The following is a 72,089-nucleotide window of genomic DNA, read 5'->3' on the forward strand; positions in this document are numbered from 1 at the left end:
CCTTCCATTATGTACTTGCAGACTATGGGGTGAGCCACATAGACAGTTGTCTTATTACTGGCAATAAAATGTCTGAACTTTTTTAGGCCTTTTACTATGGCAAATGCTTGTTTTTCAACAAAGTTGCACTTGATCTCATACTCCTTTAGTGTTTTTGAATAAAAAGAAATTCAGTGTTCACCTTTATGTTCTACATCCTTCTAATTTAGCATGATAGCAATACTAGAATTACTGGCATAAATATACATTAGGAAATCTCTGGACATATCTGGGTTAGCTAAGACAAGGGCGGATGAGATGGCCTCTTTTATCTTTTCAAAAGATTCTTTGTCTTTCGGGGTCCATTTGAAATGGAGATCCTTTTTTACCATAAGAGTGACAGGTCTTGCCATTCCAACAAAATCATAAATGAATCGCCTAAAGAAATTGATCTTTCCCAAGAAGGATTGGACGCCTTTCTTGTTTACCAACAAGGGAAGCTCTTTGATAGCTTTTACATGGTCCAGATCAATTGACAGTCCCTCTTTAGACACTACATGTCCTAGTAACTTTCCTTGAAGCACTCCAAAGATATATTTCTTAGGGTTCAAAGAGACACTGCACTCCAGGAATTTCTAGAAAACTAGCTCTAAATGATAAAAAAAAAATCTTTATGTTTTGAAAACATTGTCAAGTCATCCAGGTAAATAAGAATAAACTTGTTAATCAACTCCTAGAATGCTATATTCATGGATCTTTGGAAGGTAGCGCTAACATTAGACAACCCAAATGACACATTTTGATAGGCAAACATTTCGCATTTGGTAGTGAATGTGGTATTATGTTGGTCCTCCAGTTTGACAAGGACTTGGTTATATCTGGAGAAGTCATCAAGCATAGAGAACATCTCAGACCCAACTACCATATGCAGGATATGCTCCATTGGAGGTAGAGGATAATGGTCCTTCAAGGATGCTTTATTCAGGTCCCAAAAATCTACACAGAGGTGGAGGTCTCCATTCTTTTTTTGAACCTATACCAGGTTAGAAACCCAAGTGCTATGCTTAATCGGGTAGATGATTCGAGAGTCAATTAATCTTTGCAATTCTTGTGATATTAGGGACTCAATCTTTGGATTGATGGGTCACTGATTTTTCCAAACCGAATCTGCTTCTTCGATAAAATCGATGGTATGTTGGATTATGGTGGTATTTTAGCCTTTCAGCACATCATATGACCATGCAATCACCCCCATGCATTAATTGTAGAAATGCACCAACCTATCCTAATCATGTTGAGGGACATTTTTTCCAAGTTTGAGCTTTTGCCCATCTCCAACTTGAAGTTCGGAGTAATCTCCTTTATCTGCTGAAAACTTTCTTTTGTCATTCCTCACGTCATCACAATCAAAAAGGTTTTCTAAAGTAATCAATCCTTTCAAAAGCTTATTTGATTTCAATTTGATCACTTGGTCACTGTATGCCTCAGCAACTTTGGGTTGCAGATGATCAGCAAATTCACCAGACTACTGTATGAACATGGCTATATATTCTGATGATATGATGAAAGAATAAGGATCCGGTAGAATCTTGAGAGGGGGGGTGAATCAGTATACTCAAAAACTGATATAAACTCCCAAATGCAAAATAAAATTATCAACAAATAATTTTGTCAAGATAATATCTTCAAAGATTACCAACATCAACCAATCATCAACCGGTTTGACTTTTATACCAACTTAACAGTAAACAACTTCAATCTTGTAAACATCAACAATGCTTAATCAAATATCAGCATTTTCATCTCTCAATGCTTCCAGTTATCATGCCTTGTTAGAATAGTTAAGTAGTTAATCAAATCAACAAATAAGATCATAATCACAAAAACATTCACCACTTGACACAAATATTTATACGTGGAAAACCCAAATAGGTAAAAACCACGGTGAGATGAGACTCATAAGGATAGCTATTTGAACTCTTATGAAGTTCGCCTTATTAGGAGCCAAGCCCATTAAAGCTTTACAATAAGTCTTGTTAAGAATTAATTCCAGTTAGGAATCACCTGGTTAAGGGATTTACAAATATGCCTTGATGAAAAGCACAATACCCTATTAGGAGTAACCTCGCTAGAGGATTTGAGAATCCAAACTAATGGACCACCTTGTTAGAGGATTTAGAAAGTAACCAGGCTTGTTAGAGCTTACCCAGGAAGGGAAATTTGATTTCCGATGTAATTGTTAGAAAACAACAAGTTTTCTTGATCTGTCTGAATAACACTACATCTGCTTGATCAAATCCTTCTTAAGCTTCGATCTGCCTTCACACAAACTGCAAATTCATCCACCAATTTGGCAACCACACACTCAACTAATTTCTGCCAACTTTGCCAACTCATTTATAAATAGCTTCATCGACCTTAAATACAAATCAACTAGGTCGGTAACACAACAAAAACTTAATTCTCATCATCGAGATTACAAACAAGGTACAATCTTGACCATTAGAAATCATAACAATCTCTTCACATTAATCAAGAAAATTCCAACCGCTCCATGATCACCGCTTCATCAAACTTGTAACTGATCACACGCTATGCATTTGATGCAATCCACTTTGTTCCTTTCCAAAATAACAAACGCGCCAAATAAATCTGAACTTATCCTCATACAATGATCACACGTGTCTCCATCATTACCGCTCAACATAAACCAACAAACTTGATCGATTAGGGTTTATCAAAGACAACTAGTAGGGTTTACCAGTTTACATAACATAGAAATGTTTAACCTTATACACCGGTTCAACTTACAAACTACCATATACTGATTTACAACATCTTCCACAAATTTTATCATACTGGTTACAATAAAATAGCAATAACAACAATAACATCAACAATATCATGAATACCATTCACCGGTTCAATTGACATCAATGACAACATGTCATTAATCCAATCTATATGAAAAATGCCAACAATCTAAAAATACCAACATATTCATCACTGTCAAAGACTTGCCAATGTACATCATTGTCTAGTATAGCAGTTTTGATGATCATTTGAACTGAATGCTCATTTTCTAGCAATTTTGAGGTAGGATCAAACTGAGATCCTACTATGGTCATTCAATTAGCAACTTCTTTTTCCTTCTGAGGAATTCTCTTAATGTTGAAAGCTTTAAAACTCTCAATCAGATCCCAAACTCGATGGTGGTATGAATGCATGCGGAAATGCTTTGCAACCGATATTCCATGAACCTGATGAGCCACTAGCTCCAAATATCCCAAGACCCTCAGTTGTTCAACTCCTAGATGCTCTACAAGACTCAGACCATGAGTTAAGCTTTCATAATCTGCCTCATTGTTAGAATAGACAAACTAGAAGTGAAAAGATCTGAGTTTGCTCACTGGAAGGGGAAGTTAGGCAAATGCCCGCCCCAAATCCAGTTTTGCATCTTACCCCATCAAAGTGTAAGGTCCAAACCTTAGAGATCGGGAATTCCTTTTGCTTCTCTCTATCTTGTAGATCTTTTGACACTTTAGGAATTGTTTGGTCTTCATCAAAGATCACATACATCCCAATTCTAGTGGTGTGATAATTCCCATAGGGATCTCCATCTATGAATTCATTTAGAAGAACCTCTTGGTCTGGGAATAGGTCTCCAGTTATTTCTTCATCTTCTAATAATTATACACATCTCATTTCATCTCTTGAAATAGATGTATGGGTAGCTTCAAAATTAACCATAGCTTCATCAACTATGTGCTCTAAATGAAGAGGTTCAGACAATATTTTCAACTTATCCCTGTGCTTGGTTCTAAGGATAAGGTGAGACTAATCTAAAGAGAGATATCCCCCAACTTTTACAATAAAATCTCTAGACAAACAAAGGTAGAAAACAGAGGCAATATCAATGAATACTACCTCTTGGGTTATTGTGATACTAGGACAAGCAAATAAGGTGAGCAAAAGGCCTTTTATTATACCCACAATCTAGACTCTATTACCATCTAATTGCATGACTGCCCTATTCACGGGCTCATATTTTAAATCAAAACCTCTTCTATTTGCTTGGGCATAACAGTGATGGTAGCACTAGAATAAATCATGGACTTGTGAAGTAACTTATCTCCAATGATAAGAGTCAAAAAGAAAGGGTTGGGTTTTGGCTTACCTTCCTTCATGTTAGTAGCAACTTTGCGATTTTCATTGGTAAGTACCATCGACGCTCATGACTAATCTCCTGACTTAGGTCCATTGCTCTTTGTGCTCAATACATTTTCTGTTATATTGGATGAAAGCTTTTATGCCTCACCAAGTGCCTCTCATAAATAGTCTTTCTATTCTAGAATGTTGAGGATATCCCATAAGGATACATTCGTGGGATCTTTCTTCAATTTTTCTACTATGTCAAGAATCATAGGAACGATAGCTTTTGAGTCTCTATCCTTGTAAGGTATAGAATCTTTAGATTTTTGAGAACTGGAAACCACAATGGGTTATTTTGTCAGCTTCTCTGCACTTGCTTTCAGTTATTGTATCACAGGCTCTCCCATAAACTGGTGCTTGGAACGGAGGTTATAATCGGACTACACTTGAGGCATATTGGTAGATGATGTATAAGCATCATTTGTAAGAATGGTTTCTTCTCCCTCCATCCATGAAAAGAGAGTGTGATCTAGGGCAATCTCAGCCTCTTGTTCCATAGACATGCGCTGCATTTGGGCCATAAGTGTAGCGTTATCCATCCCCAGAGAAGCATATACACCAACATTAGGGCTCATTCCTTCACTCCTTTTCTCAGCCACCTTTTGTTGCAAGTTTCCTCTCTGACAATTTTATGGCATAGGGGCATCATTACAAGGGAAGCACCATGAATTGGTGTCATTTGCTAGGTTATTATGGCCAACAATCAATTCTTTGTTATCATTGGGAGGTATACCTTGCAAAGGGGTGGACATGGGTACAAGTTGGTTATTCAACTAACCTTGATTAGCTTTTGTACCACCTTGATATTGATTTTGCTGGTGAGGGGGCCTTCCTCCTTGGTATTTTTAAAAAGAGGGTCTAGTAGGCAACGCTTGTTGCCTCTTAAGTCAATAATTTTATTTGAAAAGGTTCAAAGCAAATTTTTATATCATTTACTTCCACAGCTAGAGCGGAAGGAGAAAAAGTGCTTGTTTGCTGAGAATTTGGGTAAACATACATATATTGAGGGGCGGATGTGCTCGGCGATGATGGTTCGAGCGCTTGGCTTGTCAACTCGAGAAAAACCAATATGGGTGGTCTTGGGGGAAGCTTCCTTGCATCTATTAGGTTGTTCTTTGGTCAGACTGCCATCTCATAAGCATCCGGAAGAGTGTTACCTCCGAAAGACTGGATCATAACATATATGTCAGATTTGAAAGCCTTCAGGTAGAACATGAAAGACATATTTGTAGGAGGTTGAGAAAATGTGGGTATTCTTTGCCTTGTCTTCTGGAATATGGAATTGAAGTCGGTTCCAGCCTCTTGGGGAGCTCTTTTTATCATTATCAGCTACTATAACAGAGAAGATCTATCTCCCTTTTCCGTAAATGATTCAAAGAAATAATCTCCCAGCTGGTCTCGGTCTCCTATTTAATTTTGGTGTGAGAGATATATACTAATATTGGGCCTTTCCTTTAAAAGAATTTGTGAGCAATCTTAATGCTACATTTTGTTGTGTGACGTTATGCACAGTACATACATCAGCTACATCTTGTAAGTGTTCCTGAGGGGTTTTAGAATTGTCTTCAGTGAATTTCAGTAATCCTTTTAATGTGGAGGTAGGGATAACATCCCACTAAGTAGGAGGGACAGGTAGAATAAGGGGTCTTCCACTATTCCAAGTGACAAAATTACTCTAAGGTTGGGCTGCCATCAGTACGGGGGTTGCCTAGAATGATATTTGCACTCCAACTCTTGTTACTACTTGGACTACTACTAGGGGTGGTAACAATAAACTTGCATTCGATGCAGTTTGGTTCCTAGTAACTAGTCTATGGCTCGTATCTATTTTTAAAATAAGCAAATATGTGTCCCGCCGAGCATGCCAAAAAAAGAACTGTTGATCACTATAATTGCTTCTAGGTATACAGCCTTATGGGAAACTCAATGATAGGGAACCTGTGCATTTTCACTAACTGACCTCTAGGATTTTAGAAGTCATCTCTTCGTTCATTTGGGGGAGAAAGGAGAAGAAAGAAACTTTAAAAGCAAAAACTATTCTAAAGTGATACACTGAATTGATTTTAATGCACTAAGAAGCACAAAGAACTTCACATATATACCATTCTAAGGCACATTCAACAATCTACATGCCTAGAACACTGATCAAGATTTAATCAAAGATTATTTTAACATAAATCAATATACACCATGCATCCACCAGATAATAAGTGCAAAAACATAGTTTAATCAACAAAGTCTTAAGCATATATTTCTAAAGTTATGGAATTTCAAAGATGCACAAAAAACTGTTAATGCACACTGAACACCAGTAATCATAGAGGTCACATGCACAATTTGATTATTCCATCTTCAAAAAATACAATCACAGATTAAAGGCAAAATTCCTACCTATAATACTTGACTATATATTTTTCAACTAAAAGTTTTCAAACCTTCGCAAGACAAAAATTGAGATTCTTATAGAGAAAGACCTAACAACCCAATGCTAGGAAACAGAGAAGGCATCACTAAGATGTGTTGCTAGAAGCAAAACCACTATTTGCAAAATGATGAGAGTGAAGGAGAAAATTGTTTTCGGCATCTAGTGCAACCACCTCTAAATCTTCTGTAAATCGGACCAAAGAAAGATTTGCGACTATTTCTTGAACTGCTTAGAGTTTGAAAGTGAATTCTCTACTACCTAGAAAGCACAAAAGTTTTGAAACCTTCGCAAGACAAAAATTGAGATTCTTATAGAGAAAGACCTAACGACCCAATGCTAGGAAATAGACAAGGCATCACTAAGATGTGTTGCTAGCAGCAAAACTACTATTTGCAAAATGATGAGAGTGAAGGAGAAAATTGTTTTCGGCATCTAGTGCAACCGCCTCTAAATCTTCTGTAAATCGGACCAAAGAAAGATTTGCAGCTATTTCTTGAACTGCTTAGAGTTTGAAAGTGAATTCTCTACTACCTAGAAAGCACATGAAAAGACCTCCTGACTATCATTGCAAGAAACACATGACAGCGGGAAGGAGAGACTCAGAAACTAGCAAAACTACAAATTAGAAACCTAGCGGGGAGCTGCCATGCATCACAACAAATTCTAACTTGATAACCGTTGGTCCAGCAATGCAAAAGCAAAGAAGAAGCCTTCCACATGTCAGTTGATCATGACTTCTAAGTGAAGGGAAAAGAAAGGCTTGAAAAATGTGATTTGTGCCAACGCGTGGCAAATGTGAAGCACCGAAAACTAAACTTGAGTGGGGACTTAACAAAAAACAATAAGCTAGTTCCTTGACGGGCACCATGGATAAAAGGTCAACATATGCACAGTCACATAACTTATAAAACATATACCTTTAGAGAAGTCTTATGAAGCCATGATAGTGTATGCATGTAAAGAAGACCAAGGACTAGTGACAAACCTATGTAGAGAGAAAACAATCCAAAGGTCAATAAGAAGATCACAAGACAATGAATCAAAAGACAATTCAAAAGATAAAAGACAAACACAATTACATAGAAACATGAAGGACCTATAAGTAGGTGCAGTGACATTAGATGTATGAAAGCAATGTTTGAAGTTCAAGGATAGTCCAATCTGCCTTATACAAACCTCCTCTAATATTAGTAAGGAATACACAAAGTATCGTTTATAATCCTTCAAAGTACATATAATTTTTCAAAGGATCGTGATATTAGGTGAGTTGCAGTGAAAACAATATAGAGTGAGCAAAACTTTGTTTTAGCAGCAAAAGAAGATTAGGAGTAGTCATAGTCCTTTGTGTCAAACCCAAGAGTAGGGAGGGTTTTGAAGGTGGAGAGAAGCTAAATATAAAGTCTAGGACTTCAAAGAAACCCTTGGACATAGACAACTATAATTGTCCTAAACATTGCCAACACACAAATACAGTAAGAATCCATTAAAGCATTCATGAGTAACAGTTCAAAAGAGAAGAAATGTAGATCCAAGACAATGATAAGATAGAGACCATTCAAAACACCCAAATACACAAATGATATCTCAATGCATTGGATATAATCAACAGTAAAGCCTTCATCAATCACATATACAGTGGTCTCAAAACACTACCATAGAGAAGTCATAAAGTAGCACAAAGACAGTAAGAGTAGATTTGGAATATAGAGCTTACCACGTGTTCCACTATGGAGATCTTCAATAAACCACTAAAAGTGAAAATCCTCTGATTCAAACCCTAGGTTTCCATGGTAGCAACTCTCCCATTAAACAACAAAATGAAATAGAATAAAGTGAAGGCAAAATAATGTATGCCATAATTTTTAGGGTTTGAAAACCCTAATGAGTCCAGATAAGATGCAAAGGATTTTTGCTTTTATTTAAAAAAGATCCATTTACGTGTTTGTGCCATGGCATTCCTATTCCTTGTAATTATTTTAAGTGTTCGTACACTTATAAAAGACCTATTCATAATCTTTTTATGGTTTTTTCAAAAACTTTTATTTTCTGGATTTATTTCAAAATTGTAAAACTTTATTAAAGTGATGTTATAAATCACTTTGATAAATGTCAATCATTAATGCATGATGAGATGATACATTGATTTTCAAAGAGATAGTCAAGAAGAGGTGGTTGAGCTTTTAAACTTAGCATGGGTCTTGGAGATGGTTAGAGAAATTTGTGCCAACATGAGGAGTAAAAATAGGTGTTTTGGTCACCTGATTGACAATTCAGCTTCAGTTAAGAGTCCCAAATGGATGGAGTATGAGTCAAAGAGGATTTTAGGCATTTGACTCCTTGCTACAGCCAGTTACAACCCTATTTTGGAGGGGTTTTTAGTTACATACGACCCCTTGAAGTTGTTTTCATTTTGAGAACTCTTTATGCATTCTTGGAGGATTTTTTTGTTAGTTAGATGTTTGATTTAAGGGAATAGATGAAGTTTTGACAGCACATCATGTTTTGGAGCCAAAATTCAAAATTTAAATTTTTAGAGCCTTTGTATTAGTCTTTCTTCCTCTCTCATTCTTCTCAAGAGTTTTAAGTATTGTATCTATGGTGGCAGCAAATTTTTCATTCTTTGTAACTCATTTCTCATGAGTTCAGTAGATTTGTAATGCAAATACCTCCTCATTATCAATAAAAGAAGTTTATCTCCTTCTCAGATTTGTCTTGTTCAAGCATTGTGTGTGAGTCCTTAGATTGATTTTTTTGTGATTTCTATGAAATCCTTCTTTTCATCTTATTTCCTCATTGGTTTGTTCAGGTGTAGCATGTTATAGTGCAGGTCATTAACTGTGTTTCTTCCATTTGGTGAAAGTTTGTTATGAAAAATATTATTGTTTTCTTTCAAGTAGACTTCATTCGTAGAAGCCTTTCAAATGAATTATTTATGCAAAACATATTAGCTTGAGTAGTGAATGTTTATAGATTCATTTATAGAGTCATCTTGTTAGGTTTAATAGCAAATCAATTCATTTTCCATTGGTGCATCACATGTTAAGAAGTAGTTTTCAATTTTAGCATCATCTTTTTATCCCTTTTCTAGTCACAACTTCATTAGTTTTTAGGATATTTAAAACAGAGCCAACCCACAATCTAGAGGTCTACTCTCGCCATAGGATACCCACAGCTTGAGAGTAGTCCCATGTTGCATAGGATTACAGATTTTTCATCTTTGCATTGGGTGCAAATCCCTGTAACAACACTAAGAAATCTAGATATTGGATGTACTTTATGACCAAGCATGGGGACTTGTATAGAGAGACATGTCCGATCATGTATCCTTGCAATGTGTACTTCTTGGTGATGTGGATGACTATGCATGTGTTAGTGTTTGTGTAAAAAACTTATCTATTTATTTTAATGATGTGTGTCGTGTGTGTGAAGTAGGGTATCTACAGTTGCAACACAAACACTCAATAGATCATTACAAACATGGTTAACAAATTGAAATCAAACGAAAGATAAACCATGACAAAGTGACCTATTGCCTCCTAAGAGATGCAAGTGTGGATTTTCTCTCAAATCTAGATAAGCAATCCCAGTGACTTGACTACACCTAGATAGAGGATTTAAAAGGATATGATATGCAAGCTAGATGAGTGTATGATTATGCTAGATTTATCCAAGAAGCTAATTAAGCTAATGATATGCATGATTAAGCTAAGTGATTCAACAATTATGCTAGAATATGATCAAATTAAGCTAGATATAAGATGCAATTGCCTATGATAACAATGCTTAAAGTGATATGAGATAGATGGATCTGCCTATAATAATAATGCTCTAAAATGAGATGAGATGTGATCCTTTGTGCTCTAAAATGGGGGATATTTATAGGATTTCCAAGGTCCGGGGTGAGGTGGCATGAATTAATGGTCAAGATTGAGTCTGAAGATATCAAGGGTGAAATTGGAGGAGGTTGGAGAAGAGGTTGGAGGGAGGGACACTTGTCATCTCTATGGTGACAATTGTCAAAGAGCCTTTCTCATAAGAGGGCAAGTGTCTAAGGGAGGAGACATGTGGCATAAGTGTCATGTGTCTCAAGGGGAGAATATCCAACCCATAGGAGGTTAGGATAAGGAAGTTAGGATGTGAAAGATAGGATAGGGTTAGTTAAACCTAGGATTAGGTAGAATGGGTTAGGTTATGGGTGGTTAGGTTAGGTGGTTAGAAGTTAGGAGGCATGTGGGTAATTTGAATTTAAAAATTCAAATAATAGGAAAAGGCTAATTAACTTTCAATAACTCATATATTGTTTTGTTTTAATTAATTAGGGGATTAGGAGAAATGAATTAAATAGGGGGAGGATTAATTAATTTATATTAATTAATCAAAGGAGACTATTGAAATGAACTTATTAAATAAATCCTTAGATTTATTAATAAGCAGGTGAATGGGGAATTTAATCAAATTGCTAATGAAATCAATTAAATTGGGAAGGGGGATTAATTAAATAATTGCTTATTTAATTAATTATCTTCAGACCATTTTTAGGTGTACACACTTTGCCCCTCTTTGAAGTGAGGTGTGATGACGTGTTGATTCAAAGAATAATCTCATTTTGATGATGTTGATGTGATATTGGTTTGATAGGATGCCCCAAACATTGATTGATAAATTGTGATATGATGATGCCCCATCAAGAGATCAATTGAGATAATTTACCTTTGGAGTGTTTGAATCTTTGCAAAATTGATTTCCCGATTAGAAATGATTTGATTTTTGCAACATTGATTGATAAAAGTGTGAGTTCTTCGATCACTGTGATGTGGTTCTGGATGTGACGATTGATAAAGCTTGATTGAATTCGATAAGACTGATTAGATTAATGTGATCGAGATCTAGTCTGGTTTCAGGAATGAAACCTCCTATGTAAGACAAAGATGATTAAAGCATCTGGTTTCAGGAATGATATATCCTGTATAAGACTTGATCAAAACGTTTGATTTTAGGAAAGATACATCCTGTATAAGACATGATAGAATGGATCAGATGAGATCGATTGATAGAATTGATAAAATTGATTGGATAAAGAAGTAACATTTTATTGGTATCCCATTGCAGGAAGATTTCAATATGGTGATGTTGGCAGATTTGAGGGAGTAGCATAAGATTCACGTTGGGTCGACAATATCTAGAGAGAGATGAGTCATCGTGCTGATTTTGTATACACCTATGATGATATATTGATGATTCTTGTGATAGATTTGGCCTTGGATAAGATGAGCTTGTGTGATCCCATGCAAGCATGAAATGCAAGCTAAATGTAAATACAAAATACAAAGCTACGATCAGACCAGTCACTAGGTTATTGCTTTGTGTCATCATTGAGCTTTTTAAATTATGGGAAGTGAGTGCAAACATCGATGGTATACTTGTACCATGATGACCTAAGTACAACTTTCCTTGATTTTGATATTGCAACTTAGCACAAGCATCGAGGTATAATTGAACCAAGATGACCTGAGTGTTGCTTACATAAAACAGGCAGTATTAACCATGTCTATATGCAAATTCGAAATGTCTTCGATGATACTCTTATGATCATGTCTTGAGACAAATTTGCATATATTAATGATTAATTTACAAGCAGCAGACAAGAAAATATGATGTTCCTTCCCTACTCCTCTAGTCAAAGACATCTTGGAGTCACTCAGAAATCATGATAAGCAAAAATCAAGATATAAAAGTTGAATCAAAGTTATTAAATTCATTATCTAAAAGATATCAGTCATTGAAAAGTGTGTGTCATGCTTAGTAAAACATGTGATAGGTTGATGGTTGATAATTTGATCTTGTGTTCAATGTTGGATGTGTCTTAGTTTTGCTTGACAAAATTTGTCTAACTATTGTTCTACCTATTTGATTAAGCTCAAAATGATCAAAAATTTTGCCCCTAGCTAGGTGCAGGATTTTGCCCCAAGCCTAGACATAAATTATTATGATAAACCCAATGATCCAAACCATGGTGAGAAATCACCCGTGAGGCCGGCGTATGTACAAAGGATTTATTATGGATATGAACAACGTTGATGGAAATGAATGCAAGCAGAAGGATGCATGAACTAATAGATGGAAGAGCTAGCGAATAGATAGCACATGTTGTCAGGTTTTCACCATCTATTTTTATTGCACTTTTTCTCATATTTGGTTTTTTTTTCTCTATTTTTTTCATTGTTTTTGTTGTTTTTGATTTTTCTACTTTTTCATTTTTTTTTATTTCTTTTTGTTTTTTCATAGTTTTTTATTTTTCTACTTTTTCAGACATAAAACTTTCTCAGATGCATGTTACTGATGGGTTCCTCGAGCCAATCCTCGTCCTGCATTGATAGTTGATATTCTCCTGACCCAAATATTATTGTGACCACAAACAAACTCAACCAGTTTGGTTCAAACTTCCCTTTCTTTTCTCGATCTGCCTAGTTGCTCGGATTTTCCTTTAGGACCAGTTCTCCAACTTGAAAGACTCATGGTTTGACCTTGTGATTATAACTTTGACACATTCTTTGCTAATATCCCTTTAAATGATCAAAGGCATTTTGTCTTCATTCATCGATCAATTCTAGTTCTTGTAGTCTAGATACTCATTGTTCTTCATCTAGGATAAGGCCTTTTAATGATAATCGTAGAGAAGGTATCTCTACTTTTATTGGCAGTATTACTTCTGATCCATAGACAAGAGAGAAAGGTGTGGCATTTTTTTGTGTGCGGATACTGGTATGGTAGGCCTATAGAGCAGGGTCTAATTGAATATGCCAATCTCTACCAACATCATTCACTATCTTTTTGAGGATTTTTAGAATAGTTTTGTTTGATGCTTCTGCTTGCCCATTCCCTTGTGGATAGTAGGGTATGGAGAATATTTGTTGGATCTTGAATTTCTCACATAGCTCTTGTGCATCCTAATTCTTGAATGGTCACCCATTATCAGTGATAATGGTCATGCATATGCCATAGCGACATCTGATGTAGTTCAAGATAAATGCAAAATTTTGTTTTCCTAATATATTTGTGAGAGGTACTGCCTCAATCCATTTTTTAAAATATTATGTAGCTACAAGGATGAATTTGTGACCATTGGATGAAAGAGGATGTATTTTTCCTACTAGATCAAGACCTCATTGGTAGAATGGCCAAGATGTTGCTAAAGCATGAAGTTCTTGTGTTGGTGCATGAATCAAATTTCCATGGATCTGACATTGTTTGCGTGTTTTATCTATTTGAAAAGAATCATGTTCTATAGTTGGCCAATAATATCCCAAGCATATGAGTTTGTTTCAAAAGGGTAAGACCACTTGAATGAGTGTCACAAATGTCATTATGGGATTCATTTAAGGCCTTCTAAAATTCTTCTTGCTTGAGACATCTTAAGAGAGTACCATTTAGACCTTGTTTAAAAAGGATATCCACAACAAGAGTATAATGGGAAGATTGGTAGATAAAGTTTCTCTTTTGGTTCTTCGACAAGTCAGGAGGGAGGATATTATCTTTCAGGTATGTATAAGTTTGGCCATAGCAGGAGGAATCATGCCCAATAAGGTGATAGATAGTTTGGGAATCAAGACAATTATGAGTAGGATAAAACAAATCTTCCGCCAGGAATTCGTAATGCTCTTGATTTTCCTACGTTTGAAGTAGAGAAGCAAGTGTTGCCATGGCATCTACTTCTTTGTTGTCATTCCTCAGAATCTGCTGAAAATTTATTTCAACAAAGTATTTCTTGACATCATCAACCATCTTCGTATAAAGCATTATCTTTTCATCCTTTGTTTGATAATCATCACTGATTTGATTGATGACGAGTTGAGAGTCTCCAAAGACCTGAAGTTGTGTAATATTCCATTCAATGGCTATTTTTATTCTTATGGCCAAAGCTTCATATTTTGTTGTGTTATTGGTACATGTAAAGCTTAATTTATATGCCTTTGGAATTGTATGTCCTTGTGGTGTGATGAATAGAATGTCTGCCCTTGATCCATGTTGTGTTCCATTATTGATGCCTGCTCTTGGACTGATATTCAAGTGATGTATTATAAGATATGGATCTAACCCTAGAATGTCTGCATATGACCAGGCAAAATTGATTTGCCATCTTTTGAAGGGTTCCAAATATTGTTGCACTTCGTGTTCTGATAGAGAGATTGTTGGATGGAGATCAATTGTGCCAATGGTAACTGTCTATGTTGGTTCTATCAAGATAGATGACCTTTCTTGATAGTATTCAAGTAAGGTGTCAAATCTCCCATCTTTCGGTGCCTCAAATAGATTTTCATTGTTAGATGCATCCTTTCTTTTTACTTTTTTGCAGTCTAATGATGCCAATAAATAATTTTCAGCAGTAGACATGATATTGTTTTCTTTATTTTCACTTTTGCGACTAGAAGATTTTGCACCCACTTGATTGGAAGATGCGTTGTTGAAATCCTTGGTGAAAGTTGTTGTGGGTTCGATTGCATTAAGATATAAGGATATGGAATGGTCATTAGGAAAGGTATCAATGGTGGTATGTCTTTCATTTTCCCAGTCCATAAGTTTAGGATGGATTAAGGGTAAAGGATCCTCGGGTTGAATTGTTTCAAAGATATTAGGGGTCATGATAGAGATGTCAGAGCTTTCAATATGTATTTCTATGTCTAGAATGATACTCTCATCAGAATGACCTCCTGCAAGTAGCTCATGATTTTCCTTAATTAAATCCAAGTTAACCGAATGTGATCATGATTCAAGTGGGCTAGTTCCTAACGTTTGCCCTGCATACGCATGAACTACATTGACACCTACATCTTCTTCTTCCCTTTAAATTTCAAATTGCTCTTGTCCGTTATCATGTTCATCTTGTTGTTGGATAAGAGATGTGTCCTCTGGTAGAGTAACTTGTCCATACCCTAAGGTTGATTTGTTTGTAGCCTACTGAGTATGAGGTTGGATAGGTTTTGAGATACCTTATTTTCTTTTATTTGCTTTTAGTACATCTTTTTCTTCTTTTTCTTCTGATAATGTCCTAGTACTAATAAATGTTCCATCAAATATAGGAAGATTTTTCACAATGAGTTGTTGTTTAGAGTTTGATGGTTTTTCATAAGATTTAGGAGAAAGCGATATCTGTGATAGTGAATATTCTCCATTCCCTAGGTCTCTTAGCTGCATTTGTTTTTCCATGCTTGACAAAATTGAGGCAAATGATTGTTCCTTGGATTTTGTGTTTGAAGATGATGTCTCTGTTATGTGGAACCATAACCTCTTGAGCTGGTTTCAGATTACTACAACACTATAATGGAATTGAGTCTGCTTGATCGTGATTTCCTACACATTGTATGGAAATTTTAGGCATTGATGATATGTTGATGGAATAGCATGTATGTCTTGTATCCATGGTCCTCCCAAGAGTATGTTGTATGGTAGATTCAGTTCTAGAACTTGGCATGTTGTGTCTTTTTTGTAAAGGTCCAGCTCTGTTGGGTAATACCACAATCCCTTTAGAGGAACGCTCTTCTTCATCATATGCTTTAAATGTGATCTTTTTCGGGGATCAACTGCATCTTTAGAATAACCTAGAGCATGGACAAGACTTGATGAGAAAATGTTTAAGCCAGCTTCCCCAACTATTAGGACATGTTTAACAAGCATTCTATGAATGAGGACTTTAATTTGCAAGGGAACATTATGGGGATGTTGCAATGAATCAATTCTTGGATATGAAGGATATGGGATTTGAATATGATCATGTGAAATAGGTTTGATGGCAATTATGGATATCCCTTGGGTAACTTCATCTTTGGGTGTATTGTTTGGTGAGCATGCTATGGAAGGTTCTTTCAAGTTTGAAGAGGTGTAGGAATAGATGCCTTTGGAGAGTCAATTTTATTATGGGGGGATGAGCATTTGTTAGACATAGGTACGCGGTTTTGATCTTCCTTAGAAAAATCCCTTAGGGATCTCTTTAAGAGTTTCATAAAAGAGCCACCCTTCTTTGCACATGTATTTGAATCCTTGTGAGGTTTTGACATAGTTGGCTTTTGATTTTGGACTTATTTGATTTCTTTGATATGTTGACTTGTTATGTCTTCTTCTTGTATTTTGCTTTGGTATTCCATGTTTCTACGATCTTTAGCTATTTTTAATGTTTCTATTTTTGTTTCTATGATCTTACGCCTCTGTGCTCTTGTTAAAATGAGCATACACGTGTGTTGAATGTTTTGCAAGGATTTGATTGTCTATGAGGTTTTTTGATAAGTGAACAACTGTCAATGTAGATATGATAGAGTGATTGTTGGCATATGGACACTCCAATGAGACATTATATGTGATTGAAGGTTTTGTCATTGATGGTAACCTTGCAATCCTATGGCACCAACAAGACATCATATCGGCAAAGCATTACACAGGCAAGATAGTACACCGGCATCGGCACCAGCACAGAAGAAAACATGTATACCGACATAGAGGCCGATAGGATTTTTGTTATGTAATATTTTGTTTATTATTGTAAGCCGACTTGGAAAATTGTAAAATGACTCTTGTATATAAAGGAGATCATTGTAGACATTTAAAAAGGTAATGTAGCGAGCATAAAGAAAATTATTAGGCAGACCTGATGTGCGAATTATAGGTCAAGGGTATATGTAAAGAACAGAGCAAGAACCGATACTAAATCTGGCATTGGAGATGCTATTGTAAAGCAGTACAAGTCATTGGATTAGTATAATCCTTGTTGTAATTTAGTTTGACTTCCCATTGAGCAGTGAGCTCTAGGCAGTTGGCCTTCCTGCATGTGCAGGCCCCTATTGTAAGTAATATTCTCTTATTGGCCAGTGAGTGAATATTGTGGGTCACAAATCCCACCGAGGTTTTTCCCACACCGGGTTTCCTCATTAAACATCTTGTGTTATGGTGTTCTTTTCATGTGGATATTTCTGATTTTGTTTATTACATTAAATCTTTCATACCGGTACACTGTTATTTTATGTTCTACATGTTTTAACTTAAGAAATACTTATTACCGTTTAGATACTGATTCACCCCCCCTCTCAGTATCTATGGGAATCCTAACAGTGATATGACACAAAAAGATAATTCAAGTATTTATAGATTTGCAAGTTTTTCGATCTTCAGTTTGGAGTGCAATGATGATGATTTTGATAAAACCAAGTCCAATAGGAATGATATATCCTACCATGTGGGACAAGGTTATCCTAATCAAACGTTGTAGTTTCATGATAGAGGATGATAGATCCTGATGAGAAACTATGTTTTGAGTGATCAATTTATCAAAGAGGTGATGATGCACTTTGAGATGTTAGATCTTGAACTTGTTGAAGGTGAATACTTGAAAATCTTGGAGTGTCTAGTTCTAGAATCTAATTTGATAGAAGATAACTTGACCAAGCAAACCAAAAAGACAACCTAAGCATAAAATAATAGATATCAAGTGTTTATGCTTACTGTAAATTGACCAAGAAAGCATGACATATCTGAAAAAGACATGCAAGAAGACAACTCTGGACTGACAGAGACAAAAATTTGTACAACAATTTACACAATCCCAGACGAAAAATTAGATAGACCCATACGACAAAGGCCTAATCACATACAACACTTCCCACGAAACCAGATGACAAATGATAACAAATAAGATTCTTCTAGTCTGACTCGTATGACAATTAAAACTGAACAGGATGATAAACTAGCTTTCTTGTACGATAAACTAGAAAGCTTGTACGACTAAGGACAAAGAAGAGACAAAAATTTGACTAGCAAATTTTTTATCAATGAATTTTGATGTTTTGATTTTGTTTTCCAATTTTAGATGTCTAAGTTTCTATTTCAGGGATGAAAACACAGCAAGCACGTGATACGATAAATGACCTCAAGCACAACATGAAAAATCCTAAGGAAGTTGACTGAGAGAGAAAATCATTGGTTGCAAACTTAGGTACACACCCAATAGCTAATCAAAATACAGTCGTTGAGTCTCACGCAATGGATCCTCAACATTGTATTATCCAACTCCAAATGCTAATGGAGGCACGATATGTCAAGTGTCTTGGGAGAGTTACTATCTCTCTTACACAAAGATTATCCCCCTTTCAGAGGTGAATCAGGTAGCTTCTATTTTAGGGTTCGTAGTAAGGGTTTCCGTTTGGAATTACCCCTTGCAGTCGTGCAAGTGCGATTGAGGCCTATAGCCCAACAAGGTATCGAAACAAGAAGTAGTCACACAAGTGTGATTGAGACTGTGAGGCCCTACTAAATGTTAGATATGAGAGATCTCAAAAGAGAAAACTCAAATAATCCCATCCTTCAAGACTTTAATCCCGAGAGGTCTATTTTATAGAGTGAGTCGAAAAGCTTAGTTCTAGTCGTACTCACTTGGGTCATTCTCACATGGTGATTACTTTTTCCCATTGTGATAGGCCCGCTAAAGGTATTCAAATCTCAAACATAGAAGCACTTCAAGGCTCGTGATTTCTGATTGTCCAAACAGACAAGAGCATACTCTCCTACCTTTTAGACAACTTATCAAGCATAGAAAACAAGATGTTCATTAACCAATAGCAAATTAAGTATGCTTAGAAAACTTTAAGAAGACACAAAGTTTGGTTGAGTTCCACTAGGCAACCTGCAAAAAAAATACATTAGTAATCATGTTGTTTTGATGATGAATTGAATTTCTTTGGCAAGCAAAATCTTCGACAATCATTCTACAAAAACTAGTTAGGCTGCTAGAAAACTCACAATCAGACCAAGGTTAGCATTAGTGATATCCAAATTGAAGCATACAAACCCTAAAATGCAATTTGTTTTGAAAACATAGAAGCAAAAAATTGTATGAGTTTTCTCACATACCCGTAAGAGTACACAAAGAAACTCATGCGATACTACAAAGGTACTCATATGAGATTTTGAAATAGGCTCGACCAGAAACCCGTGAGATTGAAGATTTGATGATGAAAGAGGCCAAGAAATTAGATTTCCTGCCCCACGGTGGGCGCCAAAGTGTCATGTGTGTGAAGTAGAGTACCTGCAACTGCAACACAAACACTCAATATATTATTACAAACATGGTTAGCAAATTGAAATCAAATGAAAGATAAACCATGACAAAGTGACCTATCACCTCCTTAGAGATGCAAGTGTGGATTTTCTCTCAGATCTAGATAAACAATCCCAGTGACTTGACTACACCTAGATGAAAGATTTAAAAGGATATGATATGAAAGATAGATGAGTGTATGATTATGTTAGATTGATCCAAGAAGCTAATTAAGCTAATTATATGCATCATTAAGTTAAATGATTCAACAATTATGCTAGAATATGATCAAATTAAGTTAGATCTAAGATGCAATTGCCTATTATAACAATGCTTAAATGATATGATAGAATGGATATGCCTATAGTAACAATCCCTAAAATGATATGAGATGGATGGATCTTCCTATAATAACAATGCTCTAAAATGAGATGAGATGGGATCCTTTGTGCTCCAAAATGGGGAATATTTATAGGATCTCCAAGGTCAGGGGTGAGGTGGCAAGAATCAATGGTCAAGATTGAGTCTGAAGATATCAAGGGTGAAATTGGAGGAGGTTGGAGAAGAGGTTGGAGGGAGGGACACTTGTCATCTTTGTGGTGATAAGTGTCAAGGAGCCTTGCTCATAAGAGGGAAAGTGTCCAAGGGAGGAGACATGTGGCATAAGTGTCATGTGTCTCAAGGGGAGATTATCCAACCCATAGGAGGTTAGGATAAGGAAGTTAGGATGTGCAAGATAGGATAGGGTTAGGTTAGGGGGTGGTTATAAGTTAGGAGGCATGTGGGTAATATGAATTTAAAAATTCAAATATTAGGAAAAGACTAATTAACTTTCAACAACTCATAAATTGATTTGTTTTAATTAATTAGGGGATTAGAAGAAATGAATTAAATGGGGGGAGGATTAATTAATCAAAGGAGACTATTGAAATGAACTTATTAAATAAATCCTTAGATTTATAAATAAGCAGGTGAATGGAGAATTTAATCAAATTGCTAATGAATACAATTAAATTGGGAAGGGGGGTTAATTAAATAGTTGCTTATTTAATTAATTATCTTCAGACCATTTTTAGGTATATACATTGTGTATAGATATTAGGTATGTATTATTATGCATGAATAGTGTAGATTCATTATGTGTTTTATGTCAAATGGATGCCTATGTTGCTATGAGAATTCTGAAATTTAAAACTATATCCTTCAAGTATGTTTAATTCAAGTGATGGTATATTGCATGAAATTGAGTGAATTAGTGTGTTATTGTATTTAAATGGGTGAAGAATGATATATCTCAGTGTTCTTTATGAAAATGTATGGATTTTGCATGTTAATGAGGGGATTTGGAAACTACTTCATGTGGTTAATCATTTTTTCATGAAATTTTGTGGCTTATGTCCAAGGAAAGGGAAAATTTGAGAATGGTTAAGGAAATTTTTAGGACTAATGGGACACAAATTTGAGAATGGTTAAGGAAAGTATCGGGACTAATGTGTGTTGTGTTTATGTCTTAGCCTAGCGACTTACAAGATTAAGTCAAGTCCAAGGGGGGGATGTAATACCCCTCTAATTCTCATAGGGTAAGGCAGGTATTATGATGCTAAATCTACACTTTAATGTTTATAATGTAGTAATGTCGTAATAATCAATTAGGATGAAAAGGGATGAAATTACATCATATGAATAGATGATAATGCATGTGATGTTAAAATTCCCTTCAACTAGATTTATTATTATGGTTGTTTACATGCATATGGGGATGCTTGGTTATAATGTGAAAATGTCTTGTTGTGCTCCTTAGGAGGTGGATATTAAATATTACTCTTTTATTGATGAAATGTGTTATTGACAAGTGGATCTTTCTAACCATGTTTATTATATGATATCCTTGGGAAAATGAATTATGATCTAGGGAAATACCTTCTATGTTTGTACCTTAATTATATATCTTTTGGTTTATGTTGGCTTTAGTGGTTTGTTGTTGGTTAAAAGTAGGCATAATCAATTGATTTAATTGAAGATTTCTTATGTGAAGTAGATCTATGTTTTAGGATGTGATCATGCTATAATGATTTATATAAAATGACCTATTGATGGTTACTATTATGATTTCCTAGTGATTTTGATATGATGAGAATATAGTGAGAATGTGAGGGTTTAGTGTTTATATTAGTTTATGCTTATGATATCATACTAATGTTATATGTTTATGATGCTTAATGATGATATTAGAGTTTCATGTTTATGACATCTTGATGGCTTTATATTAGATGATGTATCATGTTTATGTTGTACTAACATATGTACTGATGTTTATATTTGAGGATCTATTATGGTTAGTAATCCTATTTGTCATATGTGTGTATATGGGTGGATATTTGTGTAGGAATTTTAGTGTTTTGTTTTGGGATGCAGGTACAAGGCATTGACTCCACCTAGCTTCAAAGGACTGAGCATGCCTAACAATACTTGATGGTGGTAATGGAGATTGAATGAAGGCCCAAGTTGAATTAGCTCTAACAATTGTCCCATTTTAATACAATCATTATTTGTCTTGTGTTTACCTATTTGAGTTGCAATAAAGGCAATACTCAAATCCCAAAGTTAGTTGCTTCAGTATGTGGCAAATGTTGTATCTTTCTTGGCTTTGTCATTTGTACTCGTGTGTAGTGTCTTTAATAATTATGAGATGTTTATTTTTGTTTATGTATGTGTATTTATTATTATTAGCATCATTATTTATATTATCATTATTAATATTATTATTGTTTAATTATATAATATATCTCACCTATATTAATATTGATTTATTAATTCCCACTATGTAATTGTAGCGTCGTAAATTGTACGCACTCGCTAGGGTGGTACAATTTCACACCTAGTTTAGCACCCGCCTTAGTGCATTTTACATTCTGCATTGCATTTCTCCTTAAGCACTTAATTAATCAAATTAATTAGGTCTAAGGTCCTATTTCATCATTCTCTACATCATAAAGTTGGGCCCTTTTCACTAAAGCGCGCCCTTCGCATTTTATTCCTTCAATACACCATTCAATCAAAAACCCTAATTAGGTCCTATTCCGAACTTGGGGGCTTGGTTTCGGGGTCAAAACATCTCGAAATCACCTGTAACTTAGGGATTCTCTCTAAAATCATCATATCCGATGGCCCTGAAAATTTGGTGAAAAGTTGTCGGGACCGTGGCACCCGGTGCACATGGTCCCGAACATTTTTCCCAAAATTTTAGGAGCGCAATCCAATCATAAAATAAAGCTTAACCCCAAGAAATTGGTGGGATATTCAATCTCTAGGTCGGCCAAAATACGAATTTACGACCTAGGGTTTCATACATAAAAGCTCTCTTTCCTCATTTGAAGGGATCGGATTTTTGTTTCTAGGAACTTCACATGCAGCGAAAGGGCAGATCTTTGAAGACTTCAACATCTTACAACATAATTCTATCAAGCATCTATCAAATTCATTCATCCACTTAGGGCTTGGAAGACATTGAAGAACAATAGGAGATTACCGACTGAAGATTGGCTTGTACTCCTCCCTTGAGGGTTGGGTATGATTTCGTATTATTTTCATGTCTTTGCATAAGCTTTGATACATCATTTATTCATGCTTTAGATCACATTGCATCTTGATTTAGAGCATTTACATTATCATTTGCAAGAAATTAGGGTTTACTTTCTAGGTTGCTCTAGTTTGCTTTCTTGCATTTTGGACCTTGCATACACACTAGGTCTGCACACACAATACAGTTTACAAAAAAAATTGGCTATTCGTGGAGGTGGAAATCACCAAAGTGGGGGTTTGACTAAGGAAAAACCCTATATAGCCGCCCCTCCCCCTTTTCAGATATTATTGCAGGTTTCGGGATTCGGACGACGCCGCGGGATACAGATCCGAAGAGAGAAAGTTGGAACAGCACTCTGTGTGAAATTGCAGAGCAGGAGACTGGGACAGGGGTGCTGGGTGCCCTGGTCCTGCCAGGACAGGGGCGCTGGGTGCCCTGGTCCCTGGGACAGAGGCGCTGGGCGCCCTGGTCCTCCGGACAAACAGTTTGCAGACAGTTTCCAGACAGTGTTTCAGAGTGCAGAACAGCAGTTTCCGGTGTAGTTTTCAGGACAGTGGCGCCCGCGCCCCCATCCCGAACATTTCCAGTCTGACTTCGACTCTGGGTACATATCTGCATTCTTATTTTGTCCTTGTACTTATAGTTGTTCATTGTTTAATCTCAATTCTGCAATCTTGTTATTGGTTCGTACTTGCATTTTGGGATTAGGGTTTGAACTTGCATCACTTGATCTTACAATTTCAACAAGGGAATAGAAATCCTAATAGATATCTCATGGCTCTCTCTTTCACCAAAAGAAGTAGCCAATTGTGCGATATCTCTAGGCTCTTTCGTATTCCGTAATGTGTGTCAAAAGGTAGGATTAGGGCATGATTAACCTAGTCTCACTTTTTTCCCTTACACATTTTGGTGAACCCGACGTGAATCTATCATTGCTTCCTCTTGCATTGCATTTGTTAGATCTAGATCTAGATTTAGTGTGTTTTCATTTCATTTCATTAAAAGAGAAAAAGAAAAAAAAAAAAAAAAAGAGTGTGTTTCTTTGCATTGTGTGTTTAAATTTTATGCAATCTTTTCAAAATGTCAGATTTTTATTTGCAAAATGTTCATGCTTTTGAGGATTATTATGAGTATAGCCAAGATGAATTAGATGAAGCTTTAGATGAGTTTTTTAATCCTAAGGATGCTAAACCTTCATTTTACCAAAAACTCATAAACCTTGTTACTATGTCATTTAGGTGTGATGAGAAAGATAAGTCGAATGGTTCCTCTCAAGGATACATTCCTATCCACTCTTCCCCTGAATCTAGTAACATGGTTGTTTTCAATAATCCCCTCTATGAGGAGATGTCTCCTTTTGAATCAAAAGACAAACCTTTTAACCGATATGATCATGCTTTGTTGGATGATGCTCTTGATGACTTTGTGGCTTTGTCGAAACCTTTAAACAAAAACAAGACCTCTAAATTGGTTAACATGATAAATTTGAATGAATATAACAAGCCTCTCTTTGAAGTCCAAGGTGCTTATCCTTCTCCCACCTTTCAAAGTCCTAAAACACCTCTCCTGACTGTCCAAGGAAGGTATGATCATGATTCCTTTCGTACTCCGAATAAACCAATCATCACCGTGCAAGGAAGAAAACCTATAAGTCCTTACAATTATGCTAAGAAAATAACTAGAGAGAGTTATCATGCGGTTGCCCATACCTATCATACCAGAAATAATAGGCAACCTAATCCTCCTCCTGTTATTCCAGTCTCTCTTCCTAATCCTCAACCAATTCTTCCTCAAGCTCCCCGTATTTCGCAAGTTATGGGTAAGGAATATGATCTCATAGAACAGCTTAAAGCTACCCCTGCTAAGATATCCCTTTGGGATTTGATTCAAACTTCTTCCGCTTATCATGGAATGTTACAAGATGCCTTGAAAGATTTGAATGTTCCTCCACCGAATACATCTAGTAATATAGCATCTTTTGTTAACTCTGTGATGAATCCTAAAGCTCAAATTGTGTTTACCCAAGATGAGTTGCCTACTAGTGAAATTCAACAACAATATGATCCCTTGATGATTGTGGTTATCATGAAAGACACTGCTATAAGACGAACACTAGTAGATAATGGCTCTGGCCTTAATGTGTGTAGCATTAATTTATTGCATAAGATGAATGTGGATACATCTCTTATGGAGCCTGACTCTCGTCCCATTCGTGGCTTTGACAATGTGGCTAAGACTTCATTAGGTATCATCACCTTACCTCTCACAGTGGGACCTGTTACTTTGCCTACTCCTATCCATGTTATGCCGGGAAACTTAACATATAACTTGTTATTAGGGAGGCCTTGGATTCACAGCATGCAAGCTGTCCCCTCTACATTGCATAGACAAGTTAAATTTGTTTATAACAATAAGACATACACCTTGATGGGTGATACTAATTTTCAAGCTTGTCTACAAACATCTAATTCCAAAGGAGATTCTTCTAAGCCATCCTCATCTAGTGATGACTCTTTAAACAAGAAACCTATCGATGAGTCTTCGCTCTCCGATGATCAAAATCCTTCGGATGAGTCTGGAACTCCTGAAGAAGATCCTTCTCGACTTGAAAATACACATAAAAAGGATTTTGATCCTGAGAAGGTTCTCGCAAAGGATGATTGGGGATCTCTTGATTTTAACCCTACCTTTGTAGGTGAATATAAGGTTCCTTCTAGAGAAATTAAAGTTGGAAAGAAGGAAGAAGCTGAAAATCATAAAGTTGAAAAGAAAGAAGAAGCTAAAAATCAATCAACCGTACCTGAATCTATGAGTAATAATTTTGTGGCCGCTTCTCAAACTTCTTCTCCTCACATCTATAATTATGAAGAGTTTGATTCTTTGTCTTATGAAAAACCATCTTCTCTTCCTGAAATGGTTGATCGTTATGGTCGTGGTTTTCGCATTTTCGCTAAGCATGGGTATCATGGAAAAGGTTGTGGTGCTAATGAACAAGGGATTAGAGTTCCTCTAGAGACTAATTTTCAACATTATGCCTTTGGACTTGGCTATAATCCCTGCAGATGTACTAAAGCTTCTAAAAGACCATGCATTAGTGTTAATGCTATTTCTACATCTCTATCAATACAACACCCTGAGTATATTGACGAGGATTCTTCGGGTGATTGTGCTTTGGATATCTTTCCTACCGACGATGCTTTAGCTAAGTTCTTGGGAGCCTATGACACTCTTCCTCATTATCATCACAATAGGGGACTCCCTTATTGTTTGAACACCGAAGCCTATTTTGGAAAAGAGATTGATAACGATAAGATTGTGAAAGAATTCCCTCAGTTAAAGGATACTCCTCAACAAAGTAATCTTCTCATAAGTGACACCACTGATGTTAAGATGGATCCTTGCAATAAAGAGAAAGTCATTAAAATTGGGAAATGTTTGGATGAAGAAGAACAGAAACAATATGAAGAGCTATTGCATGAATTCCCTAAGATCTTTGCTTGGGCATATTCTGACATGCCTGGTATAGATCCTAAGATCGTTACTCATAATATTGTCTTAGTTCCTGACGCTAAGCCCGTGAAACAAAAGATTCAAAAAATGAATCCTAAGGTGGCTCTGCTTGTTAAGGCTGAGATTGAAAAATTATTGGAGGCTGGATTTATCCGCCCTATTGACTATTCCCCATGGATTTCAAATATTGTCGCTATGGCTAAACCAGACAACAAAATAAGAATGTGTACTGACTTTCGAGATTTGAATAAAGCTTCCTTGAAAGATGATTTCCCTCTTCCAAACATTGACATGATAGTTGATTCTACGACAGGACATGCCTTGTTATCCTTCATGGATGGTTTTTCAGGTTACAATCAAATTTTTATTAACCCTCAAGATCAATTCAAAACCGCTTTCACCACTCCCTGGGGTACATTTTGTTGGATAATGATGCCTTTTGGACTTAAAAACGCCGGTGCAACCTATCAATGAGTGATGACCCTTATCTTTCATGATTATATGCATAAGATTTTAGAGGATTATGTTGATGATATTTTGGCCAAATCCTTTCTTCGCATGGATCATGTTAAAATCCTCTGACAAATTTTTGAAAGAATTCGTAAATATCACATGCGCTTGAATCCCCGAAAATGTGTTTTTGGTGTGGATAGTGGAAAACTATTAGGATTCATAGTTTCGCATCGTGGGATTGAGGTGGACACTAAGAAAATAGATGCTATTGTCAACATGCCACCTCCTAGAAATGTGTCTCAACTTAAAAGCTTACAAGGAAAGATTCAAGCTATTCATAGGTTCGTGTCTTAGCTTGCGGATCGTACCTTTCCTTTTACTCAACTTCTTAAAAAGGATATCACTTTTCAATGGAATGAGGATTGTCAGCAAGCATTTGAAGATTTAAAAGTGTATTTGGCTAGTCCTCCTATTCTTCAACCTGCTGAACCTTCTAAACCCTTCCTTCTGTATACAGCTGCTTCCTCTCATGCTCTAGCAGCATTGTTGGCACAACATGATAAAGATGGTAAGGAATGTCCGGTTTATTACATAAGTCGTACCTTACTCGATTATGAGACCCGATATTCTGCGATAGAAAGACAATGCTTGGCCTTGGTATTTGTGACTCAGAAATTGAGACATTATCTTTTAAATTCAGAAGTCCATGTCATGGTTAAGTTTGATCCTTTGAAGCATCTTTTCTCTAAAACTGATTTATCAGGACGTCTAGCTAAGTGGGTTATGATGTTAACTGAATTTGACCTTAAATTTGTTTCACAAAGAGCAATTAAAGGATAAGCATTGACCAATCACTTAGTTGAGGCCCCTTCACCTTTCTCCTTCCCTAACCCTGAATCCTTTCCTGACAACTTCATTCTTTCTATAGAGAAAGATGAAACTTGGGAGTTGTACTTTGATGGCTCTAAGTGTCGTACGGGATCGGGGGCAGGGGTTGTTCTGATTTCTCCTACAAAGAAACCTATTCCTTTATCATATCGTCTAAATTTCCTGTGTACCAATAACATTGCTGAGTATGAGGCTCTTATAGCAGGAATAAAGCAGCCTTGGCTCTGAATATAAAACACATACATATCTATGGAGATTTGCAATTGATTATAAGACAGGTAACAGGAGTGTATCAAGCAAAACAAGACAAATTATCGCAATATAAAGATCTTGCTATCTCTTTATTAAAAAATTTCGATTCTTATACCATGGAACCCGTTCCTCGAAAAGATAATCGACATGCGGATGCAATGGCATGTGTGGCTTCTCTAGTATCTTTAGAGGACCCTATGATCGATCTTAATTTCATTATTTACAATCTTATTTCTCCGACTATTGTAAATGATTCTAGCTTGGTAACATGTTGTGACTTTGTAGACTCAGACGAATGGTACTCGCATATCGTAAGATATTTGACTGATGGTACCTTTCCTGATTCCGCTAATAGGAACGCTAGGGCTAGAATCCGCAAGCTGTCTGCTAGATATATCATCCTTTCTAATGTCCTTTACCAAAGGGGTTATGATGGTCTTCTCCTTCGTTGTCTTAACAAGTCAGAAATCCCCGTTGCTCTTGAAGAGGCACATTCAGGTGCCTGTGGGGGGCATTTTGGGGGCAAATCCCTGGTTCATAGGTTGCTTCCTATGGGATACTATTGGCAAACTATGCAGAAGGATTCCTTTTCATTTGTTAAAAAATGTCATCAATGTCAACAACACAATAATCTGATTCATGCTCCTGCCCAAGAACTTCGTTCTCAAGTAGCTTCTTTGCCCTTTTCCGCATGGGGTTTGGATCTTATTGGAAAAATTTCTCCTCCTTCATCTCAAGGCCACACCTTCATTATAACTGCAACAGATTACTTTACGAAGTGGGTAGAAGCTATTCCTCTTCGCTCTACTACTGCTGAAGTGATTTGTCAATTTCTCTTAGAAAACATCATTTCTCGATTTGGGATACCTTCCACTATTATCTCAGATAATGGGACATCGTTTAAGAACAAGGACGTGAAGAAATTCCTCGAAAAGTATCATATCAAACATCAATTTTCTACACCTTACTATCCTCAATCAAATGGCCAAGCCGAATCATCCAATAAGATAATTGAACAAATTCTTCGCAAAACTGTGAATAAACATGGTAAGGATTGGAGTAACCAGCTGATCTATGCTCTTCGGGCCTACCGAACGAGTGTATGAATTGCTACGGGAACTACTCCTTATAATCTTGTTTATGGTGCTGATGCTATTATGCCCTTAGAGTTAGAAATTCCATCACTTAGGGTTTCTCTCAAAGGTATAGTAGATGATGACTCTTATAGAGAACAACGATTTCAACAGCTTGAGATGCTTGATGAACAGCGCATAAACGCTCTTGAGCATATTCAAGCGTATCACAAAACTCTACAACGAAGCTATAATGACAAGGTTATTCAACGTTCCTTCTCAGTAGGTGACTTAGTCCTTTATGAGAATCAGCGCAATGTGAATGCCTTACCTGCAGAAAAGGGAAAATGTAGTCCTAATTGGCTTGGACCATATATTGTTATTGAGGATTATGGATCAGGTGCTTACAAAATAGCGGATGTAGACGGTACGCCTCTTAAAGAACCTATTAATGCTATGCACTTGCGTAGATATTATGTTTAATTCTTCATTCTTCATCTATCTTCTTTTGCAATTCTTCAACATTGGATAATATGTTAGTATCTCTTAATTAAAGAAAAATAGAATTACATGTTATGTTGTTTAATCTATATTGCTTCGTTCATGACAAGCATGTCTTCTTACTTTATAGTTTGTCTTGAATTCATTAATGTAAATTGTAAAAGGTTTACATTTCTCATTATGCTAGCATATTATACAAAGTCTTTTTTTGTTAAGTAGAATTGTATCATGTTGTGTTTAAGTTCAAAATTAAATCACATTAGTTATATGATTCTTAGACTTAATGCATATTTCTTCCTTATCATCAATGTTGTACTTGATTAAATATTTAGTTAAGTCACACATGTATCAATTTAATCATGGAGCATTGAGAAATCAATCACATGGAAATTAAATTCTGAACATACATGTACATTTACCAAATGAATTAGATTTAATCAAAACAAAATATACATTGTTTGAAGCATTAAAGATAACACATTTGAGACAAAAGAGAAGCATGTATATATACATATATATATGTGTGGATCGTATACAAATCTAGGTCACTGTACATCATAAAATCATCTCCTATCCCTAGGGCTAGTGGCTGGAGAGTGTCGACTGGATGCTCCCTCCTGGTCTGGCCGTGAAGGTGGGCCCATGGGTGTGTAGCGTGATACAGATCGTGAGTGACTCCGAGAGGAACTCCTACGATCCCTATCCATAAGGATCGCACGATAGGTGGTAGCCTCGGTTTGAGCCGCTGCTAGATCTCGCCACGCCTGCTAGAGGTCCTCTGATAGGACTCTCTCTCTCTGTCGCGCCTGTTGGAGGTCCTCGGATAGGACTCTCTCTCTCTCCCTCCATATATCTACCTGTACTCGGAATGGGAAAAACAAATCCTCATGCCGACCCGCGTTCCCCTGAGGCCTATAGGCAATCTGTGAGGAACTGGGGATCTGTGCTATCATGGAAATGTCTGTCATTGCCTGCTGAATCAAGGAACGCCATTCCTGCACACTAGCTGTGGCAGTAGAATAGATTTTTGTTAGTACCATTCTATATCATCAAAACATTAATCAATCAATATAAACCTACTATACCTGGATCTCCCTCGCGCCAGTAGGGATCATGATATGGTAGTATCTGTGACTGAGAACCGCTAGGCTCCCCTCGCTCGTATACTCTATCCACGATGGGTGTAGGCTGGATGGTACTGGTGACAGGTCTCCGTATCGCCTCCTGTTCCCCCTGTTGGAGAATAGGAGGTGGATCCAGAGCTATGGTATCGTCTCCTGAATGGTGGGGAGTTGCATCCAACTCCTCCTCATCATCTCTATCCTCCTCCTCGTCGTCCTCCTCGTCATCCTCATCCTCATCCACATCATCACCTGCATCCTCCTCATCCTCCTCTCTATCTGCATCCTCATCCTCCTCCTCCTCGTCACTGGGCTGATCGCCTGTAGGTGGATCAGGATCCCCCGCCTCCTCATGACCCTCTCCCTCCTCTGGCTCCTCTGACCCGGATCCCTCGTCCTCATCTCGGTCTCCATGTCTCCATGGGCCTGGATAGCCTGTCGGTTGATCTGGTGGAAAGATAGGACCTGGATATGATCTCATGAACCATGAAACATATCTACGTTGTGCTCTAGGCTCTGTAGAATAGTCAGTGACTACATCCTGATCAGATCCCTCTAAGTCTGTCATCTCAATATCATCTACCGTCGGTCTCGCTACTGCTCCAGGTCTGGGAAGGACCCGTGAGTGTTGAGTATAGATGGGCATATCGGCTGGAACACACTACTCTAGTCCGAACTGCCTCCGTACTCGGTCAAAGTAGAAGGGGACTATGATGTGTGCATATCGTCCCCGCAGTAGGCGGTTCCTCTGTAGACATGCTAATTGTCTCTCCATACCATCCCATCTGTGCATCGGTAGGTAAGGTCTCCACACTATCGCCTCGGATGTCAGTCTGTCAATAATCACTCTCCAATATAATAAATCTCCAAATCTCCACTCGCTGGTAAGTGGATAAGCGAACACCCTAGGTCGCTCGCTCGCTGTACTCAGTGGAAAGCCGACGGGCCTAGTGCATGTGAAATGCTCTAAAATCCACACCTGCAGAAGTGTGCATGTCATCAAACTGAACCCCTGTCCGAATACATACTCCTCAAGGTCGTGATAGAGATGTGCAAGCATGCTCCGACCCCACGCATACACTCTCCTGTGTCTCTCCATCGCTCTGATACACCATGTGAGACCCCCATGCATGTGTGTCCCTCGCCCATTAGGGCAGACGGCTAGTGCTATGATGGCTATCATAAGGCGTCTCAGAAGTGGTACCTCCCCTATAGGATGTAAGAGCTAGCTGACCATGATGCGACCTCTCATCTCGCTCGGCATGACTCTCCCTATGCAATACACCTGCTCTCTCTGATGATCCTCCGCTGACCGATCGGTCGCATATGTAACTGTCCCTCCTCTGATAGGAAGACGGAGTATACGGTACACATCCTCAAGTGTGACTGTCAGCTCTCCTACTGGAAGGTGAAAAGTGCATGTGTCAAGATCCCATCGCTCCATCAAGGCCATCAGCATCGCAGGATGAAATCGAATGGCCGGCATGAGAATCACGTACCACAATCCTACAATCGATAGTGTGTCTCTCTCTGACTGAGTCAGCCGTAGAATCTGATCTCGCAAAGTGCAAAGAATATGTCCCGCTATGTGCTCTCTCATGTACGGGAGACCCTGCAAAACGAAAACATGACGATAATCAGTACTCGATCATCAAAATCGCAAATGCAAACTGTTGTACATTGTATGCTAGCCTTGTAACCTCTCGCCAGGCCCTAACTGGGGACCATGGCGCCCTGATTAGGGACCATGGTGCCCTGAGGGGACCATGGCGCCCTGTCAGGGACCATGGCGCCCTACGGGGACCATGGCGCCCCTGTCAGGGACCATGGCGCCCTGGGGGGACCAGGGCGCCCCTCAGGGACCATGGCGCCCTGGGTGGGCCCCGGTCGGCCTCAAGGCCCGCATATGATCACGGAAAAGTCAAACATGCGAAAAAATCAAAAGTCAAACGTTCAGTCAACTCACCTCGTCCAGTGGCTCGTTGTCAATCACGGCCTGGCGCAGGATCTCGATCCTCGTGGGACGCTCCGATCGTCGTGAAGGCATGGTGATGGCTAGGTGGGCTCCACTGCACTGAATAGTATTCTAAATCGACAAAGTGACAAATACAAGTGTCACTTTCGAGGTATATACTCTCGTTCGTTTATTCTTACTTTGTGAAACCCTAATTTTTCCTCTCTCATTCATCTTATCATAACTTGAGTTTGGGAGATGTGATTTTCGAGCCGTTTGTTGCGTTGGAATCGTACTTTCCTTCCCCTACTCTCGGGATGTTCCAAAAAGTGCTCTGATGAAGCCTATTTAGTGAACACCCCTCATCAATACTCTCTTACACAATTTGTTGCAAGTAAACATGCTACCCTGTTTCACCTCCCTAATAAGCAAGTCGAAACAGGGGGGGGCATATAGCTACTCACAGATTTCATCACTTTCCCTAGTAAGCATTAGGTGATTTTGTGATCTAACGTTTGTTTTGTAGGGTGCGGTTCCTAACTGTGTACTGCAGATACCGCTGAGGGCTTCATTTGACAACTTATGGATATATCCTTTTTCAAATAATGTTTACTTTTCTATACTTTAGCTTGCATATGCACGTAGTACTCATATGACCGCTAAAGTGGGAGCTAAATGTAGCATCGTAAATTGTACGCACTCGCTAGGGTGGTACAATTTCACACCTATTTTAGCACCCGCCTTAGTGCATTTTACATTCTGCATTGCATTTCTCCTTAAGCACTTAATTAATCAAATTAATTAGGTCTAAGGTCCTATTTCATCATTCTCTACATCATAAAGTTGGGCCCTTTTCACTAAAGCGCGCCCTTCGCATTTTATTCCTTCAATACACCATTCAATCAAAAACCCTAATTAGGTCCTATTCCGAGTTTGGGGGCTTGGTTTCGGGGTCAAAACATCTCGAAATCACCTGTAACTTCGGGATTCTCTCTAAAATCATCATATCCGATGGCCCTGAAAATTTGGTGAAAAGTTGTCGGGACCGTGGCGCCCGGTGCACATGGTCCCGGACATTTTTCCCGAAATTTTAGGAGCGCAATCCAATCATAAAATAAAGCTTAACCCCAAGAAATTGGTGGGATATTCAATCTCTAGGTCGGCCAAAATACGAATTCACGACCTAGGGTTTCATACATAAAAGCTCTCTTTCCTCATTTGAAGGGATCGGATTTTTGTTTCTAGGAACTTCACATGTAGCGAAAGGGAAGATCTTTGAAGACTTCAACATCTTACAACATCATTCTATCAAGCATCTATCAAATTCATTCATCCACTTAGGGCTTGGAAGACATTGAAGAACAATAGGAGATTACCGACTGAAGATTGGCTTGTACTCCTCCCTTGAGGGTTGGGTATGATTTCGTATTGTTTTCATGTCTTTGCATAAGCTTTGATACATCATTTATTCACGCTTTAGATCACATTGCATCTTGATTTAGAGAATTTACATTATCATTTGCAAGCAATTAGGGTTTACTTTCTAGGTTGCTCTAGTTTGCTTTCTTGCATTTTGGACCTTGCATACACACTAGGTCTGCACACACAATACAGTTTACAAAACAACTTGGCTATTCATGGAGGTGGAAATCACCGAAGCGGGGGTTTGACTAAGGCAAAACCCTATATAGCCGCCCCTCCCCCTTTTCAGATATTATTCCTGGTTTCGGGATTCGGACGACGCCGCGGGATACAGATCCGGAGAGAGAAAGTTGGAACAGCACTCTGTGTGAAATTGCAGAGCAGGAGACTGGGACAGGGGCGCTGGGCGCCCTGGTCCTACCAGGACAGGGGCTCCAGGCGCCCTGGTCCCTGGGACAGAGGCGTTGGGTGCCCTGGTCCTCCGGACAGACAGTTTGCAGACAGTTTCCAGACAGTGTTTCAGAGTGCAGAACAGCAGTTTCCGGTGCAGTTTTCGGGACAGTGGCGCCCGCGCCCCCATCCCGAACATTTCCAGTCCGGCTTCGACTCCGGGTACATATCTGCATTCTTATTTCATCCTTGTACTTACAGTTGTTCATTGTTTAATCTCAATTCTGCAATCTTGTTATTGGTTCGTACTTGCATTTTGGGATTAGGGTTTGAACTTGCATCACTTGATCTTACAATTTCAACAAGGGAATAGAAATCCTAATAGATATCCCGTGGCTCTCTCTTTCACCAAAAGAAGTAGCCAATTGTGCGATATCTCTAGGCTCTTTCGTATTCCGTAATGTGTGTCAAAAGGTAGGATTAGGGCATGATTAACCTAGTCTCGCTTTTTTCCCTTACACAGTAATTTCGGTGCCTATTTTTATGTGAGCATTATTTAGTGGGGAATAATAAATAATTTAGTTTATATTTTTTAGTGAGATGATTATTTACCTTGGTTTTGATATTTTTTATGATATATTTTTTGGTGGGAGTGTTGCCAAACTTTCCTATAGTTAAATTTGGTGGCCTAATATGGCCTTATACATTGCAAATGAAGAAAGGTACACGGTTTGTTTTAAAAAATCTTCATTTTTGCACATTATGATTTCAAAATGGAAGTTTATTTCATCATGCAAATATTTTCCAAGATATAACAGTAAATGATTGCATAAAATAGCCTTTGTATTATAAAGAATGTGTAAGGTTACCCACACAAGCTCTGGGTATGACTGAGATACAACATGTAGAATGATACATATGTATAAATAAAAAGAGAGAAGAAGAAGGATCTGTCATTGCCTTTGAATGACAAACCATTTATTTAATCAAGTTGCACCCTCACATCTTTGTGCTCCTAGTGATCCTAGAGTACCTGCAAGGAATGTAGAATAGTTATGTCAGAGCTTAGGATCATTAATCTTCTGACGATCTACTCATACACATGTGCATCAAACTACATAATGGAAAGAAATCAAATCAAACCAAGAAAGAGTATCGGAGAGATCAGAATGACAAATCATCAAGAAGCTTCATGAGCTTCTTGTTTTTCTAACTTGTTTGTTCATTGTGCAGGTATAGGACAAGTTTCCATTTCATGAATGTCAAATATGTGGGAAAAATGGGCTCCCACAAGGGTTGAGCTCAACATACATGTCATCACTCATAGGGTAACACTAACCAGTTATCAAATAGTGAGTACATCAATCCATGATCCCATATATTATCACTCAATGATAGTACAAATTGTCATCCAATAGCAGTATATATAACATGAACTTGATAGCACTCACTAGTCAGCAACTAACTAGAGCCAGCATATGAATGAAAGAATTAAGATCATGACAGTCATGATATGACTGATACAACAAAAAATACATCCAAATGATGAATACGATTGTTGCATGGTCAACAATATGAGATAGAGCATAATGAATAAAAGATGTAGTCACGGTCAATAAACAGTCTCTAACAGATTGAGAACCAAAGACACTCAGATCACATATTGAGCAGCCCTACGATCATGATTATCAAGAAATGACAGAATATTCAAGAGTTATATGAAAGTGAATGCAAGAATAAGGTCATGGATGGATGATAACTCAATGATGAATAGATAGTATTAACCCGGTACTGAGAGGGGGGGTGAATTAGTACAGACAAAAATATAGTCCTAAACCAGTTTGACAGCAGACACTTCAAATGACTAGCAAACAGTGACATGGGTTTGGAGCAGAGTGCAACCGGTAAAGCTCAGAATGCCTGAGACAAGTGTTAACCGGTTACTCACTTAGCTTTTCACTCAACTCAAGACTACACTACCATTTCACCCTTATGCATAAACAGGTAATCTTTCATCAGATCATAATAATAGCTAGTTCAACATGTTTTATTGACGGGCATAAAACACAGAACCATCATATGCTTGACAGACAATAGGAAAGCATCACAAGATAAAAGCATCACACATGACACACATATTTTTCCGGTGGAAACCCAACTGGGAAAAACCACGGTGGGGATGAATACCCATAAGCTATTTTTGAACTCTTTAGAAGTCCGCTCTGTTAGGAGTCTTCTCCAGTTAGAGACATTACAATAGGTTCTGCTAGGAACCAATCCTGTTAGGGATCACCCGGTTAAGGGATGGCTAGAATACCCGGGTAAGGGTTAAACCCTGTTAAAGGTTACCTTGTTAGAGGATTTCAAGAACTCAATAGCTAAAGGATTTCAAACTCAATAGCTTTGAATTACCCTGTTAAAGGATTTACAGCAAGTCGGTTAAGGCTACCCTATTAAGAGATTTTCCAACTGTTGAGGTGGTTAGAGATCAACAAGTATTGCAATGATCTGGTAACAACACTCAATGCCAATGCAGATTTGCTTAAGCTCCTCTTCACCTTCTGCACTTACACTCTATAGGTATCACTTCTCTCCTTTTGGTCTAGCAAGAATCACGTATCCCTTCTCTTGGATACACACACACAACTTTTGCCAACAACCTCAGAAAGAGACACAACATCGTCCTTATAGGAAAATAGATAGATCGGTAGCATAAACCCTAAACCTGTTAGGTTGAGGAATTCAAACGGTTCAATCCTGACCATTGAGAATACTCCATTAATTACAATAGTCTTGATCCAATCTCAAGACATTCTCCATTGTCCATTTTCACCAATTTCATGGTGGCTGATAACCTATCACATGTTATCACCGTTTTACAGACTTTGCACATTCTCGAGGTAGATAGGAACAATCTCCTCCATGCAAGATCCTTCACGCGTACAAGGCTAACATGGCAACATGATCTATTCTTCGTTATAATGCCAACTCATCACACAATGTCACTAGTTGAGCCACACAGGCTTGAAGCACTTCAACCAGAAACCCTAAAGTTGAGACTACCAACTGGTAGTCATACAACGCTTCCATGTGCCGGTTCCCATATCCATATGTCAGTTCACCTTGAACAAGCACACCGCTTCACTTTGGCACAAATGTCAGTTCATAGTGTTATGTCAGTTCTCTCATATGTTGGTTCTCACCTCTTCAGCATATTGACATCAATGACAACATACAATGTCATTATGTCCTCATACCGGTTCACATAATGCCAACAATGGACGTGTAAGAAAAATAGACCATGATATGTTCATCAAAGATCAATCTAGGAGTCTTACCATATTGCAGCATAAAAGTAGTGGTATTAATCAAAGCATAAAGACTAAGAAGAGCTATGAAGTATTATTTGAAGATGTGTATCATAAACAAGACAAAGTAACCACAAAAAATGAATGCACTGTCAAATCTTGAAGGATAATCAACTTACAAAGAAGCTTTAGGCATCAAAGAATGAAGACAACATCATACAACATATAAGAGACAGAGAAGCCTATTATCAGAGCATACATCAACAAAATAGTGGCATTGCTTTATACTTACAACCTAGAAGACAGTTCAATGTGAATAGTAGTGATTCAGCAATATATAAATGATAGCAGTGAACAACAAAGGTATTATAATATATCAAAAGGCTCCTGCTACATAAATACATCTCATGTCCCATTTTTCTCATCAATCAAAAGGAGGTTATAGTCTAATGACCTTGTTCAAAGTTAAGAAGTCTCATAAGGAATCATGGCTAAATAGCTATTCTAAAATAGCTGATAGAGCCAAAGCATTACTATGATGGAAGGGGAGTAATAATTTTTTAACAAACTAATAAAGCATTTATTTCTTATAATTGAAAGCCCAAATTGAAGAGCAATACATGAGACAACCTTCATAGCTATTATAAAAACCCTCCATATAACAACCAAAATCACATAAGAATATTGTGTTGAGAGCAGTCCATTGACAAGAGAGGACAATCTCCTCCAAATAGATAAACAAAATATTCAATAATAGTCAGTAGCCATAGTACAACCCCAAGTTTATCAATGAGGTTTTGACTTTCTAGAGTTGTCATAAAAAATCAAAATAGTGTATTGAACTCTATAGGGCAGCAAGGAGAAGCCTTATAGTCATCAACATAGAATACGGTTAAGATATGGGATATGAGGCAGTGAGAAAGATATTCCATCCAAAGGACAGTTATGAAACATAAAGTACATTGACTTTTCAAGCCTATAGACAAATATCCCAATGGATAGTTCTAGCTATGAAATCATGTGATATACAGTCCATCAACAATGATCAAAATAGAAATAGATTGGAGCATACTCAAAAAAGAGAATATAAAAGCTCTTCATGTTCTTAACAGTCATGGAAAAGAATGCAAAACAATCATTATGAATAAGGCAACTTCTAAGCAATCCCAAACAGTTACAGTCATAGGAGTGCAAGACACAATCTAATGAAGATGCAACAAACAGTAATTATATAAAACCAATACACAACCAAGATCATTCTTCAAGCAACATTTCTCATAGCCCGAATCAATCACAACTTGAATAAGACAGTGAGTGTATTGATAGGAGCTTCAGTTCACAATTGCAACATATATATTGAAATTTATGCAGTCATCTATTGCTAAAACCATATTAGAATAAAGGTTCACAGAGTGAGAAGGGTTTGAAGGATAGTTTCAAAATAGTAAATGACTGAGTATAGTAGGACAGTCAATGAGATCTCAATTTTCTGGTCATAATACAATAGCAGTCATTAGCTTAAAGAAATAAAGAATAATAGTGTGGAACAGTTAAATTAGTCTGAGAATACATGGGCATTCCATTATAAGTAGTTATAAAAACCAATGACTACCTACAGTCACAATAGTATCACAAGAGGTTCAATTATCAGTCATATGACAGTTACAAGAACTTGGAAATATCAGAGATTCATTATGACAGTGCCCTACATTACGAGTAAGGTAATACACATATATAGCAGCATATGAAACATAAGGACTCAATCATGACCAAAGAGATAGTAAAATCATTGAAATCATAGAAAATACATAAACAATAAATAGTTACACCTTATGCATAAAGTAATAGAGCTATGGATAACAACATTCAAGTCTGCTAAGAAGCTAATGACAGTGGATAGAAAAATAAGATTCATGTTAGCATGAAACCCTCAAAAAACACAGAGCAAGTTGCATTCACAAGAATCAACACCAAAGGGAAGTCAAAGGACATAATGCTCTCAATTAGACCATTCTCGTTTAGCAAGCTATAAAGCATGGAAGCAACAAAATGACAAACCTCAAGGACAGTCATAAAAGAATACCTAAAGAAAATTTGTAGCAGTTAAAATATATCATTCAGTGATATATGAACAGAATAAGGTTGTTACTCTTCCAAGGTTACTCGTTTATAAGAATCAAGACAATTATTTTCTTACATACCACAGTCTCAAAAAAAAAAAGACATAACAATAGAAAGAACTACTTTATGTCATGGGACAGTCATATAACAAAGGACAAAGATATGAATAGCCCACCATCCCCAAATGATTAAAGATATGGTCAAATGCCATACCAACACAAAGATAAGAGCATCACCCATCTCAAAGCACTGACAATACCATCAAAATACTTTAAATCCAACCTTAAAATGATAAAAGATATAGGTATTAGAGAAGATTTCAACATTATGAACAGTCTTTTAGCAGCCAACAAAGGAAAGGCGGTCAAAGCTGCATGATGCACAAAGCACTTATTGTAATTGTAACCAAGTTGGTAATCTTCCAAGACCAAGAATGATGGACTTCAAAAGCACTAAGAGGGGGGGTGAATCAGTGACACCAAAAATAAAACTACCTCAAACACTAACCGATAGATGAACTTAACAAAGATTTTAAACACAATGCATGCAATCCAAAATGATATAACAACATCCACAAAAAGTAAAGCATCCACCATAACACAAGTGTTTGTACGTGGAAAACCCAAATAGGTAAAAACCACAGTGAGATGGAACTCACAAGTTAACTATCTGCAGTAATAGATAACTGACCGGTTAAGGTCTACAAAGTGCTATGCTAGGAACAAATCTTGTTAGAGATCCCAAAGCTTGATTAGAAGCTTATACCCTATTAAAGGTAGTACCCTATTAGGAGTAACCTCAATGGAGGATTTCTAAATCCAAACTAATGGATCACCCTGTTAAAGGATTTATACATTGAAGCTTGTTAGAGCTTACCCGATTAGGGGATTTGATTCTGCTGTAATGGTTAGAAAACAACAAGAATGGTTTGATTTGTTCTGAGTAGTACAATACTTGCTTAATCAGATCCTTCTAAACATATTCAACACTTCTCTTCGTCATACTCTGCAACTTAACTCTTTTTCCTTTCACACATAACATAACACTTTTCACTATATCAAATAATTCATTGTGATGTCAATATATAGACCTTATGATTTCATGTCGGCCTTAAGAAATCATAACATGATTTCCTAGGTGCAGTGTATCTGGACAAGTGATCATAACTCATCACCAAAATTACCGCCAAGCAATCAGTGCAAGTAACTCATCACGAAATGTGATAACTCATCACAAAATTACCAAATACTGGTTGGAACAATCAAATACCGGTTTGAATAAAACATATGAACCGTTGTCCTTAAATCTTCGCTTGATCTCCATCTTGATCTTCATCTTGATATCAACTTAGTATAATCATAGACTGTCTCATATGCACATACCGGTTGAATCATAACATGATTTCCTAGGTGCAGTGTATCTGGACAAGTGATCATAACTCATCACCAAAATTACCGCCAAGCAATCGGTGCAAGTAACTCATCACGAAATGTGATAACTCATCACAAAATTACCAAATACTGGTTGGAACAATCAAATACCGGTTTGAATAAAACATATGAACCGTTGTCCTTAAATCTTCGCTTGATCTCCATCTTGATCTTCATCTTGATATCGACTTAGTATAATCATAGACTCTCTCATATGCACATACCAGTTGATACAAAGTACCAGTTAGAGATAAACCTCTTGGTATAACCTCTAACATGCCGGTTGACAGAGTAAACAATTGAAGTTACACTGGTAGTCAATATAATCACGTGTGTGTGAGAGTGTTTCGTCAATGACAACAAATGATGAGTACATTACAATCATCATCAAACCAACAATCTCCCCCTTTGGCATTGATGGCAACACTTAGAAAAATTTATAGTAATACTGCTAAGTGTGCATACACAACAAATTTACACATATACTTGTGCTCCCCTTTAATGCATACATTATACAAAATTTTCAAAAACACACATACATATTTCTATTCCCCCTTTGACAGCAATGCCAAATTGAAAAAGTAAAATATATATATATATATATAGAAAATTTGTATCAAAGTGTTCAGCATATACAACAATAACTTAAAAGTTCATACATTAGCTAATCTCATAAAAATAGCATTGTAGCTCTTCTTCATCTGTGACAAAGCAGTTTCTTATGATTCCAATATGTTCTCAGTATACTCAAATGTAGACAACGGCTATGAATGAAATTCTTCCATTGAGTCCAGTGTGCGAGTTTTAGGCGTTGCAAGAATAGCTTCTGCATTAGAGTGGGCTCTCTGAAGTATGTCTACCTGTGATGTGAGCTGACTTTTGAGTTCTTTAAGAGATCAGAGTCTCTTTGCCTTCTCATTATCATATATGTCCAGTCTGTTATGAAAATCATCTACAGATTTATTAAAGGCATGTATGGAGTCCTAGAGTGGAACATATGCCTTGCATATCCTTTCCATTTCTTGCTCTGTTTCAATTTGAGTTTTTGAAATGTTAGAATAAAAGAAAGTAACATTGGAGGTAGAAGCAAGATACTTTCCTCCTATTTCAATAGCATTACTTAATAGACTTTTATTGTGTAATAGAGCCATTTTGCCACTATCAATATCCTTTGCCAATTTTTCTCCATATTTCTTCTTGTGACTCTTTTCAACATACAGTTGGGCAACATCTTCTAGTGACTTGATTTGATCGGATGCATTTGCAACTAACTGACCAAGTTTGCTAATAGGTGTAGATAGATGTGTTGTAAATGTTTTTGGTAGCAGACTTGATAAAATATCTACTGTAGTCTGAATTGTTTCAGCCTCAACCTTTTGCTCTTTCATTCTCTTCTTATACGCTCTAGATTGCATGACATTTGCAATCTTCATCATTTATGACACGCTCAAATTTTTCATATCAATAGGTTCTGAGATACTGAGAGAATCATCATCATCTTCTTCAATTTGTTTCTGCTTTGCAGTTTTAGGGGATACAACCTTAATGATAGCTTTCTCTGTATTCTTCTTTGTTTCCTTTTCAGAGGACTGTGTGACAACATTTTTAGTAGGCTCCTTCTGGATAGCTTGAATGACCAGTGGAGATTGGGGTTTCTCTAGTTGTTTTGTTGCCGGTGGATTGTCCACTTTTAGTTGAGTTGCAGGTTGTTCAACTAAGGTAACATGTACATCAACATTTGCAAGAGGCTCCATATCTAGTGTAGTGTTATCTCCAGATAGGTCAATTGTGTCTTGAACATCATCGACAACATTAATAATTGATTAATCCTTTTTCTTGAGAGGATAGACCTCATCAAGTTGAATAATCTCATCTTCATCCATTTTTGGTCTATTAACATCATCAGCAACATTATCCTCATTCATAGAGGATTGGATGAGTTCTTCCATCCTTTTGATTTTGCAAGCTATTTGATGGGTCTCAGTTTCAACAATTGCCTTCTTTCCACTGAGTAACTTCAGTCTTCTTGCTTTGAATGTAAATTGAGATTTGTATCAAGCAACTAAGGCACTAATATCATCTTTATAAATTCAAAGAAATATTGTATAAATACCTCATCGATGATTTCTTTTTCTAATTTAATAGCTTCCTCCCATTTATTCAAAAGAATTTGAGATATTCTTTTCTAGTTCATGTGGATATCTACTATAATGACACAAATGAGTGATTACCTGTTGAATCACTTGCTCTTTCTCATTCTCAGTGAAGGAATCAAAATGCTCTTTTACATTATCAAACCTATTCATCTTTAGTGTCTTCATTGTTCTTTCAAAATGGGTTTCTGGTTTGAAGGATGCTATATCAATAGGCACAGTTGCCTTTGGCACTTCCTTAACCTTCTTGGATATTCTGCCAGTTGATTTTGCCTTCTTTGGTTATTCATCAGAATCTGTTCCCTCAGACTCTAGTTGCAAAATTAATTTTATGTATCTCTTCTTTGTCTCCTTTTTAGTATATACTTTGGGTTCCGATTCCTTTTTGGTTAGGACACTCTGAGTAACCCTGGTACTCTTTTTTGCTGGAGATGCTTCATTAGATTTTTTATTCTTTCCTTTTGCACTTTTAATAGGTGCAGTACTAGTTTGTGCAGGTTCATCTTGGACTGCCACAATGTCCAATTTTGCCTTCTTTTTGTCTTTAGGTGATGCTAATAGGGTATTAGCATAACCAACCAATAGATCATAGTTTACCTCATAACTCATGTCGTCCATTTCTTCCTCTCTTGGCTCAATTGCTTGCATCAGGCAAAAATCAGTGGTAACGGTGAAGATTATATCCTTTTCAAAGTTCTTTACCACTTCTTCTGGTAGTCTCATTCTCATACTCATTTTCTATTGGAACTCGTTAAAATATTTGTTCATGGCAGCAGGGAAAGTATTCTTTATAGCCTTTATGTTCTTAATTTGTGATGAGACTGGTGAGTCCTTTGACCACTCAATGTCTCCAATTCCTGGTAGAAAGTTTTGAAAATAGAAGAAAAATCTGACCAATAGCTAACCATACTTGAATTTATGACTGTTATCATTTTTAACTGATTGCAAATTTTAAAATAATTGCCTTCTGATGGCTTCACAGAGATCATAATTTGCATTATCAACAATCATTTTGTGAGCAGTATGAATTGCTACAGATGGAACACTATTAAGTCTACTAGAGTAAAATACTCGGTAGCCTATTACCATTGCTGCTAGTTTCACTGCAGGGTCTCTAATATTGTTGATAGAGAAGGTACGCTTATCAGAAGTAGAACCGGTTAAAGAGAATATCGTGTCTTCTGAAATTTTTCTGAGAACGGGTACTTCACCGGTTGAGAAATAACCAGTTACAGCTTGAATGGCTTCCTTAGTTATTGTTTGAGTTCTTTCTAAATACATATTCTCTCCATGAACTCGACTCAAAATGATTCTGATATGCTCATCCTCAAAATCTTCAAGAAAGTAAGCGACATTATGAAAACCCTTTTCGAAAACCCTAGCATACTTTGTTTCAATCTTTCTGTTCTTATCACAAAGTGATTTCAACTGTGTATAAATGTATAGAGATCCTAAATCTTCTATTTTGCAATCAATGTAACTAGAAAAATCACCTTTGATCACAACTCCACTCGAAACTTGTGACAATGCATTATATGACACAATTTGTTCTGCCTCTATAGCTTCCATAGGCTCAGAAGTAATCATTAACCTCTCTACAGTCTTTGAAGTTGATGCCATTCCAGATGAACAAGATTTGAAGTAGTATGTTCAAAGAAATACCTTGTTTCGTACACGTTGCCCCATTTACCAGTTGAAATTCCCAAGTACACACCAGTTTGACCTTCTGCAACCTTCAATTCAGCTAAATTTCACAAATCACAAAACAATTCAGTAATTTACAGCAAAACAATCTTTCTCAGCTCAGCAAGCGCTCCAAATTTCTTTCTTGAATGCATTAGGATAAAAATGACAAATTAAAACTCTCTTTTATCCTTTTTACCTACTACATTAAATGCTCACCCGTTTAGGGTTACAAACTCTAATTTCACCGCTCAAGGGGAAAACCGGTTGATAACATATTGACAAAAAGATATCAAAATTTCATATTTCAAAATTCTTTTCCCACTCATTTTTCTCAAGGGGTTCAGAGGTATTTTAATCGTTAAGCTCCCCTTAGCCATATTAAAAAAGGCTTAAGTCACTGGTGCAGGCTTCTCTTCACTGGGTGAAGGAACAGTTTCTTCTCCAGGTGAGTCATCACTTTTCTTCTTACAAATCTGATTCATTTCCTCTCTGGTTTCTTCAACATTAACTTTTTGCTTTCCTTTCTAATCCTTAGAAGAATTTATCGGTTTGTTATTTCTCGATCTACAGAATTTTGCTAAGTGCCCCGGTTTGTTACAGTGATAACAAGCCATACCAGATGATCTCCAAGGTCCTACATTTCCTCTTCCTGTTCTTCTTCTACAATTTATAGCCACATGACCAAAGTTATTACAGATGGTGCAAATAACATTTGTTACCTTTTTCATCTCAAATGGACTAAACTAGTTGTCGTAGGGTCTTTGCCAATACAGGTTTACCCAGTTGTCGAAATTCCTCATCCAGTCACCATTTGGTCTTGGATGCATGTGTGGTACAGGATTGTTTGCTTCATATCTACACTCAGCAGATCTATGTCCATACATTCCACATGTGAAGCAATGACCTTAAAACTTATTGGACACATACCTAGCATTAGTATTATAACTTGCATTTCTGTTAGGTTTGTCTCTACAAACATTTGTAGTGTGACTAGGTTTATGGCAAGCAAAACAAACAGGTTTAAAGACCTTCTTACCAGTAGGCTTGTTGATCTTAGGGGCAGATTTATTCTTAGGATTGTTTCTCTTTGTATTGGAGGATTCACCTTTTTTAGTTGTGTGAAAACCAAGTCCAGAGATATCACCCTTCATTCTTTGTGATTGAATTTGTTCTTCCAGCATGGTAGAGCTTCTGCTAAACTTCTCCAATTTCTCATTGGCTTTAGTAAGTTGTTTGATGAGATCTTCATTATGCTTGTTAGGTTCTCTCTCAGAGATGATGCCAGTTCAAGATCTAGCTACAAGTTCTCCTTTTCTTCTCTTTCAAGAATCAAGAGCTCATGCATAGTGACACTTTCCCGTTTGATCTTTATGATCTCTTGATCTCTTTCCTTGAAAATATCTTCAACAACTCTTCTAGCGTCCAATTCCTGACTCATGCAGATAGTGAGACCTTCTAGCTCTCTCCTTAGATTCAGTTTCTCACCATTTAAATTTTCAACTCCCTCTGCTAAAGCATCAATATTGGCTTCATCTGAAGAACTATTATCAGATATCTCCAATAGTTGTTCAGTTATCTCTCTCCTCTTGACTTGTGAAGCTTTTAGTTTGACCCTAAGGGTTTCATGTTCATTTTTGCTAGCTTCTAGCTCTCTAGCCATCTCAAAGTAGCTCATATCCCTCATGGTGGTTTCAAGGCTCCCTTCTAAGTGATTAGGCTTCAAAGAAGTTAGGCTCCGATACCAATTGATGGAATTGAAAAGCACTGAGAGGGGGGCATGAATCAGTGACACCAAAAATAAAACTACTTCAAACACTAACCAGTATATGAACTTAACAAAGCTTTTAAACACAATGCATGCAATCCAAAATGATATAACAGCATCCACAAAAAGTAAAGCATCCACCATAACACAAGTGTTTGTACGTGGAAAATCCAAGTAGGTAAAAACCACGGTGAGATGGAACTCACAAGTTAACTATCTGCAGTAATAGATAACTGGTTGGTTAAGGTCTACAAAGTGCTCTGCTAGGAGCGAATCTTGTTAGAGATCCCAAAGCTTGATTAGAATCTTATACCTTGTTAAAGGTAGTACCCTGTTAGGAGTAACCTCGGTGGAGGATTTCTGAATCCAAACTAATGGATCACCCTGTTAAAGGAATTATACATTGAAGCTTGTTAGAGCTTACCCGATTAGGGGATTTGATTCTGTTGTAATGGTTAGAAAACAACAAGAACAGTTTGATTTGTTCTGAGTAGCACAATACTTGCTTAATCAGATCCTTCTAAACATATTCAACACTGCTCTTCTTCATACTCTACAACTTAACTCTTTTTCCTTTTGCACATAACATAACACTTCACTATATCAAATAATTCATTGCGATGTCAATATATAGACCTTATGATTTCATGTCAGCCTTAAGAAATAATAACACAATTTCCTAGGTGTAGTGTATCTGGACAAGTGATCATAACTCATCACCAAAATTACCGCCAAGCAGTCGGTGTAAGTAACTCATCATGAAATGTGGTAACTCATCACAAAATTACCAAATACCAGTTGGAACAATCAAATATCAGTTTGAATAAAACATATGAACCGTTGTCCTTAAATCTCCACTTGATCTCCATCTTGATCTTCATCTTGATACCGACTTAATATAATCATAGACTGTCTCATATGCACATACTGGTTGATACAAAGTACCGGTTAGAGATAAACCTCTTGGTATAACCTCTAACATACCGGTTGACAGAGTAAACAATTGAAGTTACACCGGTAGTCAATATAATCATATGTGTGTGTGAGAGTGTTCCATCAATGACAACAAATGATGAGTACATTACAATCATCATCAAGCCAACAAAGAGGTTATGACATTCATCAATAGCAACAACAAGATATAAATATCAATCATGTGTAATTAAAGACAAGTCTTATTAAGCTTAGTGATAGTACAGCTCATAGAGTTGCAAGAGGGACATTCCTGCTATCAAGAAAAACAAAGGAATTAGTCAAAAGCTCCAAATTACAGTATGTTACAGTCATGAAGACATGAAATAGAAATTAGACTATCATCAAAGGGTCCATATATTATCAAGAATAGTAAAGGCACTTCATGGTGCAAACTTTAATAGGAATCTCATTGTTGGTTCAAACGCACTGCAATCTCAAGGCTAGGTAAGATCTAAGACAAGAAGACCCAAGAAGATGCATAAAGATCAACACCATTGATCATAAGAGTAGGGTCATAAAGGTATAAGTAGCCATCTTTAAATATCAGCCCTAGTTCACAGTCCTATCAGATGAATACATGAGTAAATCAGTCTAAGCACATCATTACAGTAATTGACAATTTTGCAAGCCTCAAGGGTATATTAGTAATGAAAGCCTTTACCAAACGCATTGATCAGATTACAAGGGAAATACAAGTCTTCCTTCAACAAGTTACCAAGTACAATCAGCATAGGTAGTGATTCAAGGATCATTTGCAATAATAGATGATAAGTGCAACAAACATAGATCTTCTACAAATGGTGCTATTACATAACAATGAGAGATATCATGATCAAAAGTCCACCAAACACCAATCAAAATTGCCAAATTAGTAAAACAATCCTTTGGAAAAAAAGGTAACATTCATGTGCCATTAGCAAGTATTTTTCTTATTGGAAATTGACACTCATCGGATTCATTTTGTTGTGATTGATGGCAACAAGATCAGATAGAAGTCATATACTGGCACTAGAAGGCATATACTGGTAGATACCAACTTTGGAACATTCAGGCCTACACCAGCATTGACATCAACACTTCATTGGAAGTCGACATCAAGGAGGATTTATTTTGTGAATCATTTTGTAATTATTTTCGAGGCCGACATTGAATATCTTTTATAAATATATTGTAAGCCGACATAAGGCATATTATTTGTAATGGGTATATAGGTCAGTCTACTAGGTCATTTTTTTAAATGATGGAAGATATAGATATAAGAGAGTATAGCAGAACTATATAATGTGAAGTATATGTATGAAGATCATTTTGTATGCGAATGTTATATCATGCAATGATCTGCAGATAGCTTGGAAAGCATTCTTGGAGGAGAAGGGATACCGATAGTAGTTCAGGGTTTATGAATCGGTACAGAGAAGAGCTAGAACTAGAACTCTATTTAGCATAGCAGATGCATTCTTGAGTTCACTTTCAATAATTTACTTTAGCAGAAATCTTGTAGTAAGTGAGGCTCTTTAGTGATGAACAGTATGCTCTAGGCAGTGTGCCTTCCTGCAAGTGCAGACATCCAATATATGTAATATCTTTTCATATGGCCAGTGAACTGATATTATGGGTCCCAAATCCCACCATGGTTTTTCCTCTTTGAGGTTTTCCACGTATAAATTATGTGTGTTATGGTGTTCATTTATGTGGATGGTGTATTTACTTCTTGTTATATGTTTATTTGTTTACCAGTTTATATGTGTATGGTATAAAAGGATAAAAATAAAATCTGTTCATACCTGCAAAACACCAATTCACCCCCCCCCCCTCTCAGTGTTCTTAGATCCCAACAATTGGTATCAGAGCCTAGTACCTCGAAAGAATTTTAACGGCTTGAGGAAGATCCTGAAACCGGAATCTTTGAACATGGCTATGGAGAAGCAACTTGAGATGGCTCTTGAGGATTATGATGTTGAAAGCATGAAGAACTTGAAACTGCAAGAAGAATTGAATTCTGCAAATGAATTCATTCTTATCCTACAAGAAAGGTTATCATCTACTCAAGCCAAGAGAAAAGAAATTTTGCAAAATCAGGATGATGAGGAGAAGAATGCACTTAAGGAACAATGTCATAAACTAAGTCAAGCAAACATGCTCATGAAGAATGAAATGCAAGATCTGACTATGAGGTTATCAAAAGATATTGAGGATAGAAAGAAGAAGGAAGATAATCTTGTTATATCTTTGAAGAACAAATTTGATGAATGTGGGAGATTGACTCATGAAAATAATCTGTTGAGAACTGATTTGGCACACTCCCGAAACAATGAACAAGAACTTGAAAGACAAATAACTACTCTGAGAGATAATCTGACTGCTGCAAGTGAGTATAAAGAAAAGTTTAGGATTAGTGCTGCACAGTTGGATGACTTATTGAAAACACAAAGACAGATTGATGATTCTAGAGGACTTGGATTTGTACAAGGTAAAAGCTCTAGTACTGCAAATGAAGATCAAACAATCGGTATGCAAAACTCATCAAAATAGAGGAAACTAGTAAGGCAATCTAATGCTTATAAATTCAATGGTAGATGTTTTATTTGCAATAAATTTGGGCATATGGCTAAACAATATAGAAATAGAGCAAATCAAAACTACAATTTTGTTCCCAGTCAATGCACAAATTGCAAGAAGTATGGTCATAGATCAGAAGATTGCAGAATGAATGTTAAATGTCATGCATGTGAAAAGTTTGGACATTTTTCTAATCATTGTAGGTCAAGAAATGATACTAGATACATCAAAGAAATTCAGAAGAACAATGTTACATGTTATGCATGCAACAAAATTGTTCATATTGCAAAGTATTGCAGAAGCAAGACTCAACCGGTTAGTAATGATAATGAAAAAGGAAAGCAGAAGGTAGATGAAATACAACAAGATCACACCAAGAGATGGGTTAGAAAATCTAAAGAACCAAGTGGATATGGATCTACATCGGTAACTCCACTAGTAGAATAGGGTATTCCTCCACTGATAGGAAATTCCACTGGTAACTGAGGCATAAGCCTTAGGGGTTGGCAAAGTCATTACAAAATCTTGCATATTACCCCAGAAGAGATATGAGGAGATCTAGAAGAGATTTGGAGAGTTGTGTTCATCATCGATAAAGGTTCACCCGACACAAGACTGTGAAATCGGCATCCGTAGGGTTGTTGGTGAAGCATTTATTGCAAAAAATTAGGGTTTTATTTGTTGATAAAAGGGGGTAAGTGAATTCATTTTCACTCATCGAGCATTCAAGCATTCAGAGTGAAGAAAAGGAGAGTTAAGAGCGAGGAAAAACATTGTGAAAGGATTTCGAGCAATTATCTGAAGCACTCAATCTTCCACCAGAGTTCACTTTCAAGTATTCTTCAAAATGACATCTGGATCTTCATCTCCTACATTAATTGTGAATCCTACCATTGTCAAAGTCAATGATAGGTTAAGGCTAGTATTCGAGGAGGTTCCCGAAATTGCTAAAAAGGAAGACTCTACGGGAGCATTTTCTAGGGTTCCTGACAGCATGATGTATGTTGAAGATGTGAGGGCATACATTCACTGCACCCTGGAGTATTTGGGCACAGAGGACATTAAAATCATGTATCAATCCATGATACTGGGAGACTCCAGAACCATCAAATTGGAATACAAAGCAACTGAGGATCTAGGGTTAACCGATATTCTTTACACATCAAAATTCAAAGATGAGGTTATCAGATACATTCTGAGCAAGTTTCACAATGAATTTATTTGGTTGGATAGGCCTTACATGATCATGAAGGAGGCTATTCAAGTAGTCACCAACTTACCCAAGGTCGGACAAGAACCTAGCCAGAAAATTTCCAAAAATGAGGTCGAAAAACTCACCGGTGCAACTTTTGACAGCAAATCAATGAGGATAAGCACAATTACTGACATTGATGTAAATTTTGGAAGCATGATAATAGGTTACAAGGTAACTCAATCCAACTGATTGAATTCTATTGCTAGTTCATGCATTCATGTTGCATATCAGATGCTGAGGAATAATGTTAAGTATGATTTATGTGAATGGATGAGGAGTGAATTAATGTTGAACCTTGGAAAGATCAAGGGAGTCAAGAAAGGCACTTTTAGATATGGAAATTTGATTGTTTGTTTAATGCTTTACTTCTTGAATGAGCTACCCAGTCTAGGGAAGAAGCATTGGGCTCATGACATACCAGTAGGTATGCAGATCAAGGAAGCAATCACCGGTCTTGGTACTGGTAGAGATGAGAAGCTTTGGGGGTATTTCAAAACATTCCAAGAAAACATGAGGCAAAGAGAAAGAATATCAAAGAACATTATGGAGAAGTATTCCACTGATATCTATTTTATGGTAAAAACTAATGAAACTCTTATGGAAGCAGTTGAACCAAGGACAATATGTGTTACAGAGCTTGGATATGAGGTAGATGACAATATTTTTGAACTCTATGCAAAAATTCTGTTAGATGCCCCATTAGATGACAAAATAGAACATTTTGCTACAGAAGGAGAAAAGGCTCTTGAAGTAAAAACTAGCTTTAACGAGAAGAGAAGAGAGAAGAAAATAGAAAATATGTCTACATATGTATAGGATGTAATTCATAAGATAGACACTCAACTCAGATCTAGATCCAAACAGGCAATTAAACTGACAGTAACTATAGATATTCGGACTCAACCGACAATGAAGGAGAATGTACAGTCTATACCGGAACAAACCATTTTTTAGCAAGGCAATGTACAGGACACTGTAAATATTGTGGATGATACTCCATTGACAATATCTAACACTGCACCAAGTGGTTAAGCCACTGGTGCAAAAGAGGTTAAGTTGGACAAGGTAAAAGCAACTGAGTCCATACCGGCAGTCAATATTGACTCATCGACAAAGGTTTTGGCAATTGACACTTCTTAGGTTGAGAATAAATCAGTCTCTAAGTTAAGTCCAACTGAATTGATGATGATGGCTACTCAGATTTCATAGAAGGAAGGTACTACAGATAAAGGAATAATTGATCCATTGGTCACAGTGTTGCACAAATTAATACCTGACTGTCAAATTGAAGATGGAGCAAGCCCTTCCGGTAAGCTCAAGACTCTAACAATTTTCAATCTCTGAGGCCGAATTGCAGACCAACAGGCTTTAGATAAATTCACAGCAGCTAAGAGAATAACTTTTGATTAGATTATAGATACAGAGAAGAAGAAAATTGAGCAAAAACTTATTCCTATTGAGGTTTGTTTAAAACAATGTACAAATATCTACAGAGTGTGTTGTAACATAGAAATTCTTACCACTAGTGTAGATGGCAAGCTGAAGGAATTATATGATAAGAAGGCTAACATTTCTAATTCTTTTGATGGATTAACTACACTGACCACATCTATTGATGGACAAATTTTGTCCTTGGAGAACCAAATTTTTGCTTTGGAGAAAGAAAAAGACAAGATCATTCGCAAGGCAAGAAGTCTTAGAGGACCTGTAAGTCCTAGATTGGATTCATTGGGTGTTCATAAGAGGGAGTGCATGGAAATGATTGCTAAACCCACACTGACAGATGTCAAAGAGAAGGAAACACTAGCACACTTACTAAGTGGACTAGTATCCATTTCTGAAACTTTCAAAACCAGCTCAGATACATATCTTCAGTTGTTGGATAAAGCATACCCTAAAATTTTGAGGATAGTCAAGCTATAGTGAAAATTGATTATATTCATTCATTTGTTCTAAATTATTTCAATTCTTTCACTGGTATTTGGCATTAATGTCAAAGGGGGAGTATGTATGTATGTGAAAAATATTAGAGAATACCAGATAAAAACACATGGGAAGGATATCAGGATATTAGAAGGAATGTATTGCTCAGGGGGAGTATACCAGAAGGGAATCCATTTTTCACATGAGTGTTGCCATCAATGCCAAAGGGGGAGATTGTTGACAATTGATACTCATCAGATTCATTTTGTTGTCGTTGATGGCAACAAGATCATATGGAAGTCATATACCAGCACTAGGAGGCATATACCGACAGATGTCGGCTTTGGAGCATTCAGGCCTACACTGACACCGACACCAACACTTCATTGGAAGCCGACATCAAGGATGATTTATTTTGTAAATCATTTTATAATTATTGTCGTGGCTGACATTGAATATCTTTTGTAAATATATTGTAAGCCGACATAAGGGATATTATTTGTAATGGGTATATAGGTTAGTCTACTAGGTCATTTTTAAAAATGATGGAAGATGTAGATATAGGAGAGTATAGCAAAACTGTATAATGTGAAGTATATGTATGAAGATCATTTTGTATATGAATATTATATCATGTAATGATCTGTAGATAGCTTGGAAAGCATTCTTGGAGGAGAAGGGATACCGATAGTAGTTCAAGGTTTATGAACCGGTACAAAGCAGAGCTAGAACCAAAACTCTATTTGGCATAGCAGATGCATTCTTGAGTTCACTTTCAGTAATTTACTTTAGCATAAAGCTTGTAGCTAGTGAGGCTCTTTAGTGATGACCAGTATGCTCTAGGCAGTGTGCCTTCCTGTAAGTGCAGGCCCCCATTATATGTAATATCTTTTCATATGGCCAGTGAAAACTGATATTGTGGGTCACAAATCCCACCGTGGTTTTTCCTCTTTGAGGTTTTCCACTTATAAATTATGTGTGTTATGGTGTTCATTTATGTGGATGGTGTATTTGCTTCTTGTTATATGCTTATTTGTTTACCGGTTTATATGTGTATGGTATAAAAGGATAAAATATGTTCATACCTGCAGAACACTGATTCATCCCCCCCCCCCCCTCTCAGTGTTCTTGGATCCCAACAATTCTTAAAGACCATTCGTCTTTGAGATTAAACAAAGGCCTGAAACAAGTTCAAAAATCAGAGTAGCCTTATGAAGGTGTGGTAATGTCCAAGCATGAAAGTCACTGATCACCCCAAAATAGACCTAGATCTTAAAAGCCTACTATAATGAATGGAACAAAGTAACAAAGCATGCTTTATAGAAATAGTGAGTCCGAATGAACTCAATTATAGCCCAGCATACACAGAAAATGATTTGAATTTGCACAAAGAGGTAAGATACATACCACACAAGCTAAGAAGCCTCAAAAAAATCAAAATCGAAATTTGCAAGTCACAGGTCCAAGCCTACAAACCCTAGTTTGATCCAAGTATGCATAAGTATTGGCAGCTAGTGAAATATTCTCCCAAAAGATACAATGCAAAATGAGAAAGATTGCTATTTTTTAGGGTTTGAGATGATTTCAACTCTTACCTTTTGTGATTGCATGCCTTAGGTTTCATCACATGTGCTTTATTTTCTTTTTATTTGTTTTTGAGAAATCAAAGCATCACATGTAATATCCCTATGGTCAAAGACTATGTCTTTCGACCTAGGGTGAATGGATAACCCTAAAATAAAGGGTAAAAAGTCTTTGTAAGACTTTTATTTACTTTGTTTTATTAAAAAATTGTATATTTTATTAAGGTTTTGTTATTATTATAGAAAAAAAACCTTCAATTTAGTTATATTAATTTTTTTTAAAAGGGAATTATATTAGATATAATTTTTATTTTATTATTTATTGAAATTGATAAAAGCTAATTATTTCAATAAATATTAAAATAAAGATTATAAAAAGGAATTTTAAAAAAGGAATTAATAATTTTATCATAACACTTAAAATAAAACAAATTGTTTTATTTTTAAGTGTTAAAATAAAATTATTTGAAGAAATTAAAAGGAGCATATTGTCAGTATGCGGATTTCAAGGAGGAAATATATTTTTCATTGGCTATATTTTTAACACTAGCATTCATGCAGATTTTCAGTGGAGGGAGTGTTTGCTTTTTTCCATCTATTTTTTGGCTCAAGGTTTCATGCATAATTTTTAAAGAGGAAGATGCTTTTGGGGGGACTATTTTTAGCAGTGTGGCAGTTCTATATGCAATAAAGGGAGTCTTTTTCATACAGTATCAGTCATGGAGCTATTTATGGCAAGGTTACGCATGAGTTTTTTATGCTATTTTGGGCAAATCCGCCTGAGGCTTTCTCATGCAGATTTTCATATTAGGGTTTATTGAAGGAGATTTTTCTATATATTCTTTTCTCCTCCATTTTTTCCCCCTTGTTCTTTCTTTTTGCTTACACATACAACAAAAAATATTGTTTCTCAACACTTATCATTTTTTCAGTTATTGTAATAGAGTTATTTTATTCAGTTTGCAATACAGAGTTAGTTTCCTTATCAGTATTTTCTTTCTTTTTCATTGTGAGGTGAGTGATTTGGTAGAGTTATTGTGATTCTTGCAATCCTTTACTCCGTCTCAGTTTTTGCTTTGCAAAAGTAGGATAATTTCATTACAGATTCAGGTTGTGGGTTGTGTTCATCTGGTTTCCAATTCTTTGCATGTTCTAAAAAATCACTTTTCCTACATGCAGAAGTTGGATAACTTTGAACCTTTTCACGAAATATTTATGCATTTGATGATCTATCTGATTTGTGAAGCGTTTTAATTCTTTATTGTAGTTGTCATAGTTTTAGTACAGTAGGAAAAACTCCATCATCTTGGTGTATCACCTCCTTTAGGATAAGTTTTATTTCGCATGCAAGCATTTTAACTCTTTTCTCACAAAAAGCAAGTTGTAGGAGATTCATCAAGACAGGAAGCTGACCTGATCTCCAAAGGTATACTTTCAAGATAGGCAACCCACAGGCCTGAAAGTATTCCCATGTTTCATAGGATCGCTAAGTTGTATACCTAGCCATCACGGGTGCAATCCTTCGTGACAACAAGGAGTTGGTTTTCATTATATATATTAATCTTGGTTTATGGATTATTTTTTAGTTTATTTGTGGGAGTTGGTTGAGTGTTCCCATACATAATTTTGTGAGAGGATTTTACATTATTAGATGGATTTTTTGGGGGGGAAATGGCTACTCATTAATGAGGTTTTTGTTGGAGTTTGTTGGAGGTTTTTGTTCAACAATTATTGGGAGATTTTGATTTGGAATTTTTTAGTTATTTGTGAGGATTTGAGGAGGGATTTTTTCATCTTTCTTTGAGAAATTTTGAGAGGTTTTTCTTGGAGAGTTGTATTTTTTTAGGGAGACTTTGATGGATTTTTGGTGCTACTATTGGTTGTTCTCACTAGTTGGATTCTTCTAGCTACTCATGGTTTGCGTTTGTGCTTCGTTCTTCTCCATTCTTCTTCTTCTTTGTTGTCTCCCTAGGACTCGAGGTAGAGTTTGAAACCCCATCGATAGTTAATTTTTTTATCTTTATTTTGGAAAGGAAATAATTTTTTATTCGGGACATTTAGTTGTTATTTAAAGTTGTGTTAAATACTGGTCACAAGTGTGTAAACAGTGGCATTGATTCCATTTCTTTCCTTATGGCTTCTTATGGATTGATTTTAGGGTTTATGTTTATTTTGAATTACATTTGATTTTAATTGGTTTTGATAGAGGAAATTATGCATTTAGTGTGTTTCAATGATATTTGAAAGTTATTTCAAGTTCTAGTTATTTGTATGTTGTTTTGTGTTTGTATGCCCTCTCCAAATGGAGTTTTTAAGAAGTTGATTTTAGGGTTTAGGGTATTGTAATTTATGTATGATAATTGGAGTAAAATTTAAGGATATTATATAAGGGAAACATTCCCCCACAATTGGGTCTCTACCTAATTTCACTTTCAGGTCCAAATTGATGCCCAATTTGGAGCCCGAAGACCCTTATTTTTTGTCTATGTAGGGTTTGTTTCATATGCACAGTTACAATGAAAAAATTCACAAATAAAGTAACATATGGGAAACAAGAATTAACATATGCATAACAATAATTAATATATGTGCAACAAGAAATGTTAGATTCACAATTTCTGGATTTTGGTCTTGTTTGGCCTGGTTTTTGGTCTATAGGTTCCCTGATGGTTTCTAGAGGCTTGTTTGGGGGTTTATAAGGAACAATTTAAGTTGATTCATGTTTATGTATGTTTCTCTATTCTCAAATGTAAATAAATCTAGTGGTTACTACATTTGGAAGTGGATTCATTGATGTATCTTGATGGATAAGGCCCAGAGAGTCCCTATGTATGTGTATGATTCAAGATTCCTAATTATGGACTTATCGATGATTAATATGAGTTATTTATGAGCTTTATGTTTATCCTATCTTGTAAATTAATCCTAAGTTAGAGGTGTCTAGGTGTAGTTTAGGGGTACTAGCTCTCAATGGGGGTCAGGGCCCTAAAGTGGCTAGCCAGAATAACCAATAATGAGTTTCCTTAACAAGTGATAACCTAATAAAATTAATTGGGGTAAAACATTAATCAAGGTAATTTTGTTTCCTCGCTCATGGCCTTAGTGTTACTACAAGAAAAGGATGGAAGCAAGAATACTTAGTCATCTAGGGGATGTTGATCTAGCATAATTGAACTTCCTTGTCTTCATGAAAGGGTTGTTTGGTTCCATATGAGTCATGAAATGGGGGTTGGGGTCTAGAGAGGCTTATGAAGATAACCCATGTTGAGGCTATGTGATGACACTCTTCCCTAACTATATCTTAGAATTGTATCCTATGTGGTGGTGTTGAAGCCTTTGGTGAGACCTTGTGTTATGTCCTATTTGTCCATGTGTATCGTTGTGTCACCTTGGATGTTGGTTGTTAGCCTAGTTTGCTTGTGTTGTATGGGCCTCATGTCTATCTCCAATCCATGATGGGGTATACCTAAGGGTTCAATGGTCGAGAGGTTGTTACCTACCTCCATTGGAGACATATGATCTTGTTCATGTGGGTCAGATGGATCGTGTATCTTCTTTCCGGTTTTCTCTTAGTACTTGATGCAGATGATTCGGTGATGTATTAGGAGATGCTATGCATTTTATTATCATTGTTATTGTATCATTGTAATTTGGACACTCCCTTAGGGATATTTATGTAATTGGATGTAATATAATGAATATGTAATCAAAAGAACGTAATTCTAGATTAGTGTTTAGGGGTGAAATGTTGGTATTGACCACCCTTATGTGATGCAATAAATCATTATGTCTTATGTAATGGTTATCATAAGAAAACTTAGGTTGTTGTTTAAAATGAATCTTGAGATAGTTATTTGTGTTCTTATATTTTGTAATGTTATGTTATTTCATTATGTTGTTAAATTCTTAAATGTTGTTTAGAGTGTTGCTTAGGTAGCGATGTCAGGGAACCCATAAGTGGACTAAGGAAAATTATTATCTTTCACGTGTGCAATTATTATATTTAATTTCATAATGAGTTTGTAATGTTATGTAATTTGTTTTAAAAAAAATATTGCTATGTTTAGTTGTTTAGTTAGCTATTGTCCTCTAGGGTTCTTTATCAAGGCGTTAAATCTCTTTGGAGTTCAAGCTACATGTTCAGTTTTTGTTACTATGTACTAGGAAGATGTAGTGGTTATATTTTATTGAGATAGAGCTTTTACCATATAGATGCTCTTGCATACCAGTTTTGTGGAGGTGACTTATCCTTAGTTGATCAATTTTTTAGACTATTGGCACTTGTATTTCAACTAGTAGTTTTCTCTTGCATGGTTGAGTAGTGTCATGGTCACTTGTTCAAATTCATGTGCCAAATGTTTTAATTTTCTTTTTTATTTGATAGTTCAAGTAGTTTCGTTGGGAGCACTAATTCAAATTATTGTCTTCTTGATCCTAATCATCATCTTGGTTTCAAAGGAGGTACTTCATTAAGCAATGTAACAATCATCATCTGATAATTGTCTACAACTTAATTATGCTTCAAGGATGCTTTCCATGTTCCCTTTTTTTGTGAAATTATTTTATTGAAGGCTTATCAGTTCTTCATTGTCTTTTTCTCTCTTTTAGAGAGGATTTTTCTCCCACTAGGTTTTTCTCCTTTTCTTTGTTTGTGAGAGTTACATTGGTTTGAGTTGCATTGAATTGCTTTGGTTTGTACATAAGTGTCTAATAAAGCCTTTATTGTTAGGGCTCATTCATGCATGCATTTTTAATCCATCTTTAGCTTTCTACTTCACCTTAAGTTTCACTTAAAGGGGGGGTGTTAAAGAATTTTAACAACTAGTTATGCTATTTTTTTGCTTAAGTTCACCAAGTAGTTGTGCATCTATTTTATCTAGAGCTAAGATTTTTGTAGCTCTTCATGCTTGCACTTTAGTTCTTCTAAATTTAGTTTAAGAAATCCTTGTGCTCTCTAAATAAGCACATAATTATGTTTTGTAATTTCATCTTGTAATCTTTTCTTTTGAGTATGGCATATTTTTCTTGCTACTCCCATTTGTAGAAGGTGTTCTATTTTGTTGTTTGATCTTATAGGATTGTGTTTCAAAATTCAACATGGTAATAGAGCTCAATATTTTCTTCAAAAAGAACAAGGTTGCCCACACACCTGTGATCGACAACTTTCTGATGAAACTTTTGGAGAACATTCAGGATTGCATTCTGGTCTTGCAAATATACCTAGTATCTGCACTTGACACTCTAAGGACAAGGTCACCTGGAGAATCCTAATCCTGCATTTTTAGGTCTTGAATTTAGACATAGGTACTCAGCTTCCTTATTCTATATATTCACTTATGTTTGCATATCAAATCTGAAACTACTTGTTCACGTTGATTTATGTTAATTTCACACATTTAGCCCTAGATCTTGCGTTGAATCTACATCTTTCCATAGTTCACTTTCAAATCAAAAAAAGGGGAAAATTAAAATCAATCAACATTCACTCTTTGGAGTTGAATTTATTGATTTCATCTTCTTTTAATGTTATTGAGCATTGGAAATAGGCTTATTGATGCAAGAGCATCCTCGGTTCATGGCAATCTTGCTTCAACCAAAAACATTTTCCTTTATTCTGTTTGCAGTTTCTGTGTACCGGTTTTGGCTCACTAGAACCTATGGAGTTGGATTCTACTCGAAGTCTTGATCAAATTTCTTTCTTCCAAACCACATTGCATTTGGATCACTTTTCGGCAAGATGTCGCTACAAGTTCCCATGATAGTTTCTTGATGTCGGTTGCTCCTTTGTTACCGGTTGCCTATCCGAAGCTTCCAGAGCCTTGGATGTTGATCTCGATGTTTCTTGGTGTGTGGCCGACCTTGTTGATTATACACATTAGGTTTTGTTCTTCAAGCTTTGATCCTTTGCGTCGATTTGTTTTCCTTGGATTGTGTATATATATCAGTTTAATTGAGCAACATACAACAGATAGCGAATAGTAGAAGATAGGAGATAGAACTTAGAAGATAAATCTCTTGATTCAAGGTCCCAGTTGTGACCTATTCTATATGTTCTTGTAGGCCTATGTTCCAATCTATGTAACCCAGATAATTACCGATTGATTGTATTAACAATTCATGATATAATTCCATCTATGTAACCATGGAGATTCTCAACTCATTATCAAGTAAATCAATGATCTATATCAGACAAGAGATGAGAAATTGATGCCTTATAAGAGAATGGTAGATGATCTCAAGAAATACTTTACCTTTGTATCATTTTAGCAAATCCCCAGATCAACAAATAAAGTAGCGGATGCAATGGTCACTTTGGCATCTATACCACAGCTACAGGAATCTAATTTTTGCCTTGAATTCCTGGTGGAAGAGTTACATTATCCTGCCTATGATTCTCTCGAGTCCCAGATGGTCTATTCTATTATTGGACATGACTCATCTCGTTATAGCCACATTTATTCTTACCTGCATGACCAAGTTGTCCCTGCTAATCTTTCTCAAAATGAAAAAAGGAACCTAATCTGAAATGCGTCACGGTATGTCATTATTTCTAATGACCTATTTAGGCGAGGTTTAGATAATAATTTGCTTAGATGTCTAGAAATTGAGGAGTCCCAACGCACGTTATCCAAGGTTCATGAAGGTGTTTGTGGATCCCATTCGAACGGTCTAACTTTAGCATGAAAAATACTAAGGGTTGGCTACTACTAACCAAACATGGAGAAAGAAGCTACAAAATTTGCTAAGACCTGTGAAAAGTGTCAACTACATAGGCACCTTATCCATGCTCCAGCAAGAGATCTCATACCCTTTGTTACACACTATCCCTTTCAACAGTGGGCGTTTGTTCTAATTGGCCAAATATATCCTGCATCATCTAACAAACACAAATTTATTATCACTATCACTGAGTACTTCACTAAGTGGGTAGAAGGGATTCTTCTCATCAAAGCAACCAGTAAACAAGTAGCTCTATTTATTCTTAATTATATCATCTGCAGGTATGGTATACCTTCATCCATTATAACTGACAATGGAGGACAGTTCAAGACAAAGATCTAAATGAACTCTGTGAAAAAATTTAAAATAAAACAACACTGGTCATCTGCATACTACCCTCAAGGTAATGGACAAGTCGAAGCATCTAACAAGAATCTGTTGACTATCTTACATAGGACAGTCAATAAATCTGGAAAGGATTTGCATCTGTAGCTCAATCATGCCTTGTGGGCTTATAGAACAAGTGTCAGAACACCTACTGGGGCTACACCTTTTTCTTTGGTGTATGGGTCTAAAGCAGTATTACCTATTGAGGTGGAAATACCATCTCTAAGAGTTTCTTTGCAAGGTCTTGTTACTGATGAATACTATAGAATATCTAGATTGCAAGAGCTCAAATTGTTGGATGAATGTCGGCAAGTGGCGTTTGATCATCTCATAGTGTATCAAAAGAGAATGTCCAGAGGATATAACAAGAAGGTTTGACAAAGAGAATTTTAAGTTGGTAACCTAGTTCTAAGAGAAAATCCTAAAAATCAACAGTTTTGAGACAACAAAGGGAAGTTTGAACCCAACTGGTTGGGTCCCTATATCGTTACTACAACTTTTGGCTCTAGTGCCTATAAACTCTCAACATTGGAATGAGAACAGCTCCGTGAACTGATCAACACTATCCATCTGAAGAAATTCTTCACCTAAATATTCTCTGCTCCAGCAGCTTATACAGCTACAAAGTCCTGAAGAAATCCTAAAAATCATAAAAGGTCTTGAAGAAATCCTAAAAATCATAAAAAGTCCTGAAGAAATCCTAAAAACCATAAAAAGTCTTGAAGAAATCATGAAATCAAAAAAAAAAAAAAAGTAGAAAGAGAGAAAATGCCTTGGTGAAAACCTAGTAAATAGGCACCTCAGTAAGAAAAAAATGCATCTCTACCAAGCAGGTGAAAACCTGGCAAATAGGTGCCTCTTGTACTCAAGCACTCCATTTATCAACGCAACGTTGGCATTCTCGCTTTCATGCATAATAGCTTTCGCTTGTACATATGTTTCAGTCACTTTTGTGACATCCTAGTTCCTTGGAACCCTCATGGCTTGAAATTGATCAATGTCCTAGTCTTAGGTTAATCAACAGAGCACATTACATGTCCTAAGCAATATCAACCAAGTCAACTTTACGTCAGTGAAACCTAGTTGTCCACTCTGAGTTAGTCACCTGTCTCCTAACTACTGAAGAGTTTTATCACTGAGTACACAAGCAAAAAAACATTACTGAAAAAAATCACTAAATTGTTTGAGATATGCATGAAATTTTCTTTGTGTGTTGTCTTTTATATTGGTTTTTAATTATTATCCCTCTGAGTAACTGGAGGAAGTCTATCTTGACTAAGAGGAGCAAGGATTGGGGGCATAATATTTTCTTTGTTTTCTACTTGTAGGAATGATTCTGATGATCTGAAGAAATCTAATCAGCTGGGTGTCTATGATAAGTGCCTTCACATTAAGGTGAAATTGCCACACATACCTTGACTCCGCTTATTTGTATGCTACAAGGAGGTTCCCATCATTTCTTTGTCTATTTTGAGAGAATTTATTTATCATGCAATCCAAGTCCCTGTGAAATCTATCCAAGGATATGAACGAAAATAGGGTCATTGCGGACAAGATAATTAATATTGCACATGAAAAGAAAGGAACTCTAATCTGCCTGTTGTGGTTGTAAAACGGTCAATGATGAAAATTAAGCTTTTCAAAATCCAGTGACTAGGGTTAGGATTGCATCTCATTTTGCATTTCCTTCTGCATCTTGTGAATTTAAAGTGATTTCGGTATGGTAACAATGATCTCTTTAACTTCTGAATAAGGGTTTGAAGCTTCATCATTTCTTCACTAAGTGGTTTCTTCATCATCATTTCTCCGATCGAGTACTTGTGTATTGAGATGTTAGCTGCATACATGAGCATCTTATATAGATCCATACATTTCATTTTACACTTATTTACATTCATATTATTGCATAAAGAAAAATAAACATCTGCATTACTAGTTACCCATCCTCCTCATTTATTTGCATCATCATTTATTTGCATAAAAAGAAACAAAAATAAACATCCATATTCCATTTGTATTCATTCATCCATACTGGAAAAGCATACATATAGAATAAAGCATATAGAACAACATCTCATAATCGAATCAACACAAGTACAATGAAGTCAAATCAGATCTCGTATATATATATATCGTATAAAGTCTCAAAGTACAAAATGATGTCAGCTGACATATACAAACTCCCATTGGAGCAAGAATCATATAGGATACAAAAAAATGGGTGTGTCTATAAAAAAAATATCAAAGCTAAAAAAAGAATATCTAGCTCTCAGCCTCTCCCTCATCGCCTAGTGGAGGAGGTGGAGCTTGCTGACTGAGATCCTGACGACGTGCTTGAGCTCCCTCTGATTGCGCCATATACTATGAGTATGGTACAACCTGCTATGCTACAAGAACAACTACGCTGTAAACTGCAACGTAATAAGTTGCCTGACTGGTCTGGTGCAAAACCTCCTGCCATGAAGCATCTATCTTTGCCCTCCTCTTTGTTCTCATCTCTGCAACTTGACGATTGTACTCAGCCCTAAACTCCACTAGATGTTGGTCTCGCTCCACCAGTTGAGTCTATGCCATTGTCAACTATGGTTGTAACCTCACTAGGTGTGCTCTCATTGATCACATTATGTTGGTGCCCTCATCCCTCGTAGGCTCTCTGCCTCCATCTCTGCCTTCATCCCCTCCCCTATCTCCACCTCTAGCTCCCCCTGCTCCTCTCTCCTCTACCGAACCTATCTCGGCGCTGCTCTCTCCTCCTCTCCTCCACCCTCCGGCACCCTCACTCCGCCAAGCCTCACTCCAACAGTCCCTAGGGATCCACCCTCTCCTCTCTACTGCCTACCACCTGCTGGTATCCTGCTGCTGCTAACACCAAGATCGCCACCTGCCCGCCTCAAAGCCTTGACTCTCTGTCCCTGTCTCTGGCCCTGTCCCTATCCCTGTGCAAGGGCATCATCCTATACCTCCTCTATACGAGGAGCCTACTTAGCTGGATCTGTGAATCTGGGGAATGGATGTTGTAGACACTTAAAAATAATTATTTTAATTATTTTAATTCCTCGCATAATTAATTAATTAATTATGTTAATTCAAATCCCTCTCAATATTAATTAAATATAATTAATATTGTCACTATAGCATATGATTGATTTATTTAATAAATCAATCCCTTTCTTTATTCTTCTAAAAAAATCAAATCCTCACAAATCTTCCTCTTAGCTAATTAATTTCAATTAATTAGTTAACCTACATGATTCCTACAAATCATCTTCTTAATTCATTCTTCTAGAAACTCCCTAAACTCACTTAACATTATTCTTCTAATTTTTTATTCCCTCCACTCATTCTCTCTCCTAGTCAAATTCTCATACAAATATTAATCCCACCTAACATTTCCTCTAATCCCCCTCCTAATGAGTCGTTAATGGTTAATCATCATGATTAGTCACAAAGTCAACTCTTTGTCTTTTTCATCCAGCCACTAGCTTTAAATGCTCTTTTTCTAGGTGAATGTAAGATTTTCAAAATCACACATTCCTCTAGGCATTCCCTCTCCCAAGGAATTTTTAATTCCTTTTTATTCCTCCAATCCCCATGATATCCTTTTTTGGAGAATTTTTAATTCCTCCAATGCATCTTGTGGAGTGTGGAGATACGAAATGCCTTTAAGGAATATTTCTTGGTCTCCACACCCTCTCTTGGACCTTGTGTGAGCTCACAAGTAAATCTTAGTCATTCATCTCGAATCCATCCTAGCCATTCGTTTCTCTTTCCTCTTCCTATAATCAGGGCTCCATCCCTTCATTCAAAACATCTTGAAATCCAGTAAGTTTATGTTGCCCTTTTGAGCCCAGGAAATCATCTTGGCAACTTGATCATCTCATCCTTATCATTTTTCAAATCCATTCCATTTGTGCACAACATTGGAGAGCCATCCACATCCAGCAATCAAAGGAGCACATCAAGTGGAGCATTATCAAGGGGCGCCTTCACTTCATCAAGCTCAATCCAAAGGAGAAGGTAAAATAGCAAGGTGAAATGGTCTTTTAATGATATTTTAGCATTCTGCACGTTTATTTCATTATATTTTGATCATTTGACCTTCAAATCTATTTTCCCCTTTTTATTTTGGCACGCTCGGTGGGACACACATCCCTAAGAACTAATATTTTTTTTTAGGTTTTTGTGAGATGTGAGACGCAGATTCCAGAATAGCACGACTGCAAAAAAAAAAAAAAAAAATCTTTTTTGCAGGTTCCAGAATAGCAACTTTGTATTTTTGCGCAACAGCTTCCTTTCTGTTTCTGTTTCGCTTTTGTTTCTGTTCTTTTTCTGTTTCAGTTTCAGTTTCAGCATGATAGCTCTGTGATTAGCGCGAGCGTTTTTGTGGGAATTTGAATTCATGTTATCCGATCTGTTATTTGCTCTATTATCTGCTCTGTTTAATTATAATCTATGTGAAAGTAGGAGAGTATGCTCTTGTCTATATAGACAATCAAAAATCTAAACCTTTCACTTTTCTATTCTGTTTAGCGCGACTGTATGCTCTGACCGTAGGAAAGTGTGAAACTAGAAGAGTATGCTCTTGTCTATCTAGACAATCAGAAATCTGGACCTTTGACACTTTTCTATCTATTTAGTGCTACTGTCTGCTTTGTTAATTTGTCTGAAATTTTTAGGCGCTAACTGTAGTCTGCATTTCTTTTTTTTTCATTTCCTGTTATCTACTCTATTTAAATATAATCTGTCTGACCGCAGGAAAATGTGAAAGTAGGAGATTATGCTCTTATCTATCTAGACAATCAGAAATCTAGACCTTTGACATTTTTTTTAAAATTTAGGGTTTCTGCTCTGTTAAATCTAGGGTTTCTGTCTGCTCTGTTAAATCTAAGGTTTAAAAAAAAGTAAAAAATTTTCTATTTTTTCACCATATCTTCTTTATCTCAACTCCATTTTCCTCGAAACTTCACCAGATTCTTCGTATTGCCATTTTCCACATTTCCTTCTTTAGAGGCCTTATCCCAAAAATCCACTTTTTGAAGCCCAAAATCTCATATTTCTCTATTTTTAGGGTTTGTCATAACTCCTTCCCCTTTTATCCAATCACCTCCAAATTTTTCTCATATTATCCATCTCCAACTTTTGCTTCTTTGTCCCTCCTGAACAAATTTTCTCATTCCTTCATCTCTCCTCCAAAATCCCCATTTTTCACTTGCCTGTCCCTTGGAAAGTGGCAAAAACCTAGTCAAACCCCATTTACCCATCAAAGCTTTCTTCAAATCCACATTTGTCATTAGTAAAAAGGTTTTTATTCATGTTTTTCTATTCATTCCCAAAAAATAAAAATAAATAATATTTTTGTCATTTTGTTGTTTTTTGCAGGACGCTTGTTGAAGACTCTATTTTTCCAAACTACTAATCAAGTTGTTTTGTAGGACATTTTTTGAAGACTCCATTTTTCAAACTACTAATCAAGTGGTTTTGTAGGTTGCCTTGCCGATTCAACCAAATATTGTGCATTTATTTAAATTAGGCACCTAGATATTAATTAAAATGGAATGAACCATTGTCTTATGTGTCTTTAAGAAAAATGTAAAGGTAGGAAAGTATGCTCTCGTCTTACTAGACGATCAAAAATCCAGACCCTCCAACCTTTTCTTGTTTGATTGTGTGTTTACCTCTAGCGGGTCTACCCTCCCAACTTGCTCTTTGAGAAGGTAAGAGGGGAATGACCCAAGTGAGTACACCCGGACCTGGGGTTCCCAACTCACTATAATAAATAGGCCATTGACTACGAAAGGGTTAATGGTTGGGGCTATATGAGAGTTCACTCTCACATTGGGTGCTTAGTAGGATCCTACAGATCTCAATCACGCTTGCGTGACTACTATATTATTGGTGCTTCATTGGGCTATAGGCCTCAATTGCACTTGCGCAACTTCGAAGGGTAGCTCCTAAGGGGAAGACTTACTAAACACCTTGTTCATAGTGGCCAAAAACCTTCTAGTCATTGGTGCAGGAGATCAGACCTCTTAAGCGACCCATATTCTTACGGCCCTTAGTAGAGACACAAAGTTTGCCATGAGGAGTTTTCATGGGAATTGATGCTTGGCTGCCCCAAGAAGTGAGTGTCGTGGAGGGGAGCCAGTGGGGTCGAGCATCTAAGTGTCCGCTCTGGGTAAGTGTAGATGGGAAACCAAGAGTAGACTAAAAACACATCACTATCCCCAAACACTTTGCAAAAATATTTGTCAAGACAAACAATTGTCCAATTCATTACCCACACAAAGTCCAAAATTGTGTCAAAACTCTGTCCGTCCCATTTTTCATAAGCCTAAGAAAGAAGCTAAGAGTCCGTCATCTCCATCAACATTCAAGTTTGTCTTTTGAAACACCAACTATCGTCCAAATCAGAGTGGTCGTATCCCTTCATACAACTTGTCATTCGAATCAATCCTTCATGTTCATACCAAAGACAACCTAGTCATCAAATTTCTTCTAAACCATCACTACTATACCTCCTCCATCAATCATCGTCAAATTTCTCAAGTCCTTTCATCACATTTTTCCTAAGTCTTTTCATCACAAATATCGTGTATGGTCGCAACTCGATCCTAAAATAAAAAGATGGCTGAACAACAATATGGCATGCCGAACATTGGTGTCCTATATGAAGATCCCATGCAAGATCATACACAAAGTGGGCAACCTAGCAATCAAGATCAAAGTCAAAATCTTGACATGGTTAACCAAGATGAACTTTTTCCGGAAGTGCAAACTTTCCTAGCGGATTCTTATAACCAAGAGATGATGGAAAAGTTTATTAAACACAATCCTACTACACTTCTGAAAACTCTCCTTGAACATGGAGCTCAACTTCCACATGAATTTAATAGATCTACTCTCACCCAACAACCACAAGGAGACCTCGCTCCCACACAAAGTGTTGAACCTACTATTCAAACTCAATCAATTGCAGCCCCATCAATCATCCAGGCTCAATCAATGCCACCCGCGGTACCTCCCACTGTGGTCTCCATCCCACCTTCTTCCTCCTTACCATCCATACCACTATCAAATCCAATCTCATCTATTCTTCAACAAACTTCTATACCACCTCCTTCTATTCAACCACATATTTCTATTCCACAAACTTCTCTTCCTCCCAACGATGTCACAAATTTTATCCAAGTCGTATTCAATCCCGTCACAACAGTTGGCAGACCGCAACCAACTGTCACTCAAACCCCAGCGACATCGGTCATCACATCCCACATTCCCACCTCCTCATCATATCAATATATTGGTGGTGGTGCACCTTCTTTGGTTCATCCAATTCTTGGGGCAAATACAATTCATCAATATCAAAGTCCACAACAAGACCTCATCAAGGAAATTCAAGACATGAAGAATATCATCAAGGACATGAAACAAAGGACTAATAAAAGGAAAACTTACTCATTTGAAGACTTTTGCCCTTGTCCTTACGACCCGTCTATATCAGTTGCACCATATCCCCCAAGATTTGAGATCCCTAAATTCACCAAGTATGAAGGCAAAGGAGACCCCCGTGACCATGTCCGAGAATTCCACATCTTATGCCAAGAAGTCTCATATAATGACCTTTATCTTTGCAGACTCTTTCCCAAGAGTCTCACAGGAGATGCCTTGGCATGGTTCTCATCTTTACCACGAGGTTCCATTGTCTCTTTCCTAGACTTGGCAGAAAAATTTGTGGCCCACTATGCATACAACATGGGTAATGATGTTTCTATGATGGACTTATGTAATACAAAACAAAGGCCCAGAGAAACCTTCACCAATTTCCTACAAAGATGGCGACATCTTATCAAGAAATTCCAGTGGGACATGCCAGAACAACATCAAATTGAGCTATTCCAAAAGAACTTGGTGCCTGAACTTTCAAGACCTTTAATATCTCAATGTATCAAATCCTTCCAAAAATTGATAGATAAGGGCCTTGCCCTCGAACATGTCTTGTTGGAGGAAGGAACCTTGAAATATTACCAGAAATCAACACAAAGTTCTTCCTCTTATTATAACAACAAGCCAAAATTCTGGTCCAAAAACAAAAATGTGGTCAATGATGGTATAACTGATGCAAAGTAGGTCCAAACTGTGGCTGCTCCCCCAAAATCCACCACCAACAATCATCAATTCAATAACCAAAAGCAATCCCAAAAACCTCACAACAATGTCTCGATCCAAGGACGACCACCCCGATCGAATAACAGGACTCCAAGAGATTTCACTCCTCTAGCTGAGCCTATTGAAGTGGTGTTTCAAAAACTTGTCCAAGCAGGTGTAGTGGTTTTTCCAATCACTCGCCCATTTGACCCCAATCAACCTAAACCGAGATGGTATAATGAAAATGAGTATTGTGAATACCATCGTATCAAGGGACATGATACACGAAAGTGTATGAAACTAAAGATCTACATACAAGATCTCATTGATAGAGGTGAGATTGAAGTAGCAAATGCAAAACCTGGTAATAATAATGACAAACTCAAAATGTACCAGGAACCCTTCCCAAAGCATGATAAAGGAAAAGGCTCATCATCTAATGCAATGGGTTATGACTACGCTAATCACATAACCGGTTTTGATTTTTTAGTAGGTCGCAATGAACCTGTAGACAATCATGTCAATGTCATAACCATCCAAGGAGTCAATTCTCCTTCTTCCCAAAGCAGACCAAATCTTGCTAGGATAGTCATTCAAGGCGCCACGCCTTCCACCTCCCATTTCTAGAATGACTGCAATGCAACTACATGCCAAGGAAGAGTCACCATCCAAGAAGTCCCTCCCCCACCAAACCCCCCACCCATGTCTTCCACCCGCCGATATGACCTTCTTGATCAACTTGGGAAGACACCCGCGCAGATCTCCATTTTGGAGCTTCTCAAGACCTCCCCGGTCCATAAAGAAATTTTGGAACAAGCCCTTCTCCAATCACGCGTTCCAGATAACATCAATGCCACCCAATTCCAAGCCCTCATTGGAAACCTTGTTGCCCAGCAACACATTGTATTAACTCCAAAGATGCTCCCGTAGATGAAGACCATAACAAACCTTTGCACATTGAAGCTCTTATTCACAAGCACAAGGTCAAACGTATCCTAATAGACGGTGGATCCGGGATTAATCTGTGCACATACAAATTAATAAAACAATTGGGACTTTCTGAGGATCTGATAGACACATCAGAAAGGATCACAATAAAGGCATATGATGATGCAGGAAGAATTTCAAAGGGCATGGTCACCTTACCTCTTCAAGTGGGCCCCATTACAATTGAAACCCCTTGCCAAGTACTAGATCTTGACCTCCCCTACAACATTCTCCTTGGGAGGCCATGGATT

Source organism: Cryptomeria japonica, chromosome 5, assembly GCF_030272615.1.
Source record: "Cryptomeria japonica chromosome 5, Sugi_1.0, whole genome shotgun sequence".
Lineage (NCBI taxonomy): Eukaryota > Viridiplantae > Streptophyta > Pinopsida > Cupressales > Cupressaceae > Cryptomeria > Cryptomeria japonica.